The 63972-nt window shown below is 46.6% G+C and overlaps 2 protein-coding genes and 2 long non-coding RNA genes across 4 annotated transcripts; 2 read left to right on the forward strand and 2 right to left on the reverse strand.

The window, feature by feature from the left end:
* Positions 1–2483: 2483 nt before the first annotated feature.
* LOC139060952 (uncharacterized) lies at positions 2484–60611 on the reverse strand. Its single transcript, XR_011515116.1, has 3 exons — positions 60312–60611; positions 49557–49641; positions 2484–2569 (listed from the first exon to the last, which is right to left on the reverse strand). It is a non-coding gene; the product is annotated as an uncharacterized lncRNA (long non-coding RNA).
* Positions 28511–29700, forward strand: LOC139061408 (uncharacterized). Its single transcript, XM_070541403.1, has 5 exons — positions 28511–28599; positions 28706–28810; positions 28923–29027; positions 29517–29621; positions 29674–29700. The coding sequence occupies exons 2-5, from the start codon at positions 28712–28714 to the stop codon at positions 29698–29700; spliced, it is 336 nt and encodes a 111-aa protein (XP_070397504.1). The 5' UTR covers positions 28511–28599; positions 28706–28711.
* Positions 29755–32163, reverse strand: LOC135898027 (uncharacterized). Its single transcript, XR_011506941.1, has 3 exons — positions 31950–32163; positions 31614–31705; positions 29755–29866 (listed from the first exon to the last, which is right to left on the reverse strand). It is a non-coding gene; the product is annotated as an uncharacterized lncRNA (long non-coding RNA).
* Positions 39127–49447, forward strand: LOC139061409 (uncharacterized). The gene is made up of 3 exons (XM_070541404.1): positions 39127–39541; positions 41077–42120; positions 49340–49447. Exons 1-3 carry the CDS (start codon positions 39248–39250, stop codon positions 49445–49447), a joined length of 1446 nt encoding a protein of 481 aa, XP_070397505.1. The 5' UTR covers positions 39127–39247.
* Positions 60612–63972: the final 3361 nt, after the last annotated feature.

Raw genomic sequence — 63972 nt, forward strand, 5'->3', positions numbered from 1 at the left:
TGATCATACCAACAAAACTCTATCCCTACGCAATAAATTTATTCCTTGCGAAACTGCTGGAAATATCGTTTGACGAGGGGCGAAAGTTTTTCTTTGCAAAAATATTGCCTTTTTTCTACCAGATTCCTCAAATAACGCAGCAAAACAAGCGCAACACTAATGTTATCGGAGGAAACGTAAATGGTGTAATAGCCAAATCATTACTTCCAAGGGTCGACTATTAATTTATTGTTTTGTCATCAAAACATAACCAAACTGTCGGATAGCAGCCTTACCTCTGACTTGGCATTCTCAAAAACTTCGTTCCCCAAAAGCAGAACGATTGTGTTCTTTTCATTTATTTATTTATTTTTATTTATAACATGATTTTTTTTTACTTATAAAATAATTTACTTATTTTTATTTGCGAGCAACCTATATATAACAAAGGCGTTCTGTCTCTACTTGAGAAGCACTAGATTTGATCTTGTTGTCAATTCCAAATCTAATTCGCCGATTCATGTACATGCAAACGCAGGTATGCTCTCCAATCATTACCTATGAACCCTACATGAACTTTACTGCATGTAGTAGGGAAGGATTAATTTTACCAACTGCTTTAGACTATTATTATGCTATTAACACGTTGGATTGAGTGAAAATTCTCGAAAATTCGTAAATCATGGGGCAAAGAAGTGTTATGGGCTATTATGTAAGTGTCCACCTAGTGTATACTGTTACAATAGCCCGGCGGGGTTAGTGAGCTTCTAGCCTCTGCCGCACCACTGCGACGCATAGCTTCCCGAAGCCAACAAATGCGACTCCCTCGGACAGACTACCGGCGCCAGCAAGGCAAGGCAGGTTTGGCGGACCGAGTATTGTTTGTTGGTTCACTGTCGCCTTCACGGACCAATGGGAGCAACACACTCCTGGAAAAGATGTGTTCTAAGGCTTTACCTCACGGACCCCGGTAACCGCCACGGTCGTTTGACAAACGCTCCAGCTAGCTGCAGGGTCATCTAGCTGCAGGTCAGGTCCAGCTAGAGCCTAGTGTGACAGACCCTGTCGACGAGGCTCCCCACTCCTTTCTGTGTGTGTGTGCAGTGAACAAAGGTGCGGGAGTGAGTGCGTGAACTCTCGCCCTCAACGCGGGTTCTTCGACGACTTTGGACACTCCGACTGGACGAAGGTTGGACGGCAGTTTCCCTAGCCTAGGAATCTAGGCAGGACAGAGGGTATTTAAGAAGACGTTTGTAGGCTCATCGGTGTGCTTCACTTCCGTCATGCTGGACTGATGGGATGTGATGTTCGCCATTCTTCATGTAGATAACTTAAATAAACCCACTACTCGTCGTTCTCGATGAGAACATGTTCTTCACTTCAACAATGCCCTTAGTGTGGATGAGTTGGACGACGGCATGCGCCAGCTACCCCTTTTTACATGACCGGTCCCAATCCTTACAACATATCCATTTCATCTGCTCCTGAAGTTATGGTTGACTGGTTGGCTCCTATCTAAAAGAGACAGGCGCACTACAGTCAGTCAACAGTTCTGCGGCAGACGAAGTGGACAGGTCCACAAGGTGGACAATTACAGAATAGACCCCACGTGACGCTTTGTGGTGGAGACTGCAGTAGACGGGAGGAAATGAAAGCACTTGCAGTTCGTGTTGGCAAATTGTGTCTTTCGACGTGTTGCCCAGCTATTAGGGCTCTGTATAACCTTCGTTTGATAGCACTGGCAGAAGAAACAGGTGTATTAGACCTAGAGAATGTCCTAGTGGCACCCACTCGCCTGCCCCCACAGTGGGAATGGCAGACCATTGAATGCGACAGCTCTTTCGTAGAAATATCTAAGCGAGTGCCAGAAGCACACATACAATTCTATTTCCGTGAACTTCAGGAGTACTCCTGTACAGAATACTACACAGACGCTTCCAAGTCCCCTAATGGAGTTTCCTACGCAGCTCTGGGACTTTCATTTTCAATATTCGGTGCACTAAATCCACACACAAGCATCTTTACAACGGGAGTCTACGCTATACTCTCGGCTATTCAAAACATTAGGATCACAAACTTTGCTGGCGCTATTGTGTTTACAGATTCATTATGTGCAGTCACAGCCATACCTAGCCCCCAAAAATATAGGAACTCAATTTTCAGTGAGCTGTACAGTCTGTTGCGCCCAATATATATGTCAAATCAAGTGATCTTCATATGCTGGGTACCTGGTCACACAGGTATATGAGGCAACGAAGCTGCAGACGAAAGTGCTACGTCAGTAACTTTTAGCGACACAGATGGAAATATCCCCATCCTTGCCACAGACTTAAAGGCTTTTCTACGCCGTAAATTGAGGTATCATTGGCAAGGCGAGTGGGACAAGCAATGGATAAGCTTAACAGAATAAAACACAAACTGGGGAACGAGATAAGTGGGAAAACAGCACGGTACAAGGAAGTGCTTCTTTGCCGATTAAGGATAGGCAACGCATACAGTACTCACTCTTATATCTCGACTGCGGGCGATCCAGCAGCTTGTAGTAAATGCGGCAATAGTCTGACGGTGCTCCATGTTCTTATTCAGTGCTCTGCAATAGAAACAGAGAGGAAAAAGTATTTTCCTTCAAATATCACCGCAAATATACCTCTTCACCCGCATTTTTTCTTAGCGATGAACCGCTTTTTAATCCGCAAATAGTCCAAGATTCCTTAGCCGAAACCGACACCGCGAAAATCATTTGGCCAGGCAAGTTTTAGCACATGACTAACTGCCCCGCCTTCAAGGGCTCTCTTGAAACTGTGGTGTCACTGTTATATTTTATTGCATCATGTTTTAATGAAAGCCCATTGCCATAACCCACCTCACTACCTAGGCAGCGTCATTATTTTAGCACCTATATATTCTACGCCACTTACAGCGACAGCCTTTAGGCCATTTTACAGCAATGTGAAATCTACAATGAGGTATTCCTTGTACACGCCATCCAGAATACATCGTTAGCATTACCACTTGTCATGGCGCTCTTTGGTCAAACGGTCCTTTCGCCACAAAACACCACACATAATCAATATCATCATCTTTCGACGTGTTCTCGCCGCATCAGCTTAGCTGCTTGCCTTAGAGGTGTTCTTAACCCATCGGCTGAGCGGTATGTACAAAGGTTATTCCCCCGAGTCGCACTGTGCCGTCCTCTGGCTGCGCCAACAACCAGCGAACGAGGAAGCTGCTCATGCAAGAGCCCTGCGATCGATTTTCACCGAGACACAAGTTTGTGTTTGCGTGGAGTACATTCCGACGTACAAGTTTCCTGAGGCACTTGAAAACCGGCACTGTATGATAGGGGCCTTAAACAGAAAGGACTTCTGCCCAGCAAGCTTCTACTCAGTTCTAGGTTCAAATCCGGATGACAACGTGGGAGATCAAGTCGTATACACAAAACTGCGTTTCGATGTGGAAGAAAGGTAAGCTGAAAGCGTTCTGGTGCGCCTGTCGAGTTCGTAACTTGTGCAGTGATTGCTTAGTTACGGGAAATAAGCAAGACTACACGGAACTTGATTATTTTCGTGCATTGTGTTATTCATGCGCGCGAACGAGCCTCATTCGAGTACATGTGACCGCGAAAATGCAGAGCACTGAGTAGCGTGCAAAGAACCAGAGCCGCCGACACGTCAATGCCTAACTTGATCTTTCGTTTGTTTATTTTTTCATTCCCGCACTGTGTGGGGGCTTGAACACCCATAAACTTTCCAATGCTCACACTTAGCTTCACGACAAGCACGTTCAGTCGTTGCTGACAGAGCCCGTGCCACCTTCAGTGTTGTCTTACATGAATACCCAAATTATTGCGTGTTGAATACTGACTGCGAGGGAGAAAAGAATGAAGGGCCCAGAACTCCTTGCACACGCGAAATAAGATGTAATGCTTTTAATTCGTGCACACTGGACTGGCCTACTATAGTTGGTTACGTGGTTGACTGTGTCCACTGTCAGTGCAGAATGCTGCTCATCCTCGCTTCAAGCGTGTCGAAGCTATACATAAACACCCACGAGTTAGAGCTTTCCAGACGACTGCGTGCAAAAGTTAGAAAAACACGTTTGTTGAACACATATCGATCGCGGTGTGCTAAGGGCAGTCGGCGGTCGAGAGGATAAAGTCCGCAAGATATGCAGCACAATGTATGACGCTAGCGCGAGGCAAAGTATGCACAAACATGCAAGACAAGAAAATAATGACGTACTTCATATCCCCTATTATCCTTACACACAGTGCTTCAAGCCTCCATAAAATTACTTGTGTAAATATAAAGACATCGTAGAACGAAAGCTAGGCTAATTGGACAACTTTACAGCTGCTGTGAAGCTGACGATGCTACATTATCGTTGAATAAACACCGTGCCGCTGGGCCTTTTCGCAAAGTTATCGCCGCAGTATACTTCTCTGACCTGAAATGTGATCGCTTTAAAGAAGACACAGTTACCGACGTTCAGAGAAGACAACACGGCTGAAGCGATTTCGGAACCGGCCATCGCAGGCGACGGACAACCGAAAACGTGCTGTGGCCCAATGATGGCCGCACTGCTCCCGCAGTCCTATCACCATTATCATCATCATCAAAACAGAAACATGGCGGCCGCCTACAGGAGCTCGCAATTCTGATCTGAAAATTCATAACAAAGCAGTATCTGCTAACACTATGTAGGGTCAGTTTATTCAGCACTAACACAGGCTTGTACCTGCATCAAATTAACGTCCCACCCGCCGATTCTCACGGTTCCGACAAGGTAAATATATTTGGTAGCGAAGCTCCCATAGGAACCCATACGTTCAAAACATTACCTTTCATCTGTGGATCGATGGATGGATGTTATGAGCGTCCCCTTTGGAACGGGGCGGTGGGTTGCGCCACCAAGCTCTTGCTATCATACTGCCTCGTTTCCTACGTATGTTAAAATATAAAAACGAAGAAAAAACACTATGAACTACCACACCCAAACTTTCTGATCGCCTATTGCCAACTGTGCTTTTGTACGTCTCCGTTTTTTGTCGTTTCCCTACTTTTCTTCCACCAATCCTCCAGTCGCCTCTTACTAATGCCTATTGCGGACATAGTTACTTTTTCCACTGCTCCCGCCAAACCCAAGGGCTTCAAGGAGGCCAGTTGTGCCTAAATCGACCGCTGGGTAGACGTCCTCACATTCTAATAAAACACGCTCCATTGTTTCTCTAGCTTCACCGCAGCAAGCACATGCTTTTTCCTTATTATATCTCGCTTTATAGGTGCGTGTTCTAAAGCATCCCGATCTCGTTTCGAAAAGTAATCAGCTTCCCTTTGAGTTATCATAAGCTATTTCTCTCCCGATTTCGTTTTTTCCTCTTAAGTAGTTACTCCTGGCAGGTTTCTTCACCATTGCCGCCACCCATGAGATTATTTCAGCCTCTCTGCGTTTCCGCTTGACCTTCTTTGTTGCTGTGTTGCCCACCCTACCGGCCGCATACTTGCTGGTACGCTTCCTAGTTCTTTTCCTCCACTGTGAATCAATGTTTTTCCTGTACAGATACCCGAACCATCTCCCTGCCGATTTACTTTCTTCCATATTCCTCAGCTGTTCTTCATGCTTAATTTTACTGCGAGCTTCCCTCACTTCAAAACTAGTCCAGCCCATATCACCCTGCACAGCTTCATTCTAGTCGTCCCGCGAGCGCCCAATGCGAGGCGACCCACTGACCTTTGGTTCCCATCGAGTCCTGATTGTACCCCTGATTTAAAGCAAACAACCACATTTGCAAAAGTAAGTCCTGGAGCCGTTACACCCTTGCACATACCTCGGAGGACCTCGTGCCTATTGAATCCCCATAGCGCTCTTTGCTTCATTATGACTGCATTTCTCTTCCCCTTCACTGTTATTGTTTTTCCCTGTGTTTTCATATATGTATTGCCCTCGTGTATCCATATACCGAGGTATTTATATTCTGTTACTCGAGGTATTTCCTGGCCCTGTATCTCCACTTTCTGTTGACTGTTTTCATTGAATACCATAACACCTGATTTTCTAACACTAAATTTCAAACCTTAATTGTTTCATTCCTGTTCACAGATATCAGCTAGACGTTGCAAATCACTTTGTTAATAATAATAATAATATTTGGGGTTTTACGTGCCAAAACCACTTTCTGATTATGAGGCACGCCGTAGTGGAGGACTCCGGAAATTTTGACCACCTGGGGTTCTTTAACGTGCACCTAAATCTAAGCACACGGGTGTTTTCGCATTTCGCCCCCATCGAAATGCGGCCGCCGTGGCCGGGATTCGATCCCGCGACCTCGTGCTCAGCAGCCCAACACCATAGCCACTGAGCAAATCACTTTGTTAGCTAGCAACACAATGTCGTCCGCATAAAATAAACCTGGGAGCTGCTGCTCTACTACTGTTCCCGCCTGCTTGTATGAGAGATTAAAGCCGATATTACTTCCTTCCAGCACCCTCTCCATCCCCACCATGTACATCATAAACAGCAGCGGGGATAAAGGGCACCCCGGCCTCAGTCGGTTGTTGATATGAACTTTCTCCTGGCTCCTCATCCCTTCCCATTCAACCCTTCCCATTCAACCCTTCCCATTCAACCAAATCAGGGTCATCCCTTCCCAAACCGTATTTTCTAGGTAAATCTCTCTCAAAAGCTGTTGACAATCGTTACCGAAGCGTTCGCCTTCCAGAATATCCCACAATATGTCGCGCACTACGCTGTCGTAGGCTCCTGTAATGTCTAAATAGGCCACATATGACGCTGTGTTTCTATTTTGATATTTCAATACACTGAGTAAGAACAAATAAGTTATCACCTAAACGCCTACGTATTCTGAAGCCAATCTGAAGTTCTCCCAAAATGCCATTATTCTCTGGCCATGCTTGAAGCTTTAATTTGATTGCGCGGTTCGTGGGGCTTAGCGCCATCTGTATGTGGAGGGAACACTTCCGGCAGAAGAAAGAAATAATGTGACGCCATATCCGTTAAAAACACAAGTGACGTCGTTTTGTTTTCAACGCGCGAAATTTGTTTCGTTGGCATGCCTTTGGAGCTGTATATTCAAGTACCCCGCCATTCGACTTGATGGGCGTTTCGAGCTTTCAGCGCGGTAAGCGACGCAGGAAAAAGCCAGCCGTACGGTTGTCGAAATCGCACCCCTGCAGAGGAGATACTTTCTTTGGAGGCCGACGAAAGATTTGGATGCAGAGTGCTGGTCCTATCGTCGGACGCCAAGCCCGTCGGCCAACGCAGTCGCACGAAAGCAACTAAACAATTGTCTAATAATAATAATAATAATAATAATAATAACATCCTTAATTTTATGAAAATATTTCACATTCAAAAAACCGGTTAGCCCAAGCCATGAAGGCTTGTCGGGCCGCACCCGGAAGTGAGCGACAAGTACTAAAAAAATAATAAAGCAAGGATAGCAATCTATAAACTGAAGCAATTTACAAAACAAAAGCAAACTACAACGAAAAAGGAGGCTACAACACAAAAGCAAAACTACCACAAACAAAACGTGAGCTACGAGCAAACGGAAACTAGAAAAGATATAAAATCAAACAAACAAGGATACACACCAATATAGACCAAACGAAACTAGAGGTCGGGCTCTAATGACAACTAAACGGAATAATAATTAGTTTTGAGGTACAGTTTGACTGTCCGTTTTGATGAGATAGAGTACAGTTCAGTGGGTAAAGAATTAAAAACGTTAGGAACATAACATTATCTGGTATAATGACTAAGACGGGTATAACACCGCGGGGTAGTAAACGTAGTATGGTGGCTCAGTGGTCTGGCACGAAGCAACGGAAAAAGAAAATCACTGCTCCAAAAACGTTGTATCACCACAGTATGAAAAATTAATGCTTCAAATGAGGGTAACTGCAAAAAGGAAAACAGATTATTATTAGGGGGAATGGTCTCATTGCATGCAACATTGCGAAGAACAGATTTCAGAAAAGCATTCCATTTTGCGCGCCATGTAAATGTACAGTGTTAAAATATGGTAACTGCGTATCTAAGATAGCTGTACACAAGTGCGTGAACAATGACTTTCTGGACAGAAAACGGGAACAGGTGTCTAGAGTTATACAGAAGACGGGACACTGTACGTAGCTTTTCGCTAATACCTGTAAAATGAGTGTTCCATGTCATATCAGAATCAAACATGATGCCTAAATATTTTACATTAGTTGCGAACTCTGTATCTGTATCTTTACGTCTAGATCATGTGAATAAGGTAAGAGAAATAAAATGCAAAACCGAAATGCTAAGAATGTCTTTTTTCCCCAGGACGATTTCGAACTGGAACAGGTTACCGCAGGAATCTGTAACAATTCTGTCTAACGATGCATTTTTTTCTTCCTTGTTATAACATGTTCTTTTGATGAATAAAGTTGTGCTCTAAGGACCAATGCTGTCTGAAGATGTATCTTTCTTTTTCTTCATTAAGATATATTCTGTTATTGACTGAAGTTGTGTTTCTCGGGATGTATATGTTGTGCTGTAAATTATTTTGCATTTCTTATGAAATGACTTGTACTGTTTGTTTATATACTATATGTCCCCCCCCCCCCCACTATAATGCCACACTGGCGCTGTGGGTTCTGTAATAAATAAATAAATAAATAAATAATGGTATGCGTTTGCAGTTTGTAGAATTAGAGTCGTGGACAAAAAATGGCACAGGACGATCAATTGTTTTAATGGGGATTATGAAAGCAAACCAGTTTAGTCTTTTGTCTATTAATTCCAATTCCGTTACTTGTGCACCAATCCATTACAAACGTGGCATCTGCTTGAAGGTTATTAACGCATGTATTAAATGACGCATGAGTTGACAGAAGGACAGTGTCGTCCGCGTACTGGAATATGTGGCATTTTGATACAAATTGAGGCAAATAATTGACGTACAGTTTAAACAAAAGTGGAGATAAAACAGACCCCTGGGGAACACCCGATTTTAACATTATTTTTGTACGGGAATAGTCACCTATATGCGCACCACCTGAGAGCGATTGCTAAAATAACTAGACAACAAGTTTATAAATGGGCCCCTGAAGCCAATTCTTTCTAGCTTATCAAGAAGTAATGTTTGAATAACGGAATCGAAAGCCTTAACTGCACCTGAAAGAAGAGCACATACGAATTTGTAATTGTCAAAAGCTGAATAGATAGTGTCCGTAAATTTTCCTAGTAGGGAAATAGTGATTTTTCCCTGGATGAAACCAAACTGTGCTTGTGACAGAACATTTTTATTCAGGAAATTGGTCATCGTTACGAGCAGGTGTTTTTCAATTATTTGACTTACTGCAGGCAGAATGCAAACCGGTCTATAGTTCTCTACTTTGCTATGAGAGCAACTCTTATAGAGCGGCTTAACCACAGCTACTTTTAAATCATCGGGAATAACGCAATGATCCATATACTCATTCATAATGAATAGAAGAACGGATTCAAGCACAGAAAAATTACGTTGAATATCATGTACGGAGATACCGTCCATACCAGGTGGTTTCTTAGGTCTAAAGCTAAATAAGATGCTGTGCAAGTCTCCTGCAGTAACCGGTGGCAAGAATGCCGATCGTACAGTATTAGGAACCGCGCTAGACGCATCTGGAGCAAAAGGCTGAAGAGGTGAAGACACTATAGAAAAAGAGTAATTAAATTCTTGAACAGCTGACGTGAGGTTGCCGAAATGTTTTGCGAATGCATTTTCTAAAGGTTGATTGATATTTCGTCCGAATACTTCGTTAAAGGGCCCCTGAAACGGTTCGGACAAATTTTGTAGGCGCGTAGCGTACAGCTTAAGTAGAACATTCGCACCACAATTTAAGTGAAGCGTTACGTATTAATGGAGCTGCAAGCGATTAGAAGTTACCCTCCTCCCTAGCTTGCTTTTCCTCCTCAACTCGCTCGCCAAGCGAGCGGCGCTAAGCTCCGCCTTCACTGGTTCAGCGTCACGCTGCGACGTCACATCACTCACTTCCGGTTGTTTAGGAGCACGCCCCCTCCCGCGCGAGACCTCTCCGCTAGCTGCTTGGCCGTCGACCGAGAGCTATCGAAGCAGCGTGCGTTGCGAGCATTCTGTCGTAGCGCCGAACGTGTCCGGTACTCCGCTAAAAACAGGCAAGGCAAGCTGGTCATTTCGGCAAATGACTGGAGGCATAAACTCAAGCTGATGAAGGAACTTTAGCGTAGACGTACGTGAGCAGCCTGATCGGTCTGCACGGTCCATACACTTGCTGGCGCAGCGCTTAACCAGTCAAACAAAGCGCTAATATTGCTCTAACCAAGTGTAAAGCATTTTAAACATTTATAAATCAACGTGTTGATGATTACACTCCTGCGAAAAATACACACCAGCAGCAAAGAATACACTTCGTTGCTGCTACTGTGTATGGTTGAGCTCTGTGCCACCAGGTGGCTGCACCGTGCAGACCGTTCACATTTGCCCTTCTGCTCATGTCGTGGCTCATCCCGGCACAGTCAAGCGGCCAGACCCTGTCCCCTTGCGCTTGCGTTTGCCCTAATACTGGACTCGCGGTTTGCAGGTCTCTAGGTTTGCAGTCCACAAGGCAACAAAGTCGAATCATAGTGCTCGCGAAAAGACTGAGACCGACTCTGACCGCGGAGCTCTCGTCAAAATGGAGTACGTTGTAACATAAGCAGACGACACTTGCTGTGTGCCGGAAGTGCTGAAGTGTACTAAAAAACTATTCTTGTGTATTCTCTTTAAGTTATTTTCTTTTTACAAAAACAAAGTAACTAACATTCCAACTATTACGAGCATCATTTGTTCACCATAAAGTTGGAAAAATTATCGACCACGCGCCCTGGTCAGCCAATCAGATAGCTCGCCCATGTGACGTAATATGGGTTATTTGCATCATATGGGTAGGGGCGGCTTAAAATTCCGCCGAGCAGTGCGCTGCGATCGGTAGCGATGTGTATTTTTAAAACCTTATAATAAATTACACGCTTTACGCAGAGCACTTAGATGCATCAATTAATGATCAGAAGAACCTACTCTAACGACTCAGTACGTTTGTAGAAAATCGCCAAAATCGTTTCAGGGTCCCTTTAATAGCTGACCATGTCTTTTGGGGGGACTGTTTGCTTTCATTAAAGGTCTTAGTATAATGCTGACGCCTTGCCGACCGAATCATGGCGTTTACCCTGTTCCGGTGCGATCTGTACAGATCTCTAAGGTGTGTATTGTTTGGGGAACGCTTACAACGTGCCCAAAGGTAATCATTTCTTTAATAGCCGTCAGCATATCGCACGTTAGCCATGGAAGTTTGGGGTTGCGTTTTTTCACGGTGATTCTTTTATGGGCGGTAATATTTAAAGAACACATCGCATCAACAAAACGTGTATAAGCGGTGGACGTCGTGACATTACGTAAGAATTTGGTCCAATCATAATTGGCCACAAGATTTTCAAATTTAGCGATATCAAGGATGTTTAGGCGATGAAGGTTAGGGCGAATCTAAAGGGAACTTGAAACGCAAGATGACAGCCTACAATATAACGATCGGCCAGTTTACATTTACCTACCACTGAAACGGTGCTAGCCAATGGGGCTCTTACATTCACATGATCAAGGCAAGATGACACCATTTTGCTTCCAATGTATTCCTCTCGCGTGTAGGCATTAGTGGTTGGACTGACTCCCCATTTTGATAGAATGTTAAGGTACTCGCAAACCACTGGCCTCGATGGCGATAGAGTACCAATATTAATGTCCCCTATCAAACAAAGTAGACTATTTGGTGATAAGGAGTGAAGAAGGTCGTTTAATTCTGTTAAAAATAAATTCGCATTTTCTGGGGGTGGCCTGTATATACAAACTAGGCTGATATCGGCATCAGGAACTGAAATGTTTAGCGCAACAAACTCGGCAGAGATGAAATTTGTGGCGAAATGTAAAACCTTTAACCTCTAATGCACAAACACCATGACGCCACCTCCTCTCCCTATCTGCCGTGTAAAAGAATAGCTGGAATATTGCTTAAGCGAAAATAGGGGAACCAAATCGGCAGGGATGTTGATTTCCGCTAGGATGATTACGTCTAATATGTGGTCAGTGTTATGGAAAAGAGCAAGAAACTCGTTCCAGTGACGACGAATGCTACGAATGTTCATGTGCACAGCCGAAAACGCTTTGTCACCTTGAAGCGATAAGCTGCAGAAGGCAGCTAAATCATTGCATTCGTGAAAGACAGTGTTCATTGCCGAACAAGCCTATCAAAGTCGGCAAAACCATTGATACGCGTTAGAGGTGTGCCTTCTGATCTCCTGACAAAAAATTTTCCGTGTCTTGACCACACAAATCTGTACTTCACTTCTTTTCCCTTTTGCCGCGCAGCCCAAAACAATTGTTTGTTAAAGCCCGTTAGATTGTCGCGGAAAAACATGGGAGGGATATCTTTGCTTTCAACTAGGGACCGTAATTTCGCACGTGAAGTCATCCATTTCTCTTTCAAAATTCTACTCACAAACCTAACCAGCACGACAGGTGCCCCTTCACGCTTCGCTGGCATTCGATGGATGGTGGCGTCCACATCACAATCATCAAAAGGCACTTCCAGCTTTTGTGCCAAGTCACCGATTAGTGAAAAAAGTACCTCCGTAGGTTTCTGCGGGAAACCGTGAATTTCCAAATTGGGCAACCTGCTGTACTCCTCTGCCCCATTCACCTCCTCTCGCTGTTGTCCAATTTCCTCTGAGTGTTCAGAGGCAGCAGAGCGCAGTGTTGCTACTTCTGTCTCCAGTTTTTCAATGGTGACCTGGCGCTTTGCGTCCGAAGCGCGCGCCTCTTCATACCTTTCCGACGGGAAAGCAATGGAAGATTCGACGTTCTGCACCGATTTGTGAAGTGCATCCACCGTAACTCTCAGTGAGAGAAGCTCATCTACTTTTAGGGCAAGGGAGTTGACGGCGTCTTTCAGCGGAAGTAAGGCTTCTATCTTTGCTGCTAATTCAGATACTGATGCTGAAACAGGCACTAATTCAACTTCCGTCGATGCCTGGTTGTCCGCTAGACAAGTACGGCATCGCCAACTGTCTCGCTTATCAGCTCCTTTGCCCGACATGGTAGTCTCAGCGACGCCAGCACATTTTTTTCCCAAAGTGAAAACCGTGTTGGCATTCTACGCAGGTTACAAATTTGCCCTGAGCCGGCCAGCAGTTTCCTACATAAACCACAGTTCCGTTCCATTGTCATCTTTCAAATCGGAAAGGCAGCAGACGGCGGCAAGCATGAAGTAATGTGAAAAACAAAAACAGCGAATACTACACCTCACCTGCACCAAAGACAAGTGTAAGCCTGTGCCTAGCGCTTGCCGCCGACAGCGAAGAAGCTGCTGCGCGGTCGAGACTTTATCCTCCTGGACGTTGCAGATGCGCAGGCGTCCCGACTAGTGGGCCATCTTGCAGCCAGTGATTAGCTCCTGACGATAGAAGCTGGGCGAGGGCCTCCAGGATGGTTGAAGCACGCTCCGCGCCGCCCGCAAATGGGACAGGTGCTCCCAGCAAGTGCTGTTGCAGCCAGCGAGATCGGCACCAAAGACAAGCGTAGGCGTGGGCCGAGAGCTTGCCGCCGACTGCCTGGCGGTCGTAACTCGCTACTTTTGACTGAACAGGTCAGGAAGCGATGAAACTACCCGCGCCACCGAATTCAGACAAACGTCGACAAGCAGGATAGCAGGGCGTATTTCGACAGGTGAACTTTACGAGCGCGCCTTCCTGCACATTTCAAGAGCTGCATTGCAGTGCGAGTGACAGCGGCGTCAACGCCCTCTGTAACGATGGGCGCCGAAAATAAATGCATTTATTAATAATAATAAAATTGAATAAACTTGTATTTTCTTAACTCATCACGGATATATAAGATTGACCAGAAATTTTATGTTCGTTGAATGAATAAAACTGTGTTTCGCTTGAATTAAAAACGATTTTTTCTTTCCTAATGTTTGTTCCCTCCAAACACAGTCGCGCTTCAATCGCTGCTCCCGTAGCCACCCTTGCTGATGTCGGTGACAATTTGTACTGAACCGCTTTTTGCCCGAAGCTTCGCGACCTATTTGTATCGACCTTAGTTCGTACGCGTATGATCGGCGTGACTTCTTACGTCAATACGGAATCTTATAAAAAGATATCGTGAAACATTTTTATACTATTTTGAGGTTATAGTACATTTATATTGCTACGGAATAGTATTACCGATGACGAAGAGGCGAGCAGTAAGAAGACGACGACAACGATGAGAGGCTAGCGCGGGCTGTTGCCTCTTGGCCAAGTGCGGCGTGTTACGTTGTAAATATACTTGTATATAGCTTTTCATTTGCGTCTTCTTACGTTACATATCTGGTGGAGGTGGACGTTCCCTGTACCTCGTCACGGAGCTTCGCAGTGGACGGTACGTCGAGCCTAGCTTCATGGCTCCCGGCGATGACAATTCGACTCAGCCGCCTCCGACCCCTCCTGCCACTTCGACGACCTACATCTCTCTCCCTGCTCCTCGTGATCCTGGCGTATTCTCGGGCAAAGATGGGGACGACGTCGACGACTGGATCAGCCTGTACGAACACGTCAGCCGCAATAACCGGTGGGACCCTACTATCATGCTGGCCAACGTAGTCTTTTACCTCGGTGGCACACCTCGAGTTTGGTTTCGGACGCACGAAGAGGAGCTCACCAGTTGGGATTCGTTCAAGCAAAAGCTCCGAGACTTGTTCGGCAACCCCTACGGTCACAAACTTGCCGCGCAGAAGGCGCTTTCCGGCCGTGTGCAGACGTCAACAGAGCCCTATGTCACGTACATTCTGGACGTCCTGGCTCTGTGCCGCAAAGTTGATGCACACATGCCTGAGTCAGACAAGGTATCCCACATCCTCAAAGGCATTGCCGATGACGCCTTCAACTTGCTCGTGTTCAACAACGTCGCGACGGTGGATGCTGTTATCAAAGAGTGCCGCCGCCTGGAACTCGCTAAAAGCAGACGTATCGATCAGCAGTTTGCCCGTTTGCCCAACACCCCAGCGACTTCTTCCTGTGCCGACGCTCCTCGTCCCAACAACACCGGCGATATTACCAAGCTCGTTCGGCGTGAGATTGAGGCCGCCTATCCGGCTGCCTTCGACTCCAGCCCCACCAACGTACCGGCAGTCACGGTTTCCCTGATCCAGGCAGTTGTCCGCCAGGAGTTCGAAAACATGGGCCTTCACACCATCTGCTCGGCCCATCACCCTGATACCCATCCGGCTTCTTCGATTCCGCCCCGTCCCGCATCGTCTTACCCACCACGTTTCCGCAACCCAGCTGAATGGCGCACTGCCGACGACAAGCCCATTTGTTTTCACTGCCGTCGCATCGGGCACATTTCTCGGCACTGTCGAAGTCGCTGGACTTCCCCGACCCGGTCTGCTTATACTGCCTATTCTCGCCCCTCGGGTGGCCCTTCTCGTCCTTATGCCGCACGCTCCGATAATGCCGCCACTGACTCTCCTGCGCCGAACCGCCCCTATTCTCGTTCGCCTTCGCCCCAACGACGACAATCTCGCTCTCCCCAGCCCCGTCGCTCCTTTTCGCCGACTCCCTTCGGACGCCGCTCCCAGCCGGAAAACTGAATGATGCAGCGCCTCGAGGTGACGCTGCATTGCTCCCTACGCCGCCAAATCCTCCACTGACGTTGCCCACTCATCTGAACCTTCTTGACGTGCAAGTCGACGGTGTTCCTGTATCTGCTCTTATAGACACTGGGGCGCATTTGTCGGTAATGAGCGCGGACTTTCGTACCCGCCTGAAAAAAATAATCACGCCCGCCACGACGCTTGTTGTCCGTGTCGCCGATGGCGGAACAGCCCCCGTAATTGGTATGTGTGCCGCCCGCGTCTCCTTCGCCGATCGCTCAACAGTCGTGCTATTCACGGTCATCGCCCACTGTCCCCATGACATCATCCTCGGCTTAGACTTCCTCTCCGCACATTCTGCTCTAATTGATTGTTCCGCCAGTACTCTCCGCCTTGACCTGCCTGTTCTGGATCCCGCTGAACCACACCCCAGTCGCCTCAGTTCCGTCGACTTTGTTCGCTTGCCACCTACGGCACTGACTTACGTTGACCTAGTGTCATCCCCACCAGTGCCCGACGGTCACTATATCGCGGCTCCTATACAAGACGTCCTCCTTACACACGGGATCACGGTACCTCATACCGTTTTATCTATTACGGCTAATTGCGTCTGCCTGCCAGTGGTCAATTTTGGCTTGACGACACAAGTGCTGCCACGCGGGATGTCTCTGGCCCAGCTTTGCTCATTCGAAGATCACTCAGTAGCATCTATTGAGGTAGACAGCCATTCAGCCGATCCTCCTCTACCATCTCAGTCGACAACTTGCACCATCGCCGACTTACAGAAAATGATTGCGCCCGACATGCCGTCCGAGCACGCTCGTGAGCTCTACCGCGTTCTGTTTTCCTACAACGATATTTTTGACTATCACGATCGTCCTTTGGCCCAAACTACAACTGTTAAACATCGCATTAATACCGGCGATGCCCCTCCTATTCATCGCCGCCCCTATCGAGTGTCACCGGTTGAGCGTCAAGTTATTCACGCTGAAGTTCGAAAAATGCTTGCCAATAACATCATAGAACCGTCATGTAGTCCATGGGCGTCACCGGTTGTACTGGTAAAAAAGAAGGATGGCTCATGGCGCTTTTGCGTGGATTATCGGCACCTTAACAGGGTTACCAAAAAGGACGTGTATCCCCTACCTCGGATCGATGACGCCCTTGACTGCCTCCATGGTGCTCGCTACTTCTCTTCTATTGACCTCCGCTCCGGCTACTGGCAGATTGCTGTGGACGATCTCGACCGCGAGAAGACTGCTTTTGTAACTCCGGACGGTCTTTATCAATTCAAAGTGATGCCGTTTGGTCTATGTAACGCTCCTGCCACTTTTGAACGCATGATGGACTCCCTTCTTCACGGTTTCAAATGGTCCATATGCCTGTGCTACTTGGACGACGTCATAGTATTCTCCCCAACGTTCGCTACGCACCTCGAGCGCCTCTCGGCAGTCCTGGACGTTTTTCGTCGCGCCGGTCTGCAACTGAACGCATCGAAGTGCCAATTCGGCCGTCGCCAGATTACCGTCCTTGGGCATCTCCTTGACGCGAACGGAGTGCAACCGGACCCAGGCAAGATCCATGCTGTTACGCACTTTCCTGTTCCGAAGTGTGTCAAGGATGTGCGCAGCTTCATCGGCCTTTGTTCCTACTTCCGCCGTTTCGTGAAAAATTTCGCGGCCATAGCACGACCACTAACCGAGCTTTTGAAAAAAGACGCCCCTTTCCAGTGGGGCTATAACGAGGCCTCTGCATTCTCGCATCTAATCGACGTTCTCACAACGCCTCCCGTTCTGGCCCATTTCGATCCTTCTGCGCCTACCGAAGTTCGTACTGATGCCAGCGGTCACGGAATTGGCGCAGTACTGGCACAACGCCAGCGCGGCAACGACCGTGTTATCGCTTACGCCAGCAGGCTCCTCTCACCCGCGGAGCGCAACTATTCCATCACTGAGCGTGAGTGTCTGGCCCTAGTTTGGGCGGTTGCGAAGTTCCGCCCATACTTATAAGGCCGACCCTTTTCCGTTATCACAGACCATCACGCGCTTTGTTGGTTATGCTCATTGAAAGACCCTTCAGGAAGACTTGGTCGCTGGGCCTTACGCCTCCAAGAATATTCGTTCTCTGTCACCTAGAAATCTGGCCGGCTACACAAGGACGCTGACTGCCTGTCTCGCTACCCGGTAGACGAGCCTGACGACGCCGACAGTAGTACCGCCGACGGCATTTTCTCTGTGTCTGCCTTCGCTAACATCGCCGATGAGCAGTACCGAGACCTATCGCTGCGAGTACTCATCGAGCGTCTGCGCTCTACACCTACCGACGCATCCGTTCGCCGATATGTCCTCCAGGGCGGCATTCTGTACCCAAGGAACTTCCTCCCTGACGGATCTGATCTTCTTCTTGTCGTGCCAAAACATCTACGACAGACTGTGCTCTTTGAGATGCATGACGCACCTACTGCAGGACATCTTGGCGTAACCCGCACGTACGACCGCGTCCGCCGCCGCTTCTATTGGCCTGGTCTCGCTCGCTCCGTCCGACAGTATGTTGCTGCCTGCGATACCTGCCAGCGTCGGAAAACACCTCAGGTGCTACCTGCCGGTCATCTCCAGCCGATCACTGTCCCTGTGGAACCGTTCTTTCGTGTTGGATTAGACCTCCTCGGTCCCTTTCCCACGTCATCCTCTGGGAACAAATGGGTAGCCGTCGCGACTGATTACGCCACCCGATACGCTATCACGCGGGCTCTCCCTACCAGTTGCGCCACTGACGTCGCGGACTTTCTCTTGCGTGACATTATCTTACTTCATGGCGCCCCGCGACAGCTGCTCACTGACCGTGGTCGTAACTTCCTCTCGAAAGTTATCGCCGACATTGTACGTTCCTGCTCCACTCAACACAAGCTGACTACCTCATACCATCCTCAAACCAATGGCCTGACAGAGCGGTTAAACCGTACTCTTACCGATATGCTGTCAAAGTACGTTTCCAAGGACCACCGCGACTGGGACATTGCCCTTCCTTACGTCACATTCGCTTATAATTCTTCCCGGCACGACACCGCCGGATTTTCTCCCTTTTATCTGCTCTACGGTCGCGAACCGACCTTGCCCCTTGACACGGCACTTCCTCCTGCTTCGATCTCAACAAGCGAGTATGCGCGCGACGCCATCGCTCTCGCCGACCATGCACGCCAGCTTGCCCGTGCTCGACTGACGGACTCGCACACCACTCAGCAGCGTCAGTACAACGCCCGCCACCGTGACGTACAGTTTTCGCCTGGTGCTCTCGTGCTCTTGTGGTCGCCCTCTCGTCACGTCGGACTTTCACAAAAGCTCCTTTCGCGATACACAGGGCCCTACCGCGTGCTGCGCCAGGTGACGCCTGTGACGTACGAAATTGCCCCTGTGAGCTCAACCTCGTCATCTACTGTGGCACCTAGTGATGTCGTGCACGTCAGTAGGCTCAAGGCCTACTACACTGTTTCCAAGTCCGGCCTTTAGTCGCTCCGGGACGGCGCTTTTGCCGCCGGGGGTAGTGCTACGGAATAGTATTACCGATGACGAAGAGGCGAGCAGTAAGAAGACGACGACAACGATGAGAGGCTAGCGCGGGCTGTTGCCTCTTGGCCAAGTGCGGCGTATTACGTTGTAAATATACTTGTATATAGCTTTTCATTTGCGTCTTCTTACGTTACAATATTAACTAGTAACAGTAGACGATGGAATAATCAGGCGCCGACTGATAATAACTTTTCGCAGACTAACGCCAATGGTTTATCGTCTGTCTCATGTACAGTGCACAACGGAGGTGCGACGCTCGCAACGCCATCTGGCAAAGCTTTTCGCAACTCGAGCATTCTGAGAAGCCTGGTAGCTGCCAGGGCGCTGTTTCTTCTGCACAGCCGGAATGTCCTTGCGTGCTTCATCGCGACAATACATCGTCGCCGCGTGCAGTAAGAACACCGACCGAGTTGTTGAAACGCTACGCTAAAATCTTGCTATCACTTTCAATGTACCTTAAAAGCTCCTCTTCTTGAGCTAGTTGGTAGCTGTTCATTATAAAATATGAAGACGCCAAACAAACCGAAACACACAAGAGATGAGAAGGGGACAAGGCGCCACAGTTGCACTTGCGACTGGCTACTTGTCCCGTTCTCTTCTCTTGTGTGTGTCGGTTTGTTTGGCGTCTTCACATTTTATAATTACTTTCAATGTTTCACCCGTCAGGCTAAACAACTAAATATTTTTATTGTCCTTCTATAGGGATGTCTGTAGTATTTCTTCGTATAAATGAGCCATTCGTATATCTGCTTTCTTCTCTCCCCGATATCAGTTCACACGTGGAAGCTTTCTTTCACGGCGTGGAATGCGCTCGCTGACGATATGAAAGCAGTCTTTATCTCGTCGTGTCTCAGTTATTCAGGAATTTCCAATGGCGCGATGGCGTACACTCGGCCACAAAATATTTCGGGACACGATAGTGTGTGGCGCACCCCTGTTTCGCGCATGCGCGTCCCTCCGTGACTGCAAGCGCGCATGTTTCCGCGCCGGCGGTGTCCGAGAGTAGCCGCGAGGTAGCCCGGCTACGACTGGCGCTGTGGCGGCTTCGACGGGCACAGTTAAGCGTAGCCTCAGCTTGCGCCCCCCGCGGCGGACGCTTCTAACGCGACAGCGTTAAGGAGACCGTGTCGCAGGAAATCCGGCGTCCGGTGTCGCATCGGCAAAAAGCTTTTACACCCACGTATACCCAGGGCTTCTATATGATGCAAGGCATTGACTGAAATAATTGAACTTCACGAGCTAAAATACGCAGAAAAATCGTAAACTACGACTTGCATACACCTACAGAAACAATAGCTCTCGGATTGTAATTTCACTATACCAGACAAAATAAATAGTTTGCGCAAAAACTCAAACAAACCCCTTCACAAACCCAAACCGGCCGAGGCGTTCACAGACCAGCCGCGGCGTCCGCCATTTTGCGCGCGCCGGCGGGTTGGGCGTCTCGAGGTCCACGGAGCGGTGCGCCCGGTGTCCTCCATTAAAGGGACACTTCAAGGTTATAATTAAGTCCACGTGGACTCTTGAAATATCATCCAGAAACCTCGAAACGCTTGTTTCTGCGCGAAGAAGAGACGTATTTTAAGAGAAAATGCGTTCTGTAGCGTCGGCGTGCCTCTAGCGCAGTTCAAATCACCCGCCCTTTCATCGAGGAGTAGTGACGTCATGGTCTCATATGGTGACGTTGCAACGTCGGTGAGTAAAACGGCGCCCGCAGACGGCGCTACGGCTTTTCTGCGCAAAACGTAAACACGGGGCCATAAACAGAGCCAAGATGGAGCCGACAACAGCGCTAAAGCGGAACTATGGTTGCTAGCGAAAGTGAAAATGCGGGACGATAAGCTGGCTCTCTATTTCATGACGCCAACTTGGACGGTCGTTGCAAAGGACGACTCTGACAACTACACATTGTCTCGCGATGCTGGCCTCGACTTCAGCGATTTAAGCACTGACGAACGTCACTTGCTGCCGAGGGCTCGCGCTGCCGGCGTCATTGCGTACTACTACGGCGGCGGCCTGCTTTGAAAGGCACCCCACACGACTTCAGTAAGTCGGCGTCGAACTCGTAATACACTGTACGAAAGTGCAGCGAGCACACTACGTGATTGTTCGGCTCTTTGCCAGCGCGCTGTGACAGAGGTACGACACTTAACCACTTCCAACGGAGAGGTTCACTCGTTGTCACAGAGTGGTAAGCAACGTTGGATTCCCCGCTGCGACGGCCCTTGGCCAAGTTCCGCGGACTGATCGCGCATCCCACGACACCACATGGACGTGGCATTCTCACTGCTTGTTCCAAATGCAAGTTTCGCGAGCCAGCAGGACCACCGCAGCACGACGCGATAACGAAACAACTGAAACTCAAAGCGCGCGCGGCGCAATGTCGAGCGCGCAGAGTCGAGCGAAAACTAAACCTTTCGATCAGCCATATTAATCAAGCGTAACGTCAATATGTTATTTTTTCTTGCAATCGAGCAGAAGTAGACAAGTAGCATTTTGTTCCGTCTTATAACGTAATGAAATGATCTTTTTATTACGGGTAGTTGAGTACTAGTCACAAATGCTTATGAGGAGTGCCTTCGTCATCGGGCCAGTACTGGAATGTCGCTGGAGGGTCTAAATAGTGTGAAGCATTTACTTTAGTTTTTCGGCTGCTCAAGCTCTGTTCGCGATTATATTGGCGCCTTAGACGTTCTAGAGCATTGCTTTATCACTTTACCTTGACTTCATACTAACCCATTAGTGTCCCTTTAACTCCAGCTGGCGTTCGCCTCCGCCGCATCGCGAACCACGCAAGATGCCGTGCTTCCGCCACAAAGCTCGCCGTTCATGCACTTCTGTCTTCCTCTCGTTCAAAAGTCACTACACACACACACACACGGCACGCGTTTGCAGGTAAACATTACGATTACGAATGCTCCATTTGCCGTAAAGGGTGGGGAGCAGTCAGGGGTGTTTGAATGCTATCGCACTCCAATCTTAAAGGCGAAGCTTAAGCATCACTCGAATTTGTTGTCGAGTCACGGGCGCGGACGCATAGGGGGCCGGTCGCGAACGCAACAAGTCATCTGTTTTTCTTTTTTCGGCGCTGCGCCTACTCGTGGCCAATCCTCGTTCTTTCTTTCTTTTACTTTTTTTCTCTAGCAAGAAAGCGTGCGGTAAAGGCGCACTATAGAAGTAGACATCCGGCCATTTGGGTTACGGATTTGAGGAGTGGAACAAGTAGGTGAATCGGCTGTCGTGGGAGATGATAGCAGTTAAGCATGAACAGGGGAGATTGTGCAGGGGTGGGGGGTAAAATTTCGATGAAGGTGTGAGCAATAGGGGAAGTAACGTCGTGCTCCGCGTAATGCAAGGTGTTACAGACGTATGTAACCACCCGAGGAAGTTCAGTGGAGTCAGAGGGGATAACAGCGTATCCTGGCAGTTGCCTGCAAACATTGGCGTCCTGGATAGCGATAATGTCTGGTGGGGACAAAGAGTTGGCGATAATCTGCTGCAGAGGGTCGCGCTTTCGCCGAAAGCCCCTGCAATTCCATTGAATAATTTGTAAGGAATTATTTTGCCTCGGAGGAGCCATGTTGAAGGGTGGCGGGGCGAAGGAGGAGTGCAGAAGGTGGGACTGCCTGGGGAGAGGCCGCTGAGAGTCCAGATATAAGGTTAGCTAAACGCTCCTCAACCTTGGCCATGATGCTAGATATGACCCTATCTATTATACCTGTAATGGTAGCTTCAATCATAGTCTGGCACTGTGCAGTGACCTGCGCAGTAATGCGCTCTGTGAACTTGGATTCTAGGTTTTGGGCGAGGTCCTGAAATTTGGCTTCCAGGTCTATAGGTTGGACTGGGCTCTCATCAGGCCTCCTCTTTTTCTGAGGAGGTTGGTCGGACGGGTTGGATGAGGAAGATGGGGATGGTGGAGCGGGGGGTAGAGCAGGGGTGGAGGTAGAGAGGGCTGCCTTGAGCTGCCTTACCTCATCCCGCAGAGCCTTCACGTCCGAGTCCTGGGAGGTCATGATATTCGTCTTGGCAACCTTGGAAGCCCATGTAGAGGTAGACGGGAGGGTCGTGTTAAGCGGGGGAAAGTCCTTCTTGGTAGGGAACTTTGACTTCTGGGGCGGTGGGCTATGTCGTTTGGTGGCGGAATTTCTTGCCTTGCACGAGCCGGTGCCCGTGAGGTGCTGCCCCCCCACAGAGAATGCAGATCGGGATGCAGGAGGGAACATCTTGCGGCTCATGCTTGTCCCCGCACCGCGGGCAGAGACCACTCTTGGGGTGGGGGCACACGTCGTGTCTGTGCCCGGTCGACGACAGTTTGTGCACGCGTCTGGACTTCCCTTGTACGTCGTGCATCTATGCACTACACTCATGTAGCGTATGGTGTGAGGGACTGGGCCATGCGCAAATGTGATCAATATGGAGAGGGTCCTACTCATTCTGCGGGCTGCGATGATATCAGCTTCCGGGTTGCGAGTCTGGAGGTCTTGTAGCATCTCTTCGGGTGTTTCCGCCCAGTAGGCTTGCGAGATGACTCCGCGCGCAGCAGCGGGCGGCGGTGCGATGTAGGCGGCGACGGGGTAACTGGTTTCTTGAAGGACCACTTCCTTGAGTTGGACGAGGTGAAGGGCCGTTGACTCGTGAGGTGTAGCGACCGTGAAGGTGTTATTCGTCGGGTGAATCCGGAGGTGGAACTCTCCTAGGTCCCGGTCAGCGGCGGTGACTCGCAGAGCTTTCATGAGTGGCTGCGCCATGGCTCCGTTCAAAGCGAGGCCTCCTCTTGGTCGGAAGACTACCCTTATAGTGCCGGGAGGGAGTGAAGCAAGTTGCTTACTTCGCAATGCGATTGCGTGCGTCACGCGCAGCTGTTGTTGTTGAGCACGGTATGTCGGCTTGAAGGTCGCAGGGGCAGTGTCGGCCGGAGCACCGACGGCGGGCGCGGCAGGCTTATCTCGAACAGGGGCTGCATGAGGAGGCACAACCAGCGTTTCCGGGCTTGGTTTGCCTCCTTTGTACGCGCGGAGTATCGTGGTCCACTCACTGGGTCTGAACGTTGTCGGGTCGAGGTCTTCGCCCTGCACCTCCATGGCTGTTGGGGGTGGGTGCGCTACCAGTGATTAGCGAGGCAAGACCAAGTGCGCGGGTGACGAGGAGCAGACTTTCCGACATCGATGTGGTCCAAAAAAATTGGAGGACGCTTAAGCTTCGCCTTCAAGAGTGGGACGCGACAGCGTTCCCGTCGACCCGCCAAGGGGTATAAGACAATGCGCTACGGCACAGCGATCACTTACGATGCGCCCCGCATCGGACTTAGCGCCCACCTATCACGCGGTGAGCGTCGAGCAACGCAGCGTTCGGTGCGGCAACGAAACCTGCGCCTGAGCGAACGGAACGAACCAAAGAACTCGGTGTCTCGGAGGGGAAACGATCTACGCCAGCCAAACGTCGCGATCGGCACGGGCAGAGAGATAGATAGTAATCTAAAGAAAGGACCGGGAGCACCGCGAAGCGTCGTCAGGGGAGAGGGAGTCCCGCGACGCGCCTGGCAGCGGTCCCAATGCGCGCGCGGCGCGCCTCCTGTCGGGGCAGCGCCGTACATTGAGAGGAGAGGGTCTTCTGTGTTTGCCGCACGATGGCTCTGCGTGTGCGGAAAGCGCAGAAGAAATGCAGCGGAAACGCACTTCGCAACTCGTGTAATTGTGACTTCTGTACGTTACATGTTCATAATTACCGATATACACCGCAGTATAACGTTCCACGGCTCGTTTCGAAGGCAACAACGCATTCACTAGAGGCGCGTTTGCACCGCTTGGAAGCATCGAACTCGTGGCTGAGTGGTAGCGTCTCCGTCTCACACTCCGGAGACCCTGGTTCGATTCCCACCGGGCCAATCTTGGAAGTTGCTTTTTATTTATGAAGCGCCTGCCATGATTTATCGCTCACGGTCAACGCCGCAAACGCCGCCGCCGACACCGACGCCGACGACACCGGCTTTTCTGCGACACGAGCTCCTTAACGCTATCGCGTTAAAAGTTCGGATGTAGGTTTAGCGGTCGGCAGCGGCGCAAACGGAGGGGATTCGTGCGTATTGCGTGGTGACTGGCACACACAGCGCACGGCACCTCGGGAGGCCCGGGCGGGGGGCGACGGGCAAAGCTCGCGCCTCGGGAGGCCCGGGCAGGGGGCGACGGGCAAAGCTCACGTCGGATCGGTTCGGAGTGCGCGCCGACGGCACGTACGCTCTCTTCGGGCAGATTTCGGGGTCCGGAGAGCGCCGACGGCACGTCCGCTCACTTCGGGTGGCTGTGGTCGACTCTCCAAGACGAGAATGAACCCTTGGGGCCGCGATCAGAGATCGTCGTTCGGCGCCTTCGTTCGGTTAACGGCGCGCGGGATTGGCCTACTCCGCGCCGACGCCGCCAGCCGCGGGGCGCGGCTGCGTTTTCGGTGACGTCAAAATGACGACACGCAAAATCACGACGTCAAATGACAAGGTGCAACCGAGCACGTTGTCTGCTAGGGGGGGAGTTGGCAAGTTGGGAGCGATCATACGGTTATTACGAGACCACACGGAGGAAGGAAACTAAGGAGAGGCCCTGACGTCACCCTTTGTGAAGCAAAAGTGAAGCCGGAAGTTGGCGTTGCTCGTGGCGATGCTCCGCCTTTTGTGCCACCCTCCTCTCTTGTTTACATCTTTCGCGAAACCACGTGCGCCGCGCTGCGCGTGGTTTCGCGCACGGAGCGCGCTCGCTCGCTCCGCAGCAATACTAAACAATCGCGATGTCTCATTGCGTTGCCGTTGCCGAACCCATGTTAAAAGAAGTTCATAATGAACTTCACAAATTGGGCCGTGAGGTCGAATCGGCTGCTTTTACCGGCTATTATGAAAATAAACATGCCTTAAATATAAGGCCAACCAACTGAACTCTTCTCATTAACCGCAGGTACCGGCCGCTACCCAGCTCTTGCGTGTTTTTTAAAAAAAGGTCCCCTTTATCGCTGCCTTCTACTTGCTTTTCTCTGCTTGGGCTTCCTGGGGCTCTCATACGGTCTTGCGAGCTAGACGTCTGGCGATGCGAAAAAAGATGTACGCATTCTTACTGCACCGCAAGAACGCACTGGAGACACGTACGACACACCAACCCATTTGCGATCCATTTGGAGTTTATGAGCACAAACACATTCTCGCTTGAGGAATCGTCGTGCTTTATTGAACAAACTTCGTGTGGCCGCGCATCACTTCGACAGCGCGCCGGCGAGGAGGCAGAATGTTGTTTCTGACTCCACGTTTAGGTTCATTGACTGCGGCTTGAGGTGCCTTCTTCGCACGGTAAGTGAAGCGTCACGGAACCAAAGTTTTGCGATAGCCGGCGCACAATGCAGAACAGTACGCGCGTGGAACCGGCCCACCTGCGACCATGAAACAGCCGTTTGCTGTGTTCGCAGGTACGCTCTGTGGAGCCTTCCTCACTCTTGCGGCGCATCCGCTGACCTTCCCTGCGCTTCGCGCGCGCACAGATAAGGTACGCCTGCGGTAGGGAGAATTATTTCCTTAATAAGTCAAAGCAGCCGCTTCTTTCCCATCTTCCCGGATGAAGAGTCGACTGGCCGGCGCACGGTGCCGAACAATACGCGCGTGGACCCGGCCTACGTGGGAGCATGGAATAGCTAGCCGTTCGACGTGTTCGCAGGTGTACGTTCTGTGGCGCCTTGTGTATTCTTGCAGCGCATCCGCTAACCTTCACTTCCCTGCGCTTCTCGCAGGCACAGATGAGATAAGCTTGTGGTAGGGAGGATTCGTTCCTTAATAAGTCAAAGCAGCCGTCCCGGATGAAGAGTCGACTGGCCATGACTGCATTTTCTGCGTTTCTTTCCTAGCGAACGATGCGCGAAAGGCACCGTTTTTTCAGTTTTCGTTCCGCGCACGAGTTGTGCGGACGCTTGCCTAGGTATCCGCTCATCCAATGCCTAGTTGTTGTGTGCCAGGATGCAAGTCGCGCACGCCGACAAGTGGACCGCCCATATCTTTTCACGTGTAAGTAAATTTCCTTATGTGGTTGGTGTTTTATCGGAGGAAAAACTAGAACTTATTATACACGCATTCACATAGCGATAATAATTCTATAGTTATAGTATAACAGTAAAATATTTTATTCGCACAGTATAAGTTATCATCTAATACATATGCGCGTGATTCTTCATTATCAGGTTTCCCGGTGACACCGTTCGTCGGAAAAAGTGGATAGAGGCAATTTGGCCATCCTCCAGAGGTGATCGAGAGCCTAAGAAGCAAGCCCGCATTTGTTCAACTCACTTTCGGGATGAACATATAGATCGCACGTCGCCAAGTAGAGTCCGTCTGCGGGGACATGCAGTGCCGACGCTCTTGGTGAGAACTGATGCTTCTTATGAGGCATGGCTCTTGCAATACATACACAAATGCATATAAGGAAGGGGGGGGGGTTTCTTTAAACTGGTAAACAATGCTGATACCTGTATGCGACCAGAATTTTAGTAGAGGATAAATTTTAGAAAGCAAATTTACACACAATCAACCGACTTACCGAAACAAATAAATAAATTTTCAGCAGTATACAGTGCTCACTATACAAGTTTTCCAACTTTAACACGAGTTAAAACTCTATATGTTTCTCATAACTTTTAATTATGCATATCGTACCTGCTTCTCTGGTTATTCGTGGCACCCAGTACACGAGTTGGAGTGATGGAAAAAAATTAACTGCATGCATTTTAAACTTTCTACTGAAAGCACAATTTCAGAAGTAATCTTGCCAAACCATGCCAAATAATTTTGTGAGAGCAAACAAAGGATATGTTGTTAGTAGTCCCAAAGTGGCCAAGCACATATTCAGTTACTGCTATTTGACATCCCTTCCTTATCATGTGTAACATTATTAATATGAAGTTTGCAACCTCCCAGCTGCCTCATCCAGTTTACCAAGGTGACAGTGCATCTGATGCAACAAGCCATGTTGCACACTCGCACTCTGCATCCTCTCAACTCGCGCAAGGATGTGATGAAGGCTTGATGGTGCTTGCACAGGTGAACATTTGAATTCGCTAATAATAGCCAGCAGTTGCTATTGAACAAAAAATTGTATCAGGCCATTTGGCACATATCAAAGACTGCACAACGCCTAATAGGGATGAATGCGGCTATCGCACGCTCATCCCTGTAAATTCCACGTCTCGCTTAGTCCAAGTCATGCCGCACAGTTTTACTTGAAGCGGTTATTTACTCATTGATGTCTTGCCCTCAGGTTGCCACAAGTTTTGATGAACGCTCAGCTCAGGCCAGCCTACCTACCCCTGGTTTGTCTGGCTTAGGTGCTGGTCTCTACAGTCAGACTACGTTTGAACAGGTGCACATTATTTCCTTCTGTGTTGCACTTTTCCTACACCTTTGTAGTACTTCAAGTAGGCAGTTTAGGCCATACAGGTGATTACAATAAGCACTCTTGTTTTCAGGCTGCCATGGATTTGGAATATGAAACTGCAGTCCAGACCAACCTGTCTGAGCCCGGTCCATCTGGCCTAAGTACCAGTGTTCCTATTGAGCCACAACTTGCGCAGGTGAGCATCTATTCTATGTGCAATTCACCCAACACATTTATTGTGTTATAAGCATACAGTGGTTGCAATTGAAGTTTAAACGGAAATGGCTGACATGTGCTCTTGCTACCAGGCTGCAATGGATACTGGAGACAACAGTCAAGTACAGGAGAGCCTCTATGTCACCGACCCATCCAGCCTAGCTGCTGTTCTTCAATTGGAGGTGACACCAGTGCAGGTAAACACGTCTTTTCTGTAAAAAAAGGCTATGCTAACATAGTTAGCACTTTCCATTTATTTCTGTGCTTGCATTATTCTGATGTTAAGGGGTGCATGAACTAGCCTAGCTTATAGTATTATAGTCACAAGACACTGGTTTAGAGACTGAAGTTCTGTCCTCCTCCCGTTTGATCACAATCAATACAAAAATGAAAGTAGCGGAAATATGTAACAGGTTTGTGGGCCCAACTAATTTTTCATAACGCTAATACCTAATAAAATCTATATGACTGCTGAAGAAACTGATTCAAGCTAGCATTCTTGCATGAGCTCAACATTGAGTGAGTGCGGTCACTGTTCTGTCAATACACACAAACCTATACATGAACTATTTTAAATACATAGCTGCTTTCTTTCCTACATGTTTGCTGAGTACTTCAGGAAGGCAGTAGTGTGTTACTGTGTTGTAAGGCAAACAGCTGATATACATAAGCACTCTTGTTTTCAGGCTGCCATGGATTTGGAATATGAAACTGCAGTCCAGACCAGCCTGTCTGAGCCCGGTCCATCTGGCCTAAGTACCAGTGTTCCTATTGAGCCACAACTTGCGCAGGTGAGCATCTATTCTATGTGCAATTCACCCAACACTTTTATTGTGTTATAAGCATACAGTGGTTGCAATTGAAGTTTAAACGGAAATGGCTGGCATGTGCTCTTGCTACCAGGCTGCAATGGATACCGGAGACAACAGTCAAGTACAGGAGAGCCTCTATGTCACCGACCCATCCAGCCTAGCTGCTGTTCTTCAATTGGAGGTGACACCAGTGCAGGTAAACACGTCTTTTCTGTAAAAAAAGGCTATGCTAACATAGTTAGCACTTTCCATTTAGTTCTGTGCTTGCATTATTTTGATGTTAAGGGGTGCATGAACTAGCCTAGCTTAAGGTATTCTAGTCACAAGACAGTGGTGTAGTGACTGTGAAGTTCTGTCCTCCTCCCGTTTGATCACAATCAATACAAAAATGAAAGTAGCAGAAATATGTAACAGGTTTGTGGGCCCAACTAATTTTTGATAAAGCTATTACCTAATAAAACCTATATGATTGCTATTACTCTCGAGAAACTGATTCAAGCTAGCAAGGGCATACATGCAAGCTTACAGATCTGCTTTGAAAACATGGCTGATTAGTGCTGATTGTTTGGTACTCATGTTTGGAGGGCGTTAGCCTGTTACATGCAGTCACGCACTCGTGATAGTGTGGTATGAAGTGATAGTGTGAAGACTTCGAGCTGCGCCGCCGGAAATTAAACTGCTATTATACAACGCATTTATTCGCCCAGTTCTCGAATATGGTAACACAATTTGGTTTCCTTATACACAACAGCTTATTAACAAACTAGAAGGAGTGCAGCGAAAGGCAATTAGATTCATCTTTAACAAATACAAGAATAGCGATTCACCTACCCAACTGCTAAAACAAGCCGGTATTCCTACTCTGCAAAACCGTGCCAAGCTAGCAAGACTTAAATTATTGTTCCAATTAATACACAATGCATTACGAATAAATACTTCTTTGTATATATCCCTAGCTGACACCAGACTTTCCCGCCATAAGCATTCATTAACACTTAAAGAGTATGCATTTTGCACTGACTGTTTTAGATATTCGTTCTTTCCTCTTGCAATAAGAGAATGGAATAGCCTGGACCCCTTCATAACGACTAGCAGATCGTTGCCGAAATTTATAACCCTTGTAGAAGAGCTGTTGTGCAATAATTAGATTATGTTAGCCGGAAATAACCCCACTCATGTCATTGTATAAAATGAGATCTGTATGAGCATGGTATTTGCCTATGTAATGTCACCCCCTTTTGCCAAATGAAATGTACCCTTGTTTTATTTCCTACCATAAGTGTATATCTGCTTCGTGTCGATTGCAAATATAGTTGAAATCATGTAAACCTGTTTTTATCACTATTTGTGAGTGTATAATCTATGCCCAACCTGTAAAAATCCCGCTGGGATTGACAGTATCTGAAATAATAATAATAATAATAATAATAATAATAATAATAATAATAATATTAATAATAATAATATGGAGCACCCACAATATACACCTCATGATTCACTGACACTTCCCTTTTTTCATAGGATAAACTTAGCATGCAGCTTTCATATTGGTTGCAGTATGCTTCTACAAGTTAGCAACAGTAAAAAATTCTGTAGTGTAATGTTGTTTTTAAGAAACTTCAGTCCACCATCTCATGAACAATCATGTTGCTACCTTGAGGTGCATTGCTCATGCAACAACTGGTGCTGTGCATTCATTGTAACAGGGTCAGTAGTGTTATCAGTCATCATCTCACGTGTTAGTCAAATCGCATTAAGGGTACAGTAGTGCCTGCCATAATTGGCGATGCAAGTCCCAGTAAATATAAGTACTTGTGCTCATTGCAAATCATTTAACCATTAATTAATGAGGTGCTATCAACTGCTTCTGCAGAAACTACAAAGGTCATCGAATGTGGAAGCTGCTCTAACAACGCCAAAAAAAGGAAGCTGGCAAAGGTAAGGCAGATCTACAGATGGAAAATATCTTACCAAAGCAATGTATGTGCATCCAAGTAAATGAATGTGAGCAGTTCTAGTAACCGGGCATCCTTATTTTGACATTATCATTTTTTTTAAATCACCTGTGGCGAAACAGCAAAATTATACTCATCGATCTGCATGGCTTGGAAGAGGTGACAATTAATCACATAAGACATTAAAAACCATAATTGAATAATTAACAAAATTCCACTCAAGCTAATAAGTTTAGCCTACATATTGCACCACTCAAGCTAATAAGTTTAGCCTACATATTGCAATATACAAACTGAAGCCGGTGGTTTCACAAGGCACATCCACTTGGAATGAATTTTTAAACTTGCATACCTTTTGAAATAAGCACCGTCAAACTTGCGATGAAAATGCACTGTTCGTCTGCTTACTTTTCTTCACAATGTCTCTTTACACACTGAGGCACAAAAAAACTGCTGGAACACCAAAGCAGTTCGTCATGAAACTTGAGAATGCATATCCCAAAACTGGCGTCTTCATAATTCACTTGGAGCAGATGACTTCCGAAGGGATCGGCTACAAGTGATAAATTGCAACGTGTGCTGCACAGTAATTAGATAAAAAACTTAATTAGTTAAATATTAATTTTAATTCCTTGTACAATTATAGTCTGTCTGTGAGTAATCTAGCCCAAGATGAAGAACTGTGCTCCGTGTCATGGGCAATACAAAAAATTATGTTCATAAAAAATAAGCATTTATTGAGTTCAGTGTAATTCAACAACAGCAGACAGGGATATGTATGTAAGGGCATAATTTGATTCCAGACAATGCATACTAACTACACATGCTGTATTTATCTGCATGATGTATAAATCAATAAATGCATATAATAAGTGTTTTAATATCTGTGGTTTGAGCTCACAAAACTGGTTGGCTAGTCATGGTAAGATGTTCTTTGAGGAGACCATGATATGATGGCAGATGGTTGTCATGCATGTGTAAGTTTGACGCATTTTTTAGCATGAATGTGGATAGAAAGAACAGGAGGGTTGCAATGTGTGGGCTTGTTGGTAATGCATATTCAAGGGGTGTACGGTAGTGCGATTAAAAGACGGGACAAAAGAAGACACACAGGGACACACACAGCGCACACAGCGAAAGAAGACACACAGCGCTGTGTGTCCCTGTGTGTCTTCGTTTGTCCAGTCTTTTAATCGTGCTACAGTACACCACTTGAATAAAGAACAGGAATGCAGGAAAAATAAAGCCTGAAATCTGTCCTTGAGCTTAGTTATATCATTATTAACAGCACTTTAAGTTTGCACAGGTGTTACAGCTTACTAGTTGATAAAATGGTTATAATATAATAAATTAGGCTTTCCTTGTGACACTTAGTTTTTGCATTCTAGGTCGACACCCCTGAGAAAGCTTTCTTGCGGGCTCGTGCAGCAAGACTTGCTTCACAGCAGCAACAGTCAAGAAAAGCGATCAAAAGACTGCAGCAATCAAGGCGGCGTCTTCAAAAACAGAATGCCGAACTAAAATCGGTTCTGAAGACACTAACCACACAGAACATTTTGCTCAGAGAACAAGTTTCTGTGCTCGACAGTCTTGGTGCTGCAAATCAACAGCTTTTGCAACGACAGGTAGCAAAGCAGACAGGACAACAGAAACCAAAGGAGTACTCGCCTGAGTTGAGAACATTTGCTCTCACTCTCAACTTTTATTCACCACGGGCATACAGTTATGTGAGGAAGGTATTCGACACATGCTTACCACATCCTCGTACTTTAAGGAAATGGTACGAAAGCATTGATGGGAAGGCAGGGTTTTCTAAAGAGGCTGCGACTGCTCTAAAGCTGAAGTGTTCAGAGAACAGCACCCGAGGCCATCAAACAGTGTGCAGCCTCATAGTTGATGAGATGTCAATCAGACAGCAAGTCCAATGGCAAGGGGGCCACTTTGAAGGCTACGTGGACATGGGCACAGGAGCCGAAGGTGACTGCTTGCCACAGGCGAAAGCTGCCTTTGTTATAATGGTCGTCTGTATTAATGGGCACTGGAAGGTTCCTCTGTGTTACTTCCTTGTAGATGGAATTGTAGGTGAACAGCGAGCAAACCTAGTTAAGCAAAGCTTGCTGTCTGCACATGAGGCAGGGGCCATGGTTGTCTCAATAACTTGTGATGGTGCACCAGCAAACATAGCAATGCTTCAAGAGCTTGGCTGCAATTTTACAGATATTGACAATCTGCAAACAACTTTCCAGCACCCAGCAACCAAAGAACCAGTTGCAGCCTTTTTAGATCCCTGCCATATGCTGAAGTTGGTGAGGAATGCTCTTGCTCATCACAAATACTTTATCAACCAAGATGGAAGGGTCGTATCCTGGGCATATGTGGAGAAGCTGCACAATTTGCAAGAAAAAGAGGGTGTCCATTTGGCAAACAAGTTGCGAAAAGCTCATATTGAGTGGCAAAGGCAACCGATGAAGGTTCGCCTGGCAGCCCAAGTGATGAGCCTGTCCGTGGCGACGGCACTTGCTGAATGCAGGATCATGCACGTGGAAGGGTTTGCCAATACAGAACCAACCGAGGAATTCTTAGTCATTGTCAACAACCTCTTTGATGTGTTGAATTCCCGCAGTATGAATCAAAGAGAGTGGAAGAAGCCACTGTGCAAAGAAAATATAAATAATGTAAAAGATATGTTTAATACTGCAGTACAGTACCTTTCCGCTTTGAAAGAGCCTGTAAATAGAAGAAACTTGATAGAAACAGCGCGGAAGACTGGGTTCTTGGGATTTATTATGTGCATGAAGAGTGTGATAGCCATGTATAATTTCCTCGTTGTTGAAAAGAAAGTACTACAGTACATTCCAGTGCACAAGATTTGCCAGGACCATTTGGAATTACTTTTTGGTTTAATTAGAGCACACGGCGGTCACAACGACAACCCCACATCACAGCAGTTTCAGGCAGCATTCAAGAAAGTGATAGTCCAAAATGAACTTTCTGATGTCTCGGGAAATTGTCAAGTCCTGGACAGTATTACAATATTGTCATGCAGTTCAGCCAGAAGACGTTCACCAACCGATGTGCTGAATGCAAGCACACAGAGGAAGCAGCTTTTGACCGAGGAGTCGGTGGTTGAGCAGAGACAAATAGCCAGTGAACATGATTGCTCTGCATCACTAGAAAAAATCAGTGATTTCGGGAGTCGTGTTGTGGCCTACGTCGCTGGCTACGTGGCATACAAGCTGGGCCAAAAGCTGATGTGTGAGCAGTGCACAGCGGCATTGTTTAGTACACCTGGAGCAGCAGACACTGCATTTATACAAAGAAAGAGCAGAGGAAGGCTTCACTACCCATCAAAGAGTGTCATTTCAATTTGCCAAAAATCAGAATCTCTTCTTCGATGGGCTGTGCATATGAAAAAATTGTCATCAAAAACACTATTGCAGGACTTAGTACACCAAGTGCTTGAATCACTGCAGCAAAGAGCTGTTTGCAGAGCTACACTCACACATGTTTGATAATTCTCCACTGGAGAATCATTATGTCCATCTTTTAAGAAGTGTAGCAGAATGTTATTTGAATGTACGCCTCTATCATGTCGGAAAAGAGACAACTCAGAGTTTCCACAGCAGTCAAGTGCGCCAAATGTTCACAAAACTGACTCAATTTAAAGGGCAATAAAATTTTGTTGCAACATTTCATTTACTAAGGAAAGTAAAGACGTCATTTCAATTTTTCCAGTCAAGCTAATGCCAAATATGTGTTTGTGTTGAATGTGTACTGAAACCTTCATTGGTTTTTTTTTCTCATTTTCCTGCTGATGTTTTCATCAAGTTTTGACTTTGCTGATGTTCTAATGCGTATGCACCGGTGGCGTTATTTAGTGCTTCATTAGCCCTGCATTCACTGTTCTTCATACATGCATGTTGAAATGTTCTTGTTGATTGCAAGATTGTTCCTATATCACACTTCCGTCTATTGTTTTTGTTCACAAGTGTCTAAAAACATTCCCCTATGCAATGTCAAAGCACTGAGGGTATAAAAAATGAAATGATCGATTAGCTACTGAAGTTGAAACTAATACTGCGAAATGACTTCAGCGGTTTGATGAAGCATACTGTTTTTGTAAACAACAAGGTGTGTTTAATTTGGGTTGCCACAAATTCATGCGCTACTATACAGTTGAGTATTCTGACATGTTCTGTGCGTGCCTCTCTTTTCGATCTGCTATTTGTTAATAACACTGTCCATAATATGGTCATGGATATATGGCAGTTTGCTGATGTTTCAATCCTGTACCAGGAAATCATTTTGCCTTAAAATGGGCTGCATTAAACACCTTTTTATCCCATGCTAAAAATAAAGAACTCTGACTGACCAATACCTAGAAGAACCTTTTACTCATTGCATCAGTCATCATCTACTATCCGTGGTATCTAGTTATAAGTACCTGTGAGATATTTCTGATAGCCTTAGGAAGAATAATTCACACTTGAAAAACCATAGTGGAAAAAAGCAAGGAAGAAACTGGCGCACTTAAGAAAAGCTTCCACAAGTCTGCAAAAAATAATATATCGGGCTATTGCTAGAATATGCTGCTGTTGTATGGGACGTATACAATTTCATACGCATTTATCTTGTGGTGCGAGTTGCTTCTTTGAACGTTTACTTTCTCCACCACAATATAAGAAATAAACAAAACACACATTAGTTCCATTAGGCGTTTTCCAACACAGTCACATAATTTTAGGTGATTTTGTCACGTGACAGCAACATATTAAAACATTTTTTATCCAGGGGCTCAATGTCTGCTAGTTAAAACGGTAGGAAACCAAAAGAAATTGAAGCATAGGAGAAATCAACACTTCTTAATTGATGTACATGAATAAGAAAGGAAAATAAAAATGGATGAAAAGAATGGATTGTGTTGCCAATCTAAGTTGTTTTAATGCACATTTTTACTGCATGGTTTAAATGTTCCATTGAACTGATTATATGAATACAATTGCCACGCCTTTCTCTTTGATTCATACCAATACACAGCAGTATCTTATGCGTATATTCCTTATTAGATTAGTCCCATTTATATGGTGCAGAACTCCTTACATTCAACTTGTTGATTCAATGGTTTGCATTTGCTATGTTGTATTTAAATAATAATCTTTAACCCCTCCCATGAAAGGCTTGAAGATGAACAAACCTTTTCTGGACTTAACACACAGGGCGTGCAAACTTTTACAGTTGCCAGTCACAAGTGCCTATAGGAAAAGTGACCGAATTAAACGAATGTTTTTTCTCTACGCTCAAATCGTATTAGACAAAGACGCAATTTGGAGAACTTGCTGAATAAACTCATTATGCAAACTGACTCGCGAGGATTGTGCATTTCTTGCTCTTTGTGCACTTTGAATTTTCACTTCCACTTGTACATGTGATGAATGCCTTCCAAATAGTTTTGCACAGTACTGGTTTCATTTAGTTTTTTTTTTAATTAGTAGACCCGTGTGCTTCTCTGTATGGTGCGCCGTTACATGAATGCAGCGCTTTAACGGCTACTGTGCGCATCGACGTGCCAATCTAGGTCATGAAACACTACATGTTGGTATAAAGCAGGCGTGCAGCTTGTGTAAATGTCGATGTCGAGGGCAGCAAAATGCACATATTCTGGGTAAATCTCTATCAGCACGTGTGTATTAATTGTGGTACACCTGTGCAGGTGTGCATGACCCTCGAACGTGCTCTGCCTAAAAGAGTCGGCGCTGTCGCGAGTAATGCGAGAAACAAGCAACAGTTGAGCAACACGTGTTTTAATATGCACAAAAGCAAGTTGTTACTGAACACGAAGTTCTGAAACTAGGATTATGCATTCTTGAATAACGCACGTTCTACGTGCCGCAAATGCAACATGCGCTGTCAAAAGCAGGAATCACTAACCTGCAAGGCGTTCACTGTACAGATTCTGAAACGTATCGGTTTCGGTCTGCGATGGCACGTTAGCATGATTACGCTGAAGTGGAGGCAAAACTTCCCGCGGATATTCCTTCGTCCGTTGTCACTGCCGTGGCGCGGTACATTGCGTACAGCGTTACACATGCGCGTTCATTTCACGAGCTTTAGTTCCTCCAGTCCCACATGGCCACAGCAACATCCGGCAGAGCACGGTGCAGGTAACACAGCACAACAAAACACGGTGACTAACGCAAACCCGCCCACACAGCGCCTTTGCCACGGCACGAAACCTACCAGAGCAACACGTGTGAGCGCTCAAAACCATAACAACGCCGCCATTGTGGCCCAAAAGGCGGGGCTATACAACCAAAAAAAAATAAAAAAGCAGCAAAAAAATGAGAACCTACTACGTCATTTCCGCCACACTTTTCTCCTAGCGCGCGGAGGGGGTAGGGCCTCTCCTTAGTTTCCTTCCTCCGTGCGAGACCAGCTTCGCATGGCGCGTTTGGTGGATTGGATTGGATTGGATCCAACCGGCGGCTACGGCTGCTAAATAGCAGGTTCGGATCCAATGCATAGTTTAATTCGAGAAAATGGCGCTTGCGTTGGGAACTCAGGTTGTTGCGCTGGCGTTGCTAGAGGAGGAAGGAGAGCGGGTAGCAGTGCGAAACGCGTTTGAAGAAATGGCAGAACGCAAATTCCGCCGTCGCTTTCGTTTCTCGAAAGAAATAGCGCGTTGGTTGTACAGATAAATCGACCCCATCATCGGTGCCAGCAAGCCACTGGAATGTTGTTGCTGATTCTTGAAAAGTGCGCCACTGTTCCCGTCGTTTATTTTTTTCTTTTTCTCCTCGCTATGCGCGATACCAGCAAGGGACGACGCAGAGAAACTAATAGTTGTAAATTGTAGTATTCACACGTAATACTATTTGAAAACGTACTTAAGCTTGAAAAGAAAAAACAATAATTTTTTTAGATAAAATTTCATTCATTAGAAGACGAGAAACATTTCGTCTTGTAGTAAAATGTGTGGAAGCAGACGGCAGACGATGGAAGTAAACTTCCGGGGAGTTCACCGCTTGCCGATTGGCTGCTCTCTCCGCCCCGTTCTCAGAGATTTTCCATGCTGCCACTTTGCGACGTTGCAGCAACCGAACAGAACGCGTATCAAACAAAGATATTCGACCGCGCCATTGATTTCCGTTGCGTCGTCGAAGTCGTCCCGTTCCAAGCCGCCACAGCGCCAATCGCAGGAGGGGCACATCTACCCCGTTATCGCCGGCGTGCACGCATTCCTGCACGCTTTCCACTAAGGAGGAACGCGCATGCGCGCAGCAGTCGGTCTCGACGACAAGGTTGCGACGCCAGAAGGCAAGGAGGGCCGTTTCGCCACGCGTTTCCGTACCGTGCATTATACATTGTGGCCGAGAGCACGTGACAACGGAACGAGCCCCATGTATATGCATCCGCTGCTGCGGAATCGGCGGTAGATGTATGGAACGGCTGTCGCCTACGATAACGAAGCACTGGCCGCGTTGCGAAAGTGGAGGTTCCCCATTCTACGCGACAGTGTGTGCAGGGCTCATTTTATCTCTCGTTGACGCTGATCTGGGCAAAGTGTCTGACGCCACCCAGCAGCGATAAGCTCGGCAAAGAAAGCCACCGCGCTCTCGTGCGAGCGTAGCATTCGTGCCCGAAGACGACGCCATGCCGGATCACGGACGAGGACGGGTGCACCGTTTTCGCGACCACGTCGTCTCCGGCGTCAACTGGCGACCGACGCGGTTCGTCGACGAGGTTCCCAGTTCACGTGTGTGCGGCCTCTGCCGCATGATCCCAAAACGGACGGTGCTGTTGCCGTGCTCGCACGCTGTGTGCCAATCTTGCCACGCAGCCAGTCTCGAAGGGACCGTTGGGCGGTGTCCGTTGGATCGAGAGCCATTCGAAGAAGCGGAGTGCGCCGGTTATGAATTCCCTACCAGGAAAGCAAATGTCGTGATGGTGAGCAAGAAAGAAACAACTTCTGTCAGTTTTTAATGAGGAGGGGCGGGGGGAAAGGTTAGCTATGCATTATAACTGGTATTGGCGTAATTGCACTATGGCGAAAATGCACGCCGAACCATAAGAGTGCCCTTTTTACTATTGCCAAACAGTAATATACTAATTCACCGTGATTAAACGTTCCTTTTTAACGTCTATCAAAACTTAAACAATAGAACAACACAAAGTCACTGTAGGCTCATGTGAAATATTCTGTTGGAACCCAATATTCATTCATTTCTCAGTGCCACAGATAGGAGAGAAATACAAAAAGGCAATACTTTGAAATATGCGACGTCACATTCACATCTTGGGGTTGTCGTTTCTGCGTAAATTCAAAGAGACATCGGTGATAATAAATCACTAGAGTCACAATTCAGTGATAATCACTTTCTACTCAAACAGTATGATTCTTCTCTTTGAAGTTCACACAAAGCATCAGGAAAGGAATTTGCATACATTACAAAATCACTAGTCATTGTTTTAAGAAACAGTGATTGTTATCAAAAAAGCATCACTGCAAAATTCTGCATTTGCAAATTGTGCATTCTGCATTTCTGCAAACATTTGCAGAAATTGTACTAAGACATTATTCTCAAGCGACACTCCTCCCCCCACCCCTACCAACATATAATAGCTGTCTAGCCCCGTAAACGTTGACCGCATTTATATGAGGTGCAAGCTAGCAAAAGAAAGGAAAAGGGGGTCTCCACTGCACAATAATGCTGCTGTCCCCGCAGATGAGTTGAAGTATGGCATATTTTTGTCACCCATTCCTGCTTACCAAGCCTGCTTTTTCTGCAACAGTAGTTACGTTGCTATTTAAAAGCATAATTAAGTGACTCACCTTGACCTAGTGTTCACGTTTTACGCACCTTTAGGGCACATTCACACCGGCGACTTGAGGAGGTCGCGCGACCAAGTTGGTCGCTTTGCGACCAGTCGCAAATGGTCGCAAACGGTCGCCTTTCTCGAAAAGCGACCATTTTGGGCGAGTCGCTGTCTGCGCGATTTTTCAGTCGCGCGACCGTGGTCGCAAAACTGATAAACCAATCAGCGGCGCACCGGAAGTGATCTTTCGTGTGTCTACATCCGGCCTCCTCCGGCGTCGCATTCAAATTCCGCGCAGATTCCGAGAGTTCTCGCTGAGAACGATAATCTCCGGGATTGCGACTTGCGGGTCGCGCTCAGCCGGGCTTGCCGGTGTGAACATCAGTCGCCTTCGGTCGCTTTTTGATTGCGAGTCGCAAACGGTCGCGCGACCTTCCCAATCGCCGGTGTGAATATGCCCTTAATGTTAGGCAGTGACAAGTACTGCTGGTTGATGTTGAGCATATTTACTTCCCAATAGAATCTCGCGTATACGTTGGTTCACATTGGAATTCATGAGAAGATAGGTTGCAAATGTTACGGGCAGGGATGAAACGCGCCTTTAGTAAAAATATTTTGTCTGGCAAAAATTCTAATGCGTGTAATTTATTTTATTTACTCTTAAGGCATACTGCTGGAACGAAGAGCATGGCTTTAATTACACGGGCACCATGGACCGCATGCTGGAGCACTACGAGAACGAGTGCACATTTCACACCGTGGAATGTGTGCGATGCGGCGAGGGAGTCCAGCACAGAGACCTGCCAACGCACTACGCGGCCGGATGCAATGTCGGTGTTTCTGTCGCGATCACAGAGTCCTCGCAACCTACAGCACTGACCCTTGCAGCCGTGAACGCTGCCCTAGCAGACGTTAAGGCGAGGTTGGGATGTCTCAACCACGACCAGCTGCTGCCAGTGATTCAGAGTCAGTTGAATGAGCTTACAGAACAAGCCAGGATCCAGGAAGCCAGGTTAGCTGGGATCACTCGCGAGCTCGGAGCATGCGAGCACAATTTAAAGGCCGAGATTGATCAAATCACCGCCACGATTTCATTGACCAAGTCCCATCAACTCACATCTCAGCAAAATCCATGGGAGAAAGTCAGCACGACGAGGTCGCTATCATTGCACTCGGGACAGGCACTGATACTTCGAAAGTTGGAAGGTTTAGCGCACCTGGAAAACCGGCGGCAAACTTCCCCGAACCCGGATTTCGGCCGCGTCATTGCTCATTGTAAGGCTATGAACGGTGCCTTTCGGCATTTGACCGGTGCGCTGTCGACGCACGCGTGGATCAAAAACATTCGTTGGGCGTATTATCAGCTGAGCCTAGAAAACTGCGAGGAAATCATTCAGTGGCGGGGAGGCTTAAAGCAGTTTGCCGAGATTACGGTGTGGCACACGAGGGACACGTACTTTACGATTGCCGTTTCGAAGAACGGCGCTACTGCAACACCTGCCTTCATTGTGGAGATCGAGTTTAACGGGACGCTGGTGGACTCCAAGTGTTGGCCGCCTTTCTGGAGTGTGTCCGCGGTGCATCCATTAACAATCAAAGAACCTTCGTTGACTTCCGGTACCAAGCCTTGTTGCTGCTACCGCCATGACCCATCATTGCTGCACTTCCACCTCCAATTTACTACAGACCAGGCACGTACCCAGGGGGGGGCCCGGGGGGGCCCGGGGGGGCCCGGGCCCCCCCCCCCGAAATCATGTGGCATACCCCCCCCCCCTCCCCACCCACGCCACCACTACTCACACATTCCTAAAGCGCTGCTAGATTAATGTTGAGACTTGGCAGCTGTTCATCGGTCAGCCTTATGCTGCCTTTTTCACTCCTTTTAGATGGCGGTAGTTATCGGCATTTCTTGTAATGTGAAGGACCGTTTTCTCATAGATTCCGCACCCGCGCGATTAACTCGAGATTGTCAGTTGTCACCATCTATTCAACCGTCACGCGCATAGCTGTTGCTTTTGTTAGTTCAACCTTCTTTGTTTAGGCTGATCCTGGGACCAGGAGAGGGATGCGGCTGTTACTCAGCTGGTCTCTACTCTCATGGAACGAGTTGCGGCCGGAGAAAACACAAATTACGTTTAACTTTTCTCTTTGCTTCATTATTTCCTTGAGTTACGGCTCGCGGCGACGCTGGCAGATGCCCGGAACCATATACACGTGATATGGGTTAGATAAGGTGGGAAATAAAATGATGTGAAAGAGCGTCCATCATGGAATCCTGCGATAACCCTTAAACCCATAAGCAAGATGACTGCCGCCAGTTACCTCGTCTGTTTTTCCTTAATTGTATAGCACTTTTCGTGCAAAATTGGAAACCGGAAACAAAAATCGCAAGGAGTTGAGAAATTAAGCGATCTACTAAGGGAGACAGCCAACGCAACAACCAAACTGCAAGCAAAAGCGAATAATAAAAATGTTAACCGTTGTTTATGAGAATATTTATGGATCAACATCTTTTTATTTAAAAAGGAAGTAGAGAAAACGCCGCCGGAAGTGAAGAATAACTACTTGCTTTGAATGACGCTTCTACAGTTATCAGTCGAACCGCCTCACGTAGTCACTTCTCTGCTGTGCTTATGTGGGTGTTTTTCTAACCTTTCTCGGTGAGCGCAGTACGTCTATGAATCGCAGAGTCCTGCGCTCTGCGCGGTTGTATGGGACTGGCGGCCGCACAGCGTTACGCAATTCGCGGAACTGTCAAAACTGATCCACAAGGCGAAAATAACTGATATTCGAAACTATAACATGTGAAAGACTGAAGAAGCCGTAAAAAATGAACGCAGCCTGAAATCAGCAAAAAAGACACCTGGCATAGGACAAACCATGATGTATGCACTAAAAGATAAGAAGGATAATATCATCAGCAATCTCGAAGATACAGTAAAAGCAGCGGAAAAATTCTAAGCTGACCTGTATACAGTACCCAGAGGAGTCACGATACCTCACTTAGAAACAGTAATGAACAGTATACAGAAACTCTCCTATACCTAGCGATGAGGTCAGAAGGGCGCTGCAAGACATGAAACGATGAAGAGCGGGAGGAGAAGGTGGAATAACAGTCCATTTAATCAAAGATGGAGGAGCCATAATGCTTAGAAAACTGGCGGCTCTTTATAAGAAGTGTATATCGACTGCAAGGGTCCCAGAAAACTGGAAGAATGCAGACATTATACTAATCCACAAAAAAGGAGACGTTAAAGAATTGAAAAATTATAGGACCATTAGCTTGCTCTCACTATTATATAAGATATTTACCAAAATAATCTCCAATAGAATAAGGGCAACACTGGATTTTGTCAACCAAGGGAACAGGCCGGCTTCAGGAAGAGATACCTTACAATGGATCACATCCATGTCATCAATCAGGTTATCGCGAAATCTGCAGAGTACAATAAGCCTCTCTATGTGGCTTATAGAGATTACGAAAATGCATATGATTCAGTAGAGATACCAGCAGTCTAGAGGCACTACGTAATCAAGGACTACAGAACGCTTACGTAAAAAGCTTGAAAAATATTGCTACATGTGTGTTGTATTTGTTTATTTGAACGAGGTGCGTGGGCGCCATCACTCCAGAAAAGAGGAGAAAGAACGAACTGGGCTCGCGCTGTGAATCTAACCGGTCAGCGCTGCAACCGTTGTTGTAAATATAATCTGTAAATAGTTTCTCGTCTTACTGGCTCGTCCTTCGCGTAAGAATATATACATATGTTCTACAGCTACTATAATTCTACACAAGAAAAGTAGGGAGATACCTATAGGGAAATGGGTCAGACAGGGAGACACAATTTCTCCAAAGCTATTCACTGCGTGCTTAGAAGAAGTCAAGCTATTAAACTGGGAAGGCTTAGGAGTAAAGATCGACGGCAAATATCTCAGCAACCTTCGGTTTGCCGATGACATTGTTCTATTCAACAACAATGCAGACACACCCGTGTGCTTAGATTTAGGTGCACGTTAAAGAACCTCAGGTGGTCAAAATTTCCCGAGTCCTCCACTACGGCGTGCCTCATAATCAGAAAGTGGTTTTGGCACGTAAAACCCCAAATATTATTATTATTATTATTATTATTATTATTATTATTATTATTATTATTATTATTATTATTAACAACAATGCAGACGAGTTACAACAAATGATTGGAGACCTTAACAGAGACAGTGTAAGAGTGGGGTTGAAAATTAATATGCAGAAGATGACGATAATGATAAATAGCCGGGCAAAGGAACAAGAGATCAGGATCGCCAGTCGGCCACTAAAGACTGTGAAGGAGTACGTTTACCTAGGTCAATTAATCACAGGGAACCCTGATCATGAGACGGAAATTCACAGAAGAATAAAAATAGGTTGGATCGCATACGGCAGACATTGCCAGCTCCTGACTGGAAGCGTACCATTATTATTGAAAAGTAAGGTGGGCAATCAGTGCATTTTGCCAGTGCTGACATATGGGGCAGAGACTTGAGAATGAGTTAAGGACCGCGCAAAGAGCGGTCGAAGGAAGATTGCTGGGCATAACGTTAAGAGAGAGAAAGAGAGCGGTTTGGATCAGAGAGCGAACGGGTATAGACGATATTCTAATTGACATCAAGAGGACAAAATGTAGCTGGGCAGGTCATGTAAGGCGCCGGTTAGATAACCGTTGGGCCATTAGGGTTACAGAAGGGGTACCAAGAGAAGGAAAACGCAATCGAGGACGACAAAACACAAAGTGGAGCGATGAAATTGGGAAATTCGCGGGCGCTAGTTGGAATCGGTTGGTACAGGACAGGGGTAAATGGAGATCGCAGGGAGAGGCCTTCGTCCTGCAGTGGACATAAAACAGGATGATGATGATGATGATGATGATGATGATGATGATGACGATGATGATGACGATGATGATGGAGGTGGTGGGCCCCCCCCCCGAAAAAAAATCCTGGGTACGTGCCTGCTACAGACATTGCCTCGCTGAAGAATGACGGCTACCTCCGAGACGGAAAGATGGTGTTCAATATCTCGCTCAACGCTACAGATCTGATCGGTGGGATCAGAGGAGCACCCTAACGTTCGTCATCGCACAATGTGCACTGCACCGGAGAATCCTCCTTGCAACTTCAGAAAATGTGTCACATGAGCTTAACGATTTTTTGATGCCCTTTCTACTAAATAAAGTGAGCTGTGCGAAATTTCTTTTTTTTTAAATTTGCTATCCTTTGTAACTGTCAACCTATTGTTTTCTTACTCTACTGGCCGTTTATTTTGTTTATTTCTTGTGCTAATACAGTTTTTGTGGCGGAATCTTGTGCTCCTAGAGTGGTTTCTGACCTTACGACGTTCACCGCGACACTTTTCTCTCGATTATTGCCGTGCGGCTGTTAAAGCGATTGATTTCAAGGCGACGTTCGTGTTTGATACTACGCTGTAGTACCGCGTTGTCCCGTGTCCCAAATACACGACCGATGCTTATGCGTCGCATCGCAATTATTTATTTATTTATTTATTTATTTATTTATTTATTTATTTATTTATTTATTTATTTATTTATTTATTTATTGTACCTTCAAGACTCGAAGGCGTTGCACAAGGGAGTGTAACAAAATACAGAGCATGTGCACACAACAGGGTATAATAATAAAAAAATTAGAAAGCGCGGATTAAGAAAAGTATTCTTCAATAGTAGTTCTAAAAGCAGATGTATCGGTTATGTTAACAGTTAAGGCCGGCAGATGATTCCATTCATTGGTAGTTTTAGGAATAAATGAATAAAAAAAATGGTTCGTGCGACAGTGTGGAACGCTCAATTTATGGCGACGGTCAGTACGCGATTGTGTGTATGCAGGTTCGGACAAAGGTTCACTTTTTATTTCCGGATTGTAATAATAAATGTTGTGCAGCAGTGATAAGCGAGCTAACTTCCCTAACTTCCTACGGCATGAGAGGAGAGGGAGGTTTAACGTAGCCTTCATAGATGTTACGCTTGACGTCCGACAATTTAGTAAGAATGAAACGTGGGCTACGATATTGTATGGACTCTATTCCATTTGTTAAGTAATCCAAACCAGGGTCCCATAAAGAAGAGGAATTTTCAAGCTTAGGACGTATTAGTGTTTTGTATAGAACTAGCCTTAAGTTAGCGGGTGCCATAGAGAAATTGCGACGGAGGTAACCAAACGTACGGTTAGCAATGTTAGTGATGAGGTTTATGTGTGTTTGCCAGGAAACATTAGATGCTATGTGGACGCCTAACTATTTATAGGAACTGACTTCTTCGAGTACAGAGTTCTTCAAGTGATAGTTGGATAGGTTAGACGAAGCAGTATTGCGCGATATCCTCATTAGTTTGCACTTTTGGCTCTTAAGTCGCATTTTCCAAGTGGCGCACCAGTTAGTTACCTTGTCTAGATAAGATTGTAGTTTTAGTGTAAGAATTTGATGATATTACGACTTCTGCGGGTGCAATGAAACAATCGCGCACCTTCTCTGTGAGTGCTCTCGTTTCAACCCGCAAAGAGCAGTCCTCTCAGCCACCCTAGACAAACTGGACAAGCGCCCACTGTCAGAACACAAGATCCTTGGACACTGGCCTACGCGAACATCAGCGCGATCGGCTATGAAGGCACTGCTGCGGTATTTAAAAGACACTGGACTTTCTGACAGATTGTGACTTCACTGTGTGACTCAGGATTGTACGATGCACTACATCACAGTAGGAACGCCTTTGCGGGCTGCGTGACAGTGCCCACAGAAACAGTTTGTGTGTACGTGCGTGTGTGCGTAGTTTTTTTTTAATCCTTCTCCCTCTCACCTATCGCTACCCCTTTCCCCTCCCCCAGTACAGGGTAGCCAACCGGAGATAATCTCTGGTTAACCTCCCTGTCTTTCCTTTGCCTTTCTCTCTCTCTCTCTCTTGATGATATTACTCTGTAAATGACACAATTCGTCTCCAAATAACCTTATGGAGGACGCTACACACTTAGGCAAATCATTATTATAAATCAGAAAAAGCAAGGGTCCGAGAACAGAACCTTGCGGCATCCCGGAACTGACAGGGCAAAGCGAAGAGTCAATTGTTAGCAGCGACAAAATGTGTTCTATTCGATAAGAAGCGTTCAATCCATGAGATAATATTACGCTCAATGTTGAGTGTATTTAATTTTAGACAAAGTAATTCATTAGAGACGAGATCAAATTCTTTAGAAAAGTCTATGAAGATGGTGTCAATGTGAAATCCATTATCCAACGCGGCACCGATTCGATGTTTAAATGAAATAAGTTTAGTACCACAGGAAAACAATTTACGGAACCCATGATGACGAGATGAACAAAACGAATTTGTTTCTAGCATGTTGACGAGATTAGAGTATATTATATGCTTTAGAATTTTGCATGGCACACTTGTTAGAGAAATCGGCCTGTAATTTAAAGGTGAATTCACGACGCCAGACTTAAATAATGGAACCACCTTGCCGACGTTAAAGTCCTTTGGTAATGAGTACAACAGAATAGAGTGCGAAAAGATGTTGCACAAAATTATGGAAGAGTAAACTTCGGTATTTTTCAAAAACTCACAATTATTATCGTCTATTCCTGACGATGACGAAATCTTTAACTTACGAATCTAGTTGACGACACCATCGTATTCAATTACCAAGGGCTCCATCTGAGGAAAATTAATCTTAACAACTTTAGGTAGAGAAGCACAGGGAACACGTTATTCAAAAATAATTTAGAAAACACTGCATTGAGTGCAGAACAACATTCTTCTTGCGGAACAACAGCACCATCTACATCAGTTAACGATATTGTGTTACATTCGAAACCCTTGAGAGTATTCCAAGATTTTTATGCGAAGCATATTACGAGAGCTCAACCCAGCTCCTCAGGCGCGGCAGTGTCGCCTTGAAACCACGTGACACCGTGACGTCACGACAGAGGAGAAGTGGCTTTGGCTCAACTCTTGCAAGACGGGCTGGGTGGGAATCGAACCAGGGTCTCCGGAGTGTGGGACGGAGACGCTACCACTGAGCCACGAGTACGATGCTTCAAATCGGTACAAAAGCGCCTCTAGTGAATGCGGTGTTGCCTTAGAAACGAGCTGTTTCTAAGGCGTGCGTCTCTTGCTCAGGCGCACATTTCGTTGCCGCGCCGAACGCTGCTTTGCTCGACGCTCACCGCGTCCAATGCGGGGCGCGTAGTCGCTGCCCTGTAGCCCATTGTCTTACACCCCTTGGCGGGTCGACGGGAACGTTGTCGCGTTCCACTCTTGAAGGCGAAGCCGTAATGCATGAGTTGTTTCTTCGTCTAGCCGAACCAAATATAGCCAAGCAACAGCAGTTCACCAGGCTAAACAGTGGTTCAACAACTAAAATAAAGGCTAGTATGCTTCGCATCCTGGGCTTAACCTTACCTAAGCCACAGCCATTTTTTTATTATTTGCAGTCAGCAGAGATTGAAGTGCATTGTAAAAGAAAACGCGTTTAGGTTCTTTGACTGCGTTTTTAAACAGTGAAGCAACCTGCTGATACGCACGACAGCTATCAGCTGTGTTCCGGTCTTTTTTTTTAGTTTAGCGAAACCGCCGCTTCTTCCTGTTCGGGATACGTTTTAGGGATGCATTAAACCACGCTGCTCGATGGTTACACCGGAAAACTCGAAGGGGTATGTATTTTTGTGCTAATTCATTACATTTATTTTTAAAAAGCGACCACTTCTGTTCAACGCTCCGAGTGTAAAAGTCCATTTGTCCAAAGTCCATATGAACCATTTATCATCGTTAAGGTTTCGCCGCAAACGCATGAATCTCGGTTTGCTGTGCATCGCCTTTCCATTCCGCCGTCCTCGAATGGTTGGGTCGTTGTGATCAGCTTCTGATGCGTCACACTGCCTAGGAAGAGCCAATCGCGCCCACCGGTGACCCCCGGGAATCGAACCCCCGACTTTTCTACGCCGTAAATTCAGGGATCATTGGCAAGGCAAATGGGACAAGCAATGGATAAACTTAACAGAATAAAACCCGAACTGGGGAACTGGATAAGTGGGAAAACAGCACGGTACAAGGAAGTACTTCTTTGCCGATTAAGGATAGGCAACGCATACAGTACTCACTCTTATATCTCGACTGCGGGCGATCCAGGCACTTGTAGTAAGTGCGGCAATAGTCTGACGGTCCTCCATGTCCTAATTCAGTACCCTGCAATAGAAACAGAGAGGCAAAAGTATTTCCCTTAAGATATCACCGAAAATATACCTCTTCACCGGCATTTTTTCTTATCGATGAACCGCTTTTTAATCCGCGAATAGTCTAAGATTCCTTAGCCGAAACCGACACCGCGAAAATCATTTGGCCAGGCAAGTTTTAGCACATGATTAACTGCCCCGCCTTCAAGGGCTCTCTTGAAACTGTGGTGTCACTGTTATATTTTATTGCATCATGTTTTAATGAAAGCCCATTGCCATAACCCACCTCACTACCTAGGCGGCGTCATTATTTTAGCACCTATATATTCTACGCCACTTAAAGCGACAGGCTTTAGGTCATTTTACAGCCATGTGAAATCTACAATTAGGTATTCCTTGTACACACCATCCAGAATACATCGTTAGCATTACCACTTGTCATGGCGCTCTTTGGTCAAACGGTCCTTTCGCCACAGAACACCACACATAATCATTATCATCATCTTTCGACGTGTTCTCGCCGGATCAGCTTAGCTGCTTGCCTTAGAGGTGTTCTTAACCCATCGGCTGAGCGGTATGTACGAAGGTTATTCCCCCGAGTCGCACTTTGCCGTCCTCTGGCTGCGCCAACAACCAGCGAACGAGGAAGCTTCTCATGCAAGAGCCCTGCGATCGATTTTCACCGAGACACAAGTTTGTGCTTGCGTAGAGTACATTCCGACGTACAAGTTTCCTGAGGCACTTGAGTACCGGCACTGTATGATAGGGGCCCTAAGCAGAAAGGACTTCTGCCCAGCAAGCTTCTACTCAGTTCTAGGTTCAAATCCGGATGACAACGTGGGAGATCAAGTCGTATACGCAAAACTGCGTTTCGATGTGGAAGAAAGGTAAGCTGAAAGCGTTCTGGTGCGCCTGTCGAGTTCGCAACTTGTGCAGTGATTGCTTAGTTACGGGAAATAAGCAAGACTGCACGGAACTTGATTATTTTCGTGCATTGTGTTATTCATGCACGCGAACGAGCCTCATTCGAGTACATGTGACCGCGAAAAGGCAGAGCACTACGTGAGTAGCGTGCAAAGAAACAGAGCCGCCGACGCCTCAATGCCTAACTTGATCTTTCATTTATTTATTTTTTCATTCCCGCAATGTGTGGGGGCTTGAACACCCATAAACATTCCAATGCTCACACTTAGCTTTACGACAAGCACGTTCAGTCGTTGCTGACACAGCCCGAGCCACCTTCAGTGTTGTCTTACATGAATACCCAAGTTATTGCGTGTTGAATACGGACTGCGAGGGAGAAAAGAATGAAGGGCCCAAAACTCCTTGCACACGCGAAATAAGATGTAATGCTTTTAATTCATGCACACTGGACTGACCCACTATAGTTGGTTACGTGGTTGACTGTGTCCACTGTCAGTGCAGAACGCTGCTCATCCTCGCTTCAAGCGTGTCGAAGAGAGAGAGAGAGAGAAAGGCAAAGGAAAGACAGGGAGGTTAACCAGAGATTATCTCCGGTTGGCTACCCTGTACTGGGGGAGGGGAAAGGGGAAGCGATAGGTGAGAGGGAGAAGGATTAAAAAAAAAGAAACTACACACACACGCACGTACACACAAACTGTTTCTGTGGGCACTGTCACGCAGCCCGCAAAGGCGTTCCTACTGTGATGCAGTGCACCGTACAATCCTGAGTCACACAGTGAAGTCACAATCTGTCAGAAAGTCCAGTGTCTTTTAAATACCGCAGCAGTGCCTTCATAGCCGATCGCGCTGATGTTCGCGTAGGCCAGTGTCCAAGGATCTTGTTTTCTGACAGTGGGCGCTTGTCCAGTTTGTCTAGGGTGGCTGAGAGGACTGCTCTTTGCGGGTTGAAACGAGAGCACTCACAAAGAAGGTGCGCGATTGTTTCATTGCACCCGCAGAAGTCACAAAGTGGGTTGTCGGACATTCCGATAAGAAAGGAGTACGCATTTGAAAATGCTACTCCAAGCCATAGACGAACTAGAAGGGTACAGTCGCGTCGTGGAAGTTCGGGCGGAATACGGAGTTGTAAAGTAGGGTCCAGGGTATGAAGTCGTGCACTTCTGAAATCGGATGAATTCCACTGAGCTAATGTCAGGTCGTTTGCCAGTACGGCAAGTTTTTTCGCTGCGTCGGCTCTCGAAAGAGGAATGGCAACGCACCTGACGCCGTCATGGGCAGATCGGGCAGCTGCGTCTGCTCGATCATTGCAGTGTATGCCGCAGTGACTAGGCAACCACTGATATATGATATCGTGTCCTTCGTCAACTATGCGATGGTGTACTTCTCTAATCTCTGCGACGAGCTGTTCATGTGATCCATGGCGCAGTGCTGAGAGTACACTCTGTAGGGCTGCCTTGGAATCACAGAAGACTGACCATGCATGCGGTGGTTCCTCCTGAATGAAATGGAGAGCCGCACGCAAGCCTACAAGTTCAGCAGCTGTCGTTGATGATACATGCGACGTTTTTAGCTGTATTTCGATGGATCTTGTTGGTATCACCACAGCAGCAGCTGAACTTGCAGATGTGACTGAGCCATCGATGTAAACGTGTACGCGGCCGCTGTGCACCTCATGTATAAGTTGTAATGTGGCCTGCTTCAGGGCAAACGACGGCATGTTAGCCTTTTTAGTGATTCCTGGGATGGTGAGGCGTACTTCAGGTCTGTGCAGGCACCATAAAGGTGTGGATGGTCTCGCTGCAGGCATGTAGTTCATTGGCAATGAGGTGCGATTGGCAACAATCATACGACTGATAGCTGCGTGTGGCCTTTCTGCGGGTAGAGCGGCAAGGTGGTGAGAAGGTAGTCGGGCAACGTGGCGAATATGCGCTCTGAGAGCGTCGGTTACCAAGTACGTTGTTATTGGGTGATCTCGAGCTATGACAATCGTTGCCGCTGTAGACGCACACCTCGGAAGGCCGAGACACGTCCTTAGGGCTTGAGCTTGTAGTCCCTGGAGTACACGCAGGTTTGTTTTGCAGGTGTTTCCAAGCACAGGGAGGCTGTATCTTGCGAATCCGAGGAACAAGGCGTTATAAAGCTGCAGCATTGATCGCACCGATGTGCCCCATAACTTTCCGCCGAGAAACTTGAGGAGATGTATTATTGTCAGCAACCTCTTCTTTAGGTACGAAACGTGCGGGCTCCATGATAGGTCGCGGTCGATAATTACCCCTAAAAAGCGGTGTTTACGTGCATGTGCAACTGCTTGGCCGTTGACACTTACGGAATAACGCTTCATTTCCTTCCGAGTGAAAGAAACAAGGCAGCAAGCGTGTCGAAGCTATACATAAACACCCATGAGTTAGAGCTTTCCAGACGACAGCGTGCAAAAGTTAGAAAAACACGTTTGTTGAACACATATCGATGGCGGTGTGCTAAGAGCAGTCGGCGGTCGAGAGGATAAAGTCCGCAAGATATGCAGCACAATGTATGACGCTAGCGGGAGGCACAAATATGCACAAACATGCAAGAAAAGAAAATAATGGCGTACTTCATATCCCCTATTATCCTTACACACAGTGCTTCAAGCCGCCATAAAATTACTTGTGTAAATATAAAGATATCGCAGAACGAAAGCTAGGCTAATTGGACAACTTTACAACTGCTGTGAAGCTGACGATGCTACATTATCGTTGAATAAAAACCATGCCGCTGGGCCTTTTCGGAAAGTTATCGCCGCAGTGTACTTCGCTGACCTGAAATGTGATCGCTTTAAAGAAGCCACAGTTACCGACGTTCAGAGAAGACAACACGGCTCAAGCGATTTGGGAACCGGCCATCGCAGGCGACGGACAACCGCAAACGCGCTGTGGGCCAATGATGGCCGCACTGATATCGCAGTCCACTCACGATTATCATCATCATCAAAACAGAAACATGGCGGCCGCCTACAGGAGCTCGCAATTCTGATCTGAAAATTCATAACAAAGCAGTATCTGCTAACACTAAGTAGGGTCAGTATATTCAGCACTAACACAGGCTTGTACCTACATCAAATTAACGTCCCACCCGCCGATTCTCACGGTTCCTACAAGGTAAATATATCTGGTAGCGAAGCTTCCATAGGAACCCATACGTTCAAAACATTACCTTTCATCTGTGGATGGATGGATGGATGTTATGAGCGTCCCCTTTGGAACGGGGTGGTGGGTTACGCCACCAAGCTCTTGCTATCGACTGCCTCATTTCCTACGTATGTTAAAATATAAAAAGGAAAAAAACACTATGAACTACCACACCCAAATATTCTGATCGCCTATTGCCAACTGTGCTTTTGTACGTCTCCGTTTTTTGTCGTTTCCCTACTTTTCTTCCACCAGTCCTCCAATCGCCTCTTACTAACCCCTATTGCGGACATGTTTACTTTTTCCACTGCTCCCGCCAAATCCAAGGGCTTCAAGGAGGCCACTGGTGCCTAAATCGAGCGATGGGTAGACGTCCTCATATTCTAATAAAACACGCTCCATCGTTTCTCTAGCTTCACCGCAGCAAGCACATGCTTCTTCCTTGTTATATGTCGCTTTATAGGTGTGTGTTCTAAGGCATCCCGATCCCGCTTCGAAAAGTAATGAGCTTCCCTTTGAGTTATCCTAAGCTATTTCTTTCCCGATTTCGTCTTTTCCTCTTAAGTAGTTACTCCTGGTAGGTTTCTTTACCATTGCCGTCACCCATGAGATTATTTCAGCCTCTCTGCCTTTCCGGTTGACCTTCTTTGTTGCTGTGTAGCCCACCCTACAGGCCGCATACTTGCTGGTAAGCTTCCTAGTTCTTTTCCTCCAATGTGAATCAATGTTTTTCCTGTACAAATACCTGAACCATCTCCCAGCCCATTTACTTTCTTCCATATTCCTCAGCCGTTCTTCATGCTCAATTTTACTGCGAGCTTCCCTCACTTCAAAACTAGTCCAGCCCATATCACCCTGCACAGCTTCATTCGTAGTCTTCCCGTGAGCGCCCAATGCGAGGCGACCCACTGACCTTTGGTTCCCATCGAGTCCTGATTGTACCCCTGATTTGAAGCGAACAACCGCACTTCCAAAAGTAAGTCCTGGAACCGTTACACCTTTGCACATACCTCGGAGGACCTCGTACCTTTTGTATCTCCCATAGCGCTCTGTGCTTCATTATGGCTGCGTTTCTCTTCCCCTTCACTGTTACTGTTTTTTTCCTGTGTTTCCATATATCTATTGCCTTCATTTATCCATATACCAAGGTATTTATATACTGTTACCCGATGTATTTCCTGGCCCTGTATCTCCACTGTCTGTTCACTGTTTTCTTTGAATACCATAACACCTCATTTTCTAACACTAAATTTCAAACCTAAATTGTTGCCTTCCTGCCCACAGCTATTAGCCAGTCGTTGCAAATGACTTTGTTTGTTAACTAGCAACACAATGTCGTCCGCATCAAATAAACCTGGGAGCTGCTGCTCTACTACTGTTCCCGCCAGTTTGTATAAAAGATTAAACCCGATATTACGTCCTTCTAGCGGCCTCTCCATTCTCACCATGTACACCATAAACAGCAGCGGGGATAAAGGGCACCCCTGCCTCAGTCGCTTGTTGATATGAACTTTCTCCTCGCTCCTCAACTCTTGCCATTCAACCAAATCAGGGTCATCCCTTCCCAAACGCTATTTTCTAGGTAAATCTATCTCAAAAGCTGTAGACAATCGTTGCCTAAGCCTTAGCCTTCCAGAATATCCCACAATATGTCGCGGTCTACGTTATCATAGGCTCCTGTAATGCCTGAATAGGCCACATATGACGGTCTGCTTTCTATTTTGATATTTCAATACACTGAGTAAGAACGAATAAGTTATCATCTAGACGCCTACCTATTCTGAAGCCATTCTGAAGTTCTCCCAAAATGCCATTATTCTCTGCCCAAGCTTGAACCTTTAATTTGATTGCGTGGTTCGCGGGGCTTAGCGCCATCTGTATGTGGAGGGAACACTTCCGGCAGAAGAAAGAAATAATGTGACGCCACATCCGTTAAAAACAGAAGTGACGTCGTTTTGTTTTCGAAGGCGCGAAATTTGTTTCGTTGGCATGCCTTTGGAGCTGTATATTCAAGTGCCCCGCCATTCGAGTTGATGGGCGTTTCGAGCTTTCAGCGCGGTAAGCGACGCAAGAAAAGGCCAGCCGTACGGTTGTCGAAATCGCACCCCTGCACAGGACGTACTTTCTTTGGAGGCCGACGAAAGCTTTGGATGGAGAGTGCTGGTCCTATCGTCGGACGCCAAGTCCGTCGGCCAGCGCAGTCGCACGAAAACAACTAAACAATTCTATAATAATAATAATAATAATAATAATAATAATAATAATAATAATAATAATAATAATAATAATAATAATAATAATAATATTAATAATAATAATAATAATAATAATAATAATAATAATAATAATAATAATAATAATAATAATAATAATAATAATATCCTTAATTCTATGAAAATATTACACATTCAAAAAACCGGTCAGGTCAGCCCAAGCCATGAAGGCTTGTCGGGCTGCACCCGGAAGGCAGCGACAAGTACTAATAATAATAATAATAATAATAATAATAATAATAATAATAATAATAATAAATAAAGCAAGGATAACAAGCTATAAACTGCAGCAATTTACAAAACAAAAGCAAAGTACAACTAAAAAGGAGGCTACAACATAAAAGCAATGTACCAAAAACGAAACGTGAACTGAGGAAACGCAAGCTAGAAAAGATATAAAGTAAAACAAACAAGGATACACACCAATATAGACCAAACGAAACTAATCAAAACTATATTTCGGGCTCTAATGGCAACTTAACAGAATAATAATTAGTTTTGTCGTACAGTTTTAGTGTCCGTTTTGATGAGATAGAGTACAGTTCAGTGGCTGAACAATTAAAAACGTTAGGACCATAATATTTTCTGGAATAACGGCCAAGACGGGTATAACAGCGCGGTGTAGTAGATGTATAATGGTGTCTCAGTGGTCTGGCAGGAATCAACGGAAAAAGAAAATCACTGTTCCAAAAATGTTTTTTCACTACACTTTGAAAAAATAATGCTTCAAATGAGGATTAACTGTAAAAAGTAAAAGATTATTATTAGGGGGAATGGTCTCAGTGTATGCAACATTGCGAAGAACAGGTTTCAGAATAGAATTCAATTCTACAGAAAACGGGAACAGGTATCTAGAGGTATACAGAACACAGGATACTGTACATAGCTTTTTGCCAATACCTGTAAAATGAGTGGTCCATGTCATACGAGAATCAAACATGATGCCTAAATATTCTACATTAGTTGCGAACTCTAATGGTATGCATTTGCAGTTTGTACAATTAGAGTCGTGGACAAAAAATGGAACAAGACGATCAATTGTTTTAATGGGGATTATGAAAGCAAACTAGTTTAGTCTTTTGTCTATTAATTCGAATTCCGTTATTTGTGCATCAATCCATTACAAACGTGGCATCTGCTTGAAGGTTATTAACGCATGTATTAAATGACGCATGAGTTGACAGAAGGACAGTGTCGTCTGCGTGCTGGAATATGCGGCATTTTGATACAAATTGAGGCAAATCATTGACGTATAGATTAAATAAAAGTGGAGATAAAACAGACCCCTGGGGAACACTCTTTTTTAACATCATTTTTGTACTGGAATAGTCACCTATATGCGCACCACCTGAGAGCGATTGCTAAAATAACTGGACAACAACTTTATAAATGAGCCCCAGAAGCCAATTCTTTCTAGCTCATCAAGAAGTAATGTGTGAATAACGGAATCGAAAGCCTTACTTGCATCTAAAAAAAGAGCACATACGAATTCGTTATTATCAAAAGCTGAATAGATAGTGTCCGTAAATTCTTACAGTAGGGAAATAATGCTTTTTCCCTGGATGAAACAAAACTGTGCTTGTGACAGCATACTATTTTTATTCAGGAAATTGGTCATCGTTACGAGCAGGTGCTTTTCAATTATTTGTTTGCAGGCAGAATGGAAATCGGTCTGCAGTTCTCGACTTTGCTATGAGAGCAACTCTTATAGAGCGGCTTAACCACAGCCACATTCAAATCGTCGGGAATAACGCAATGATCGATATAACCATTAATAATGAAGAGAAGGACGGATTCAAGCACAAAAAAGTTACGCTGAATATCATGTATGGAGATACCGTCTACACCAGGTGGTTTCTTAGTTCTAAAGGTAAATAAGATGCTGTGCAAGTCTCCTACAGTAACCGGTGGCAAGAATGCCGATGGTGCAGTATTAGGAACCGCGGTAGACGCATCTGGAGCAAAAGGCTGAAGATGTGAAGGCACTATAGAAAAAGAGTAATTAAATTCTTGAACGGCTGACGTGAGGTAGCGTAAAAGTCTAGCGAATACAACTTCTAAAGGTTGATTGGTGTTTCGTCCGAATACTTCGTTAATAGCTGACCATGTCTTTTTGAGGGAGTGTTTGCTTTCGTAAAAGGTCTTAGTTTAATACTGACGCCTTGCCGGCCGAATCATGGCGTTTACCCTGTTCCGGAGCGATCTGTACAGATCTCTAAGGTGTGTATTGTTTGGGTAACGCTTACAACTTCCGAAAGGGAATCTTTTTCTTTAATAGCCGTCAGCATATCGCAGGTTAGCCATGGAAGTTTGGAGTTGCGTTTTTTCACGGTGATTGTTTTATGGGCGGTAATTTTTAAAGAATGGATTGCATCAACAAAAGGTGTATAAGCGGTGGACGTCGTGACATTACGTAAAAATTTGGTCCAATCATAATTCGCCACAACACTGTCAAATTTAGCGATATCAAGGATGTTTAGGCGATGAAGGTTAGGGTGAATCTAAAGGGAACTTGAAACTCTAGATGACAGCCTACAATATAATGATCGGCCAGTTTACACTTGAGTACCACTGAAACGGTGCTAGCCAATGGGGCTCTTACATTCACATCGTCAAAGCAAGATGACACCTTTTTGCTTCCAATGTATTCCTCTCGTGTGTAGGCAATAATGTTTGGACTGACTCGCCATTTTGATAGAATGTTAAGCTACTGGCAAACCATTGGCCTTGATGGCGATAGAGTGTCAATATTAATGTACCCAATCAGACAAAGTAGAATATTTGGTGATAAGGAGTGAAGAAGATCGTTTAATTATGTTAAAAATAAATTCGCTTTTTCTGAAGGAGGCCTGCAAATAGAAACTAGGCTGATATCGGCATCAGGAACTGAAATCTTTAGCGCAAAACACTCGGCAGATATGAATTTCGCGGCGAAAGATAAAACTTTTACCCTTTCATGCACGAACACCATGACGCCACCTCCTCTCCCTATCTGCCGTGTGAAAGAATAGCTGGAATATTACTTAAGCTAAAATAGGGGAAACAAATCGGCATGGATGCTGATTTCCGCTATAGGACGATTACATCTATTATGTGGTCAGTGTTATGGAAAAGAGCAAGAAACTCGTTCCAGTGATGACGAATGCTACGAATGTCCATGTGCACAGCCGAAAACGCTCTGTCGCCTTGAAGCGACAAGCTGCAGAAGGCAGCTAAATCATAGCATTCGTGAAAGACAGTGTTCATTGCCGAACAAGCCTATCAAGGTCGGCAAAACCATTCATACGCATCAGAGGTGTGCCTTCTGATTTCCTACCAATTTTTTTTTCCATTTCTTGACCACATAAATCTGTACTTCAATTCTTTTCCCTTTTGCCGCGCAGCCCAAAACAATTGTTTGTTAAAGCACGTTAGATTGTGGCATAAAAACATGGGACGGATATCTTTGCCTTCAACTAGGGACCGTAATTTGGCACGTGAAGTCATCCATTTCTCTTTCAAAATTCTACTAACGAACCTAACCAGCACGACAGGTGCCCCTTCACGCTTCGCTGGCATTCGATGGATCGCTTCCACATCAGAATCATCAAAAGGCACTTCCAGCTTTTGTGTCAAGTCACCGATTAGTGAAAAATGTACCTGCCTAGGTTTCTGCGGTAAACCGTGAATTTCCAAATTGGGCAACCTGCTGTACTCCCTTACCCGATTCACTTCCTTTCGCAGTTGTCCAATTTCCTTCGAGTGTTTAGAGGCAGCAGAGCGCAGTGTTGCTACTTCGGTCTCCAGTTTTTCAATGGTGACCTGGAGCTTTGCGTCCGAAGCGCGCACCTCTTCATACCTTTCCGACGGGAAAGCAATGGAAGATTTGACGTTCTGCACCGATTTGTGGAGTGCATCCACCGTAGCTGTCAGTGCGTGAAGCTCATCTACATTTAGGGCAAGGGAGTTGACGGCGTCTTTTAGCGGAAGTATAAGGCTTCTATCTTTGCTGCTAATTCAGATACTGATGCCGAAACAGGCACTAATTCATCTTCCGTCGATGCCTGGTTGTCCGCTAGACAAGAACGGCATCGCCAACTGTCTCGCTTATCGGCTCCTTTGCCCGACATGGTACTCTCAGCGACGCCAGCACATTTTTTTCCCAAAGTGAAAACCCTGTTGGCATTCTACGCAGGTTAGAAATTTGCCGTCAGCCGGCCAGAAGTTTCCTACATAAACCACAGTTCGGTACCATTGTCATCTCACAAATCGGAAAGGCAGCAGACGGCGGCAAGCATGAAGTGATGTGAAAAGCAAAAACAGCGAATACTGCGCCTCACCTGCACCAAAGACAAGCGTAAGCCTGTGCCGAGCGCTTGCCGTCGACTGCGAAGAAGCTGCTGCGCGGACGAGACTTTATCCTCCTGGACGTTGCAGATGCGCAGGCGTCCCGACTAGTGGGCCATCTTGCAGCCAGTGATTAGCTCCTAACGACAGAAGCGGGGCGAGGGCCTCCAGGATGGTTGAAGCACGCTCCGCGCCGCCCGCAAATCGGACAGGTGCTCCCAGCAAGTGCTGTTGCACCCAGCGAGATCGGCACCAAAGACAAGCGTAGGCGTGGGCCGAGAGCTTGCCGCCGACTGCCTGGCGGTCGCAACTCGCTACTTTTGACTGAACAGGTCAGGAAGCGATGAAAGTACCCGCGACACCGAATTCAGACAAACGTAGACAAGCACGATAGCACAACGTGTGAGGGGGCGTATTTCGACAGGTGAACTTTACGAGCGCGCCTTTCTGCACATTTCGAGAGCTGCAATGCATTGCGAGTGATAGCGGCGTCAACGCTTCCTGTAACGATGGGCGCCGAAAATAAATGCATTTATTAATAATAATAAAATTGAATAAACTTGTATTTTCTTAACTCGTCACGAATGTATAATATTGACCAGAAATTTTATGTTCGTTGAATGAGTCTAGCTGTGTTTCGCTTGAATTAAAAACGATTTTTTTCTTTCCTAATGTTTGTTCCCTCCAAACACAGTCGCGCTTCAATCGCTGCTCCCGTAGCCACCCTTGCTGATGTCGGTGACAATTTGTACTGAACCGCTTCTCGCCCGAAGCTTCACCACCTATTTGGATCGACCTCGGTTCGTACGCGTATGATCGGCGTGACTTCTTACGTCAATACGGAATCTTATAAAAAGATATCGTGAAATATTTTTATACCATGTTGAGATTATAGGTTATTTATATTAACTAGTAACAGTAGACAATGGCTTAATGAGGCGCCGACTGATAATAACTTTTCGCAGACTAACGTCGATGGTTTATCGTCTGTCTCATGTGCAGTGCACAATGGAGGTGCGACGATCGCAACGCCATCTGGAAAAGCTTTTCGCAACTCGAGCATTCTGAGAAGCCTGGTAGCTGCCAGGGCGCTGTCCCTACTGCACAGCCGGAATGTCCTTGCGTGCTGCATCGCGCCAATACATCGTCACCGCGTGTAGCAAGAGCACCGACCGAGTTGTTGAAACGCTACGCTAAAATCTTGCTATCACTTTCAATGTATCTTAAGAGCTCCTCTTCTTGAGCTAGTTGTTAGCTGTTCATTATAAAATATGAAGACGCCAAACAAACCGACACACACAAGAGAAGAGAAGGGGACAAGGCGCCACAGTTGGAGTTGCGACTGGCGCCTTGCCCCGTCCTCTTCTCTTGTGTGTATCGGTTTCTTTGGCGTCTTCATATTTTGCAATTACTTTGAATGTTTCACCCGTCAGGCAAACAACTAAATATTTTTATTGTCCTATTATAGGGATGTCTGTAGTATTTCTTCGTATAAATGAGCCATTCGTATATCTGCTTTCTTCTTTCCCCGATATCAGTCCACACGTGGAAGCTTTCTTTCACGCCGCGCAATGCGCTCGCTGACGATAAGAAAGCAGTCGTTATCTCTTCGTGTCTCAGTTATTCAGCGATTTCCAATGGCGCGATGGCGTACACTGGGCCACAAAATATTTCGGGACACGAGAGTGTGTGGCGCACCCCTGTTTCGCGCATGCGCGTCCCTCCGTGACTGCAAGCGCGCATGTTTCCGCGCCGGCGGTTATCGAGAGTAGCCGCGAGGTAGCCCGGCTACGACTGGCGCTGTGGCGGCTTCGACGGGCACAGTTAAGCGTAGCCTCAGCTTGCGACCGCCGCGGCGGACGCTTCTAACGCGACAGCGTTAATGAGACCGTGTCGCAGGAAATCCGGCGTCCGGTGACCCATCGGCGAAAAGATTTTACACCCACGTATACCCAGGGCTTCTATATGGTGCAAGGAATCGACTGCAATAATTGAATTTCAGAAGCTAAAATACGCAGAAAAGTCGTAGACTACGACTTCCATACGCCTACAGAAACAATAGCTCTCAGATTGTAATTTCACTATACCAGAAAAAAATAATTAGTTTGCGCAAGAACTCAAACAAACCCCTTCACAAACACAAACCGGCCGCGCGTTCACAGACCAGCAGCGGCGTCTGCAATTTTGCGCGCGCCGGCGCGTTGGACGTCTCGAGGTCCACGGAGCGGTGCGCCCGGTGTCTTCCATTAAAGGGGCACTTCAAGGTTAATATTAGGTCAACGTTGACTTTTGAAATATCATCCCAGAAACCTCGAAACGCTTTTTATCTGTGCGAAGAAGAGACGTATTTTAAGAGAGAATGCGTTCTATAGCGTCGGCGTGACTCTAGCGCAGTTCAAATCGCCCGCCCTCCGATCGAGGAGTGGTGACGTCATGGTCTATAATGGTGACGTTGCAACGTCGGTGAGTAAAACGGCGCCCGCCGACGGCGCTACGGCTTTTCTGCGCAAAACGTAAACGCGCCGCTAGAAACAGAGCCAAGATGGAGCCGACAGCAGAGCGAAATCATAACTATGGTGGCTATAGCGGAATGGAAAGCGCGCGACAATAAGCTGGCTGTTTATTTTATGACGCCAACTTCTACGCTCGTTGCAAAGGATGACGCTGACAACGACACATTGGCTCGCGATGCTGGGCTAGACTTCAGCGATTTATGCACTGATGAACGTGACCTGCTGCTGAAAGCTCGCGCTGCCAGCGTCGTTGCGTACTACTTCGGCAGCGGCCTCTTTTGAAAGGCACTCCACACGACTTCAGTAACTCGGCGTCGAACTCGTAATACACTGTACGAAAGTGCAGCGAGCACACTACGTGATTTTTCCGGCTCTTCTCCAGCGCGTTGTGGCAGAGGTACGGCGCTTAACCACTTCGAACGGAGAGGTTCACTCGTTGTCACACAGTGATAAGTAACGTTGGAGTCGCCGCTGCAACTGCCCTTGGCTTATTTCGGCGGACCGATCACGCATCCCACGACATAATATGGACGTGACATTTTCGCTGCTTGTTCCAAATGCAAGTTTCGCGAGCCCGCAGGACCACTCCAGCACGACTCGATAACGAAACAACTGAAACTCAAAGAACGCGCGGCGCAATGTCGAGCGCGCAGAGTCGAGCGAAAACGAAACCTTTCGATCACCCATACTACTCAAGCGTAACGTCAATATGTTATTTTTTCTTGCAATCGAGCAGAAGTAGACAAGTAGCATTTTGTTCCGTCTTATAACGTAATGAAATGATCTTTTTATTGCGGGTAGTTGAGTACTAGTCACAAATGCTTATGAGGAGTGCCTTCGTCATCGGGCTAGTACTGGAATGTCGCTGGAGGGTCTAAATAGTGTGAAGCATTTACTTTAATTTTTCGGTTGCTAAAGCTCTGTTCGCGATTACATTGACGCCTTAGACGTTCTAGAGCATTGCTTTATCACTTTAACTTGACTTCATACTAACCTTTAGTGCCCCTTTAACTCCAGCTGGCGTTCGCCTCCGCCGCATCACGAACCACGCAAGAGGCCGTGGTTCCGCCACAAAGCTCGCCGTTCATGCCCTTCTCTCTTCCTCTCCTTCACAAGTCACTACACACACACACACACACAC

This window comes from Dermacentor albipictus, chromosome 6 (genome assembly GCF_038994185.2).
Source record: "Dermacentor albipictus isolate Rhodes 1998 colony chromosome 6, USDA_Dalb.pri_finalv2, whole genome shotgun sequence".
In the NCBI taxonomy this organism is placed as follows: Eukaryota; Metazoa; Arthropoda; class Arachnida; order Ixodida; family Ixodidae; genus Dermacentor; species Dermacentor albipictus.

Excerpts from the sequence above, each read along its gene's own strand:
- LOC139061408 (XM_070541403.1), top strand. The coding sequence starts at position 28,712 with ATGGATTTGGAATATGAAACTGCAGTCCAGACCAACCTGTCTGAGCCC. Across the intron at positions 28,811-28,922 it reads TTGAGCCACAACTTGCGCAG|GCTGCAATGGATACTGGAGA; the intron begins GTGAGCATCTAT and ends TCTTGCTACCAG. Across the intron at positions 29,028-29,516 it reads TGGAGGTGACACCAGTGCAG|GCTGCCATGGATTTGGAATA; the intron begins GTAAACACGTCT and ends TCTTGTTTTCAG.
- LOC139061409 (XM_070541404.1), top strand. The coding sequence starts at position 39,248 with ATGCCGGATCACGGACGAGGACGGGTGCACCGTTTTCGCGACCACGTC. Across the intron at positions 39,542-41,076 it reads GGAAAGCAAATGTCGTGATG|GCATACTGCTGGAACGAAGA; the intron begins GTGAGCAAGAAA and ends TTTACTCTTAAG. Across the intron at positions 42,121-49,339 it reads AGGCACGTACCCAGGGGGGG|GAAGAGCCAATCGCGCCCAC; the intron begins GCCCGGGGGGGC and ends CACACTGCCTAG.